Source organism: Callorhinus ursinus, unplaced genomic scaffold, assembly GCF_003265705.2.
Source record: "Callorhinus ursinus isolate GAN/ISIS: 27379988/994484 unplaced genomic scaffold, GSC_fseal_2.0 scaffold7, whole genome shotgun sequence".
Classification (NCBI taxonomy): domain Eukaryota; kingdom Metazoa; phylum Chordata; class Mammalia; order Carnivora; family Otariidae; genus Callorhinus; species Callorhinus ursinus.
In genome coordinates, this window is record NW_027397069.1 from 74310277 (window position 1) to 74381886 (window position 71610).

The 71610-nt window shown below is 40.0% G+C and overlaps 3 protein-coding genes across 6 annotated transcripts; 1 reads left to right on the plus strand and 2 right to left on the minus strand.

Annotated features, from left to right (window-relative positions):
* Window positions 1-256: 256 nt before the first annotated feature.
* Window positions 257-2841, minus strand: MRPL57 (mitochondrial ribosomal protein L57). Of its 2 annotated transcripts, none has more exons than XM_025875199.2 (2): window positions 2760-2841; window positions 257-2558 (listed from the first exon to the last, which is right to left on the minus strand). In XM_025875199.2, the coding sequence occupies exon 2, from the start codon at window positions 2551-2553 to the stop codon at window positions 2245-2247; it is 309 nt and encodes a 102-aa protein (XP_025730984.1). In that variant the 5' UTR covers window positions 2554-2558; window positions 2760-2841; the 3' UTR covers window positions 257-2244. The 2 variants fall into 2 exon arrangements, with proteins under 2 accessions (XP_025730984.1, XP_025730983.1); XM_025875198.2 differs by having other exon boundaries at window positions 257-2561.
* A 35-nt stretch (window positions 2842-2876) lies between these two features.
* SKA3 (spindle and kinetochore associated complex subunit 3) lies at window positions 2877-21863 on the plus strand. 2 transcript variants are annotated; one of them, XM_025875197.2, is made up of 9 exons: window positions 2880-3105; window positions 6394-6455; window positions 6563-6728; window positions 10063-10474; window positions 12460-12539; window positions 18257-18342; window positions 19731-19934; window positions 21230-21360; window positions 21708-21862. In XM_025875197.2, exons 1-8 carry the CDS (start codon window positions 3003-3005, stop codon window positions 21356-21358), a joined length of 1242 nt encoding a protein of 413 aa, XP_025730982.2. In that variant the 5' UTR covers window positions 2880-3002; the 3' UTR covers window positions 21359-21360; window positions 21708-21862. The 2 variants fall into 2 exon arrangements, with proteins under 2 accessions (XP_073750889.1, XP_025730982.2); XM_073894788.1 differs by lacking the exon at window positions 19731-19934 and having other exon boundaries at window positions 2877-3105; window positions 21708-21863.
* A 7536-nt stretch (window positions 21864-29399) lies between these two features.
* Window positions 29400-36750, minus strand: SAP18 (Sin3A associated protein 18). 2 transcript variants are annotated; one of them, XM_025875200.2, is made up of 4 exons: window positions 36593-36750; window positions 36295-36404; window positions 30078-30200; window positions 29400-29815 (listed from the first exon to the last, which is right to left on the minus strand). In XM_025875200.2, the coding sequence occupies exons 1-4, from the start codon at window positions 36719-36721 to the stop codon at window positions 29659-29661; spliced, it is 519 nt and encodes a 172-aa protein (XP_025730985.1). In that variant the 5' UTR covers window positions 36722-36750; the 3' UTR covers window positions 29400-29658. The 2 variants fall into 2 exon arrangements, with proteins under 2 accessions (XP_025730985.1, XP_073750890.1); XM_073894789.1 differs by lacking the exon at window positions 36593-36750 and having other exon boundaries at window positions 36295-36590.
* Between the last annotated feature and the right edge of the window lie 34860 nt (window positions 36751-71610).

Below are 71610 nucleotides of genomic sequence, written 5' to 3' on the forward strand. Positions count from 1 at the left end.
CTTCCGGTAAGGTTGACAAATGACCATTTCCCTGGATTCTTATTATATCTTATACTTATATCCATGAAGTCGATCTCATGCTATACTACTTACACTGTGCCTTTTATCCAGTAAGACAGTAAACTCCTTGAGCTTAATGATCAATAGCATCAGGATGTCATGACAGATCTTCCATAAATATTTGCAAAGTGAACAACTGGATGATACACAGAGCTGTAGCTGTATTACAGATAGAAAGGAGTGACTGTTCATAATGTACAGGTTGGCACATATTTTATTACAATATAATCAGCTGGCTGGCAATGAACTCTGTTGTTGATAAAAAAAGATTATGATGGCTATGGTGGTAACAGTTGTAGAGTTTCAAGGAGAAAAGTCAACTGTTTCAACAGTATTGCTTTGGCCAAGAAGTGATTTAAATCAAAGCTATAGCAGCTAGTGTACTACATTAAAATGAATATGGTCTTTAGATAAACCTAGTCCTGAATTCTACCTTTATTGTTTGTTAGCTGTGTGAACATGGGAATGTTGCTGACATTTCTGAGCTTCAGTTTCTAACCTGTACAGTGGGGATAAAATACCTCTCTTCTCATGAACTGCCTTGTATTTCTTCAGACTCAAGATTTTAGAATCTTTTTCCTTCTCTAAGATTCAAGTTAACCATTGCTTTTTCAAACTCCAAAGTCAGTTTCTGAGTCACATGAGTATCAAAGCAACATAGTTACAGTTTTAAGCAGGTCCCCTGAGCCCCCTTCCCTCACCTTTCTCCTAAACAGCATCAGCTGTCACCATTTCCAGATATGAAAATAAAAGGTCAAACTAAATTGCTCATATGAATCAGACATTTCTGTAAACGACAAAAAGCATTCAACAAGTATTTATACACCACTAAGAATGACATATTAGTAACAGTTCAGCTTGGTTAAGCATTCAACTATCATGTGGCAGGTACTTTTCAGGTGCAATCAATCAAAAAAGAAAAAAAAAACTAGTATGTCCACCAAAGCCGATACATCCCAATGGCAGATATTTAAATGTAAATCACGAATCATTCATATTAATGAAGGTAACAGTCAATGTTGGCAAATGAGATTGGCACTCTCATACATTGATCTTTTCTATAATCTTTCTGGAAAGCCACTAGCAATATGCATCACGATCTTTAAATGTTAAGTTTCTAGCTCTAAATTCTATTTATCCATATAGACTCAATATATGTTTCATCTCTGGGTAATGGGATTGAGTTATTTTTCTTCTATGTGTTTTGAAAATGTTCTATTAAATATATACATAGCAGTTACGATTTCTAGATTATACAGAAACTGAAATCCAAGTCTCATTCATCATTGGGTATGATTTTGGACAAGTTTCTTAAATATTTCCTCACATGTAAAATAGCCCCAGGTGATAGGATTACTATTTTTGGTAACACCTGTAAAGTGCTTGACTATTACATTCTGAAAAAGGTTTGAAAAAACAAACATCTTCAACCGGTGGACTGTAAGGTTATTACATCCCAGAAAGGTTTTTAAAAATTTTTATTTTTAAAGATTTATTTATTTGAGGTGGGGGTAGGGGCAGAGGGAGAGAGAATCTTAAGCAGATTCCCCCCAGAGTATGGAGCCCTATGCAGGGCTAGATCTCACCACCCTGAGATCACCATCTCAGGGGAAACCAAGAGTTAGAATGGCTTAACCGATTGCGCCACCCAGGTACCTCAAAAGAGGTTTTTAAAATACAACTTCATGTGGCAGTTCTGATGAGTACCTTTTACTTTATTTAAATGTCTTTTAGTAGCAATCCCAGAAGAAAATGCTATTTGTAGGTGTATGCGTAACTGAAAAAAAAATTTTTTTTTAATTATGTTTAGGCAATTATTCTTTTGAAGAAAGGTAAGCCCCCATCAAGTATCTCATACTTAAGCACAGATTCAAAACCACAGTTTGTAGCTTTTTTGGAAGTTTTCATCCAAAATACATTTTATAACCTCTGTGACCTAGGAAATCTCTTGTATCTTCCCATCAGGGTAACGGAAAAGGAAACATGACAGACTGGACTAGACAGGACTATAAAGAGTTTGGAGCCCCAGATATTCTATACGCAGACTACACTCATGCCTGCTGTTCAATAAGGCTGGTCCAAATGCTCATTTTTCTCCCCAGAGGTTACAGTTTTTCGGTTCCAGAATCGGGTCAAGAGGTGGCAGCCCTGTAATCCGTCCAACTGAAAGGTGGTGGTTACGGGTTAGGACCACTTCTTGGTGACATTGAGATGGTCGAGCTGGTCTACCACAAATCTGTCGGGGGGGAACTTGGACATGCTGGCCGCCTTGATGGCCTCGAAGGCCGCCGCCCTGCGCTCCGCGGCGTGGCCGTACTCCTGCTCCGCGGTAAGATAGGGCATGCTCAGCCAGTAATGGTTCTCCGCCTCTATCTCCAGGCGACGGATCATACTCTGCTTCGCGTGGAAAGACACGGTCCGCGGCCGCCGGTGCTTCCCAATCCACTGTCTGCCAGAAAGGCGATTGCGGCGGAGGAGGGCGGTCAGGAACATGGTACCTGCTGAGACAGGGCAGAAGTCGCTCAAGAACTGTTCGGCCGCGGGAAGAAGCAAACGCGAGCACGCGCAACACGGTTCTCTTGCCACTCGGCCATCCTCAAGGACGCACACCGCACCCCAAATGAAGCGGGGAGCCCAACCAGGCGCGACAGGGAAAAGAAGAGGACTCGTGAAAGAACGAAATATGCCCACCAACTCACCGACCGCGTTCCTCAGGACACCCCACACACTCCGCAGGCCAGCGAACACGACCCCGGAAGTGCGCGCGTCCCTCGGAACCTCCTTGCCTCTTCCCGCGAGACTTCAGTTCTCGCGAGAGAGGACTTGTGCGACGCCGCGGAGCCAGGGACGCTTCTGGCGCAAAGAGATTCAAACTAGTGGCGGGCGTAGCTGGAGCAGTGGAATCTCCTTGCGTCTAGTGTACTGCGGAGGAGCCCTTACCCATGGATCTGATCCGAAGCTTCCACGCAAAGCTACGGTCTCTGGCCATCACCCTAGACAGCGAGACGGCTCGGCTGCAGCTAGCGCTGGACGGAGAGGAGAGCGGTGAGTGAAGCGGGCGGGCGTTGTGGCGGATCGCGGCCGCTACGACCCGCCCGGCCGCCCTCAGCCAGCCAGGAGTGAGGCTTGTCAGAAGCTTGTTTTACTTGTTTTAACAAGTAAAAACCACACACTTGAAGAAAGGTTATTTGTCTACAGTGGTGAGGAGTGCTTCGAGATACGGAATGGGGGTGGTACACCTATCAAAGTGCTGGCTGTTTGTCGTTAGCAGTCCCGAGGTGACAAGTGCCACCTATTTCATTATTCTTATGACCCCTCAAGTATGTTGTGGCTGTTTTCAGTTCTATGTACGACCACATTTGCTCTCTTCAAATAATGAAATAGCTCTATTACTGTGTTGCAAAGAGAAACAGCATAGAATAAGAATGTAAATTGACAGATTGAACTCATAATGCATACAATAATTTATACATAATATGCTTTCAAGTCACATATAATGGGTATTTATCAATAAAAATACAATATAATTAAAATTAAACAAAATGCAGCAGGGTTGGGGCGCCTGGGTGGCTCAGTCGTTAAGCGTCTGCCTTCGGCTCGGGTCATGATCCCAGGGTCCTGGGATCGAGCCTCGCATCGGGCTCCCTGCTCTGCGGGAAGCCTGCTTCTCCCTCTCCCACTCTCCCTGCTTGTGTTCCCTCTCTCGCTGTGTCTCTCTCTGTCAAATAAATAAATAAAATCTTTAAAAAAAAAATTTTTTTTTTTTTCTGAGACTTTGTCTCACCCAAATGGTCCACAGTTGCAGGAAATGCCTGATTTTCCCAGCAAACAGTATTGCCAACACAAACACTGGTACTCAATACTGCTTGCTTGCTTGCTTGCTTTTTTCTTTCTTTCTTCTTCTTCTTTTTTTTTTTAAGTAATCTCTATACCCAATGTGGGGCTCGAACTCACAACACAGAGACCGAGAGTTGCCTGCTCTTGCGACTGAGCCAGCCAGGCACCCCTGAATACTGCTCTTTAAAAAAATAAATATAGCAGAATTCGTCACCACTAATCTTTATATTAGAAATTTTTTTAAAAATTGTTTCAAGGGGCGCCTGGGTGGCTCAGATGGTTGAGCGTCTGCCTTTGGCTCAGGTCATGATCCCAGGGTCCTGGGATCGAGCCCCACATCAGGCTCCTGGCTCAGAGGGGAGCCTGCTTCTCCCTCTCCCTCTGCCTCTCTCGCTGCTCGTGCTCTCTCTCTCTCTGTATCTCTGTGTCTCAGATGAATAGATAAAATCTTTTAAAAAAATTGTTTCAAGAGTAGTTCAGATTTTGAGATTATTTTGTGTCATAATTGTAATTTGCCTTAAAATATGGTGCCCCGTAGACACAGCCTCCTTTAGTTTAGTTATATTATGAATAGTGTTCCAGCTATTTAAAAATGTTTATTCTTTTCATTGTAAAACAATACATGTACATGGCAAAAAATCTGAGGTACGAAAAAGTAGAAAGAGGAAAACAAATATTTCCTATAACTCAACCATTCAAAGACACCACTATTAGTATTTTATTATTTTGTGTTTGTCTTCTCTCTCTCTTTTTTTTCTTTTTTTGTGAGCTCTAGGCCTAATGTGGGGCTTGAACTCATGACCCTGAGATCAAGAGTCATATAGTCAAGGGACTGAGCCAACTAGGTGCCTCTTTGGGTTCTTGATGTATAGCTGAATTGCTTTCCATGAAGCTTGTGCTAATTTACCTTCTTACCAGCATATTAACTGTTTACACAAATTTTTCATTTTCTTCATTTGCAGCCAGTATGTATTACAGAAAATATGGAATTGTGATAGAGAAAAGGATCACCAAAAAATCTCACCTTTTATGATTACAGTGATGAATCAGCAGGGAGTCTGCTGGGGATTCTCTCTCTCCCTCTGCTCCTTGCCCCTGTGTGTGCATGCTCTCTCTCAAATAAATAAATCTTTAAAGGAATAAAGGCTACAATTCAGTGGTTTTTGATAAATTCACAGAGTTGTGCAACCATTATAGTAAGTTTAGGTTTTCATCACCCTCAAAAGAAACCCTCGTGACTGTTAACATCCACTCCCCATAATCCCACCCCCAACTACCACACTAGCCTTATGCAGCCACTAATCTATTTTCATCTGTATAAATTTGCCTATTCTGGATATTTCAGATAAAACGAATCATACAATTTGTAGGCTTTTGTGATCAACTTATTTTAGCATAATGTTGCAAGGTTCATTCATATCATAAGCATGTATCAGTACTTCATTCCATTTTATTGCTGAATAATATTCCATTGTATGGATATACCACATTGTGTTTATTCATCAGTTGACGAACATTTGGGTTGTTTCCACTTTTTAGTCATTATGAATGTATGTAAACATCTGTGGGTGAGTTTTTGGATGAACATAATGTTTTCAGTTCTCTTTGGTATGCTCTTAGAATTTCTGGGTCATATGATAACCCTATTTTTAACTTTTTGAAGAGCTGCCAAATTGTTTTCCAAAGTGGATGCACCATTGTACATTTCTACCAGCAATGAATGAAGGTTGTAGTTTCTCCACATCCTCATCATTTATTATTTGTCTTTTTGAATATAGTCATTCTAGTGGGTATGAACTATCACTGTTTTGTTGACTTGCACCTCCCAAATGAAAATTGGTCAGCTTTTAACAAGTGAAAGGAGATCTTCAAAGGAGGCATGTTTTAGAAAGAAAAATATTATTTAAAAAACTGCTTTTACATGATGTATATTATACATATTGCAACTGATAGTAAGGAAAGTGACAGTACGATGAGTGAAGGTTCAATAAATGGTGCCAGGTCAGTTGGACACTCATATGGAAAATAAGAATGGATCTTGATCCTTACCTCTTGCCATATAAAAAAATCAATTCCAGGTAGATTGTAGCTCTAAATGCACAAGGCAAACAGTAAAGCACTTAGAAGAAAACGTAAGTGTTGTCATTGGCAAAGATTTTAAAACTAGGAACCAGAAGGTGCTCACCATAAAAAAATTAAGTCAGATTACATTTTCTCCTTCTCCCTCCCTTCCCTTCTTTCCTTCTTGATCTGAGTATTGATCATGTAGGGTATGTTCACTTTCAAAGTGCAAGAAGCTATATACTTAAGACTTTTGTACTTTTCTGTACGTATGTTATAATTTCATAAATTTTTTTTTGTAATTGACAAGAAATAAATTCTGAATAAATATCGACAAGGATTTTATAATTCTAAGAAACAACACTAAATTATATTTTCTGTTCTTTTTCCTCCTTCTCCTTATTGCACTTTTTCCTTTCTCTATTCATATTGAAGACTGGGAAGATTACCCAATGAGAATTTTATATGACCTTCATTCAGAAGTCCAGACTCTAAAGGTATCACTTCTACAATATTAATATATCATCTTTGTGTCATAATTTTTAAAATCTAAATAGATTTAGTCAAAAGATATATTATAATGTACTTTTTTTCCTTATAAAAGGATGATGTCAGTATTCTTCTTAATCAAGCAAGTTTGGAAAGTCAAGAAAGCATTGGTTTCATAAAGGCAACAAAAGTACTGATGAAAAAAAATTCAGTGGATATCATGAAAATAAGAGAATTTTTCCAGAAGTATGGATATAATCCACGTGCCAAGAAAGATTCAGGTGTGAACAACTTGTATTTTACAGTATTTGTTTTAGTATTAAAGAAGGAAGGCAGCATGATTAAATATGACTACTCTGGGCTTGGCCATGGTTTCTGGTCTGGCTCTGCCATTATGTGACTGTCATGCGTGATCATCATTTATTCATCAAACACTGTGCTAGATGCGGTGCTGATTGGTGGTGTAAAACAAAGACAGTCCTTGCTCTCCACAAGATCTAAATCTACATGATTTTAGGATAGTTGGTTTCTAGTCTGCTCTGCCACTAAATAGCTGAGAGATTAATCTTAAAGCATGCTATTTCCTTTTTCTTCTTCTCAATTTTCTCTTACTGTAGAATGAGAAATTTGGGGCATTATAAATTGATAAAGGCCTTTTTAAGTTCTACAGTTTTAATGAAGGTTAGTATAGCATGGTGGTTTAGAATTTAGAGCCAGACTATCTGAATGCAAATCTCTAATTACACCATTTATTAGCTGTATTATCTTTGACCAGTTACTTAACATTGTACTTCAATGTCTCATCTGTAAAGTGGAGATGTTTGTATCTACCTCTGAGGTGGTAGAAGGATTGAATGAGATAAAATTTGTTTAGAACAGTACCTGGCATGTTAATCACCCAGTGTTAACTATAGTTAGGCCCATACCTGTGAGTGACTAATTTCAGTATGCTTCATTGTCTTTGTTTCTGTGAAGAGAATGATCTTTGTACATAAGTAAACCATTAATTAAATTCAGCAAATGTATATTGAGGATATGTGTGGAGGGTAAATTAAACAGTCTGCATGGTACTATGGAAAGAATTCAGTTGACTTTATTGTGAACAAGCTATGGATTCAAGTACTGGCTCCACCAGTTACTACATGTGCATGACTTTGGATAATTTCTCTGAATTGCTTTTTCCTCACTTGCAAAATGGGAATGATAATACCTCCCTATGAGGCAGTGATATGGTGATGATTTTATTAATCTCATCAGTGATAGCCTTGTGATAAATACAAGAATAGATTTTTGGTAGCCTTTATAACATTTCTCCAAATTAACAGAAAGCACAATGCCTAAACAGAACTCAATGAATCAGCAGCTCTTCCAAGGGCCAAAAGCCATGAAACCAAAGTCTGTACCTTTTTTTTTTCTTTGTATGGTACATACTCCATATTTAACACGTCCTGGTTTATCATGTATGCAAAAATAGTACCCTATCCTAATTCATTACCTGTTGCCAGTCAAAACAAAGAAAATACTACCTTTAAAGAAAACATGTGCTCCTCTTCACTTCCTCCAATCTGTTGGAGCTCTTAGCTGGCCCAGGAAATGTACAGCCTAAATTTATCCCTTTCCTATTCCTTTGGATCCAGAAGATTTTGGCAGGGATCTGTACCAATGTCTGATAGCCCCATTTTAACTATAGACCTTCCTTTAAAAGATGAAGCGAAGAGAAACAAAAAAGGTCTTTATCAGACTTACAAAAATATATTCCAGTTCATAACAAGAGAAGTACAAATATTTTCTTCTTAAAAAGAATGCAACAAACAAATTTTGGAGAAACTTTTTCCCATTTCTTTCAATATGTGCAATTGTTACAATTCGTATTTCCAATTTGGCAACCAAATGGTATCTATTCAAGGTCATCTAAAACAGATCTTTGTATTAACTCCCTCCCTCCTTATTCTTTTTTTTTTTTTTAAGATTTTATTTATTTATTTGAGAGAGAGAGAATGAGAGATAGAGAGCACGAGAGGGAAGAGGGTCAGAGGGAGAAGCAGACTCCCTGCTCCCGATGTGGGACTCGATCCTGGGACTCCAGGATCATGACCTGAGCCGAAGGCAGTTGCTCAACCAACTGAGCCACCCAGGCGCCCCTCCCTCCTTATTCTTAAACAAATGGTAGTGTTTGGAATCAAAGGATGTGGGTTCCCAAGTCTTGGCTCTTTAAATTTTAATCAGCTGAGTGTTTTCCAAAATGTTGTTTGGTACCTTTATCTATAAAAACAAGGGAAAAATATCTTAAGATATATCATGCTTGAAACAGTTAATACAAAAATTAAATGGAGAAACATTCAAATGCTTGTCCCAGGGGGGAGTTCTAAACACATTTTCATTTGTCTTCCTTCATCTCACCCTTCCCATTTTCTCTTCCTTTCTGGTACCCTTTCTAATTACTGGTTCATTTTTCTTCTCCACTGCATGCTACACATTTTACATCTGTCCTTCTGCATTTTCTTACACCCATTCCATTCTCCATACCTTTTATAAAGATTTTATTTATTTATTTGACAGAGAGATAATAGCGAGAGAGGGAACACAAACGGAGTAGGAGAGGGAGAAGTAGGCTTCCTGCTGAGCAGGGAACCCGATGCGGGGCCCAGGACCCTGGGATCATGACCTGAGCTGAAGGCAGACGCTTAACAACTGAGCCACCCAGGCACCCCTCCATTCTCCATACCTTGTTATCTCACTGAAGCCCTGTCATTTATTAAGCTAATCTCTGCCCAGATCCTGGCCAAATCCAAATGTCTTCTTTCTGGTTATCCTCTTTGACTTTCTGTTGTCTCGCACTAAAAGCTAGTATTTCTCCTTCTTAAACTCTTGGCATCATAGTGCTGTCCCGGACCTTTTAACTGCAACTTGGGTCCCACACCAAATTCATTAACCATTAATGTATGCAGGAAATGGCAAAAGATTGTGGGGAAAAGCATAGTTGTTATTCAATTATTTAGTCTGAAATGCTCAGTGTGGTGGTTAGGCATATGGGGTCTGGAGCCAGATATAACCTACTCAGGGTTGAGAAACTGTAGGTCTTTCTAATGCTCCCCTGTTATTTTCCTCAACCAGGCTTTTGATACAGGTGTTCCAGACTGAGGATAAGAATTTATCTTGGTGTAACAGTCTTTCCTTTTTAACTTAGGCATCTGCAAATGAAAAATCTAAAATAATATTATACTTTGTGTTAAGTCTAGATCATAGTTAATTCCACCCTGTGCTTAATGTCATAAAAGGGTAAAATCATTCTACAATCTATTAAGAGAGATGGGTAAATCACAGTAACTGAGGAAGTAAGGATATTTGACTTTTATTTGCATTGATTTTTCATCTTTTAACATTTAAGTTTACTTCTTAAATGTGTCATCAAAATGGGATATGGCTACACAAGAGGTACATGTCAGGAATTTCGTAAAGGGACAATTGAAATAAAACTTTAGAGACTGAGGAGGGAATCAGGACTTTTGCTGATTTGGGACATTTCAGATGGAGCTGTTTTGTATGGTTTTAGTACATGAGATTTTGTGGTTTGATGTTTGACCAAAATATGACCTCCTTGGTTCTTCCTCACAGTGGATGAACAAGAAATCATTGACTCTGAATCAGAGTCCACTAAGCATGAAAATTTTCAAATGCCTGATATGAAGGACAGTCTGTCTGATCCTGCTGTTCCGAGCAGTTCTGGTTCTGAGAAGTCTCCACGGAGTCCACAACTTTCCGATTTTGGACTTGAGCGATACATGATATCCCAAGTTCCAGCAAACCCTCCACAGGCAGTAAACAACCATGAAGAAGAGCCAAAAAATTTAACTCCATCTTCTAAACAGTCACTAGTTAAAGTACTAAAAACTCCAAAATGTGCTCTAAAGATGGATGATTTTGAGTGTGTAACTCCTAAATTAGAACACTTCGGTATCTCTGACTATACTGCATGTTTAAATGAAGATTACACAATGGGACTTAAAAATATGAAGGAGAATAAATGGTAAGCCACTTTCATAAAAGGCACATTTTATCTAACTTTCTAAATGTTTTGTATGTATTGATTTTTCCTAGAAGAGATATGACATTTCAGACCGTAACTTTCCTTCGAATGGTTTTCAGATACTTCACATTTCAAACTTCCCTGAATCAGCAATTCCGTGAATAAAGTGTGAGCTCTTGGATTTCTGGTTAGATGCTGTAGGAGTAAGACAGGCCTGATAGAGTTTGGTGTTTGGTGGGATAGAGAAAGGGTAGAGTCAGTAAGAACCTGTGAATGATTTTGCATGGAGATGTGGGGAGACAAGACTTGGGGATCCAGGATAAATCAAAGACTTCTGTTTTGTTACCTGTAATGATGCATGGGAAAACAATGAAGACAGGAAAACCTGCAGCTTGGGTTAAAGGTGAATGCGCTTCCATGTTGATTTAGAGGTCCCAGTAGAGGTGTTCTTGGGTGTAGGTATATTAATATGAATTGGGAGGTCAGTGACCAGTTTTTGTGCAGTGAATAGTGTGGAAGTGATACTTAAAGAGTTATAATGAAAATGAAAATACCCTATATTAAAGCAGCCAAGCAAGAGCTAAAGATAAATCCATATCTTTAAGAACTGTAATTATTAAAGAAGGCAAATAAACATTCAACTTAAGGAGTCAAGTAAAAACCCACAATTGTGGGACAAAGAGAAGGGAGTAAACACCAAAGATAAAATAAAATGTCATTATAAAAGATTTTTAGGAGAGTAGAGTTGATAAATCTAAGAACTGGTTCTTACTTAAACGTAAATGCAAATGACAAAATTAGGAACAAAAGGCTATATTTATTATTTTTAAAGCTATTAGAAATACGATAGGGCATAGTATTGGGAAATTGGGAAAGTTCAGATAAATGAAAATTTTTTTAAAATAATACACAAAGTTATTAAAATCAGCTTGAAGTAGAAAACCTGTATAGACAATTGTATTGTGGGTCCCAGCACCTCACCTGGACTCTTCAGATTCATAAAACCTCTTTTCCATTTCCTCACTAGTAAAATGTGTATAATCATACCATCCGGCTTACCACACAGAGTTAATGGAGGATAATGGATAACAAAGTTATAAATTGCCTTAAGAATGAGATGCTATGAAAATAATGACCTTTAAAAAGAACTGTCATTATCAGGGGTCTATAAACTACTGCCATAGGCCAAATCCAGCCTGCTGCCTATTTTTGGTAAATAAAGTTTTATTGGAGCATAGACTAAAAAAAGTTCTTTTTCTAATAGTAGAATAAGACAGAAAAACGCTGTAGTTTAGTTTATGAGATTGACATACCCTTGATACAAACATTGACAGTACACAGAAGGAAACTACAGCCGATCTAATTTATGAACATGGATGTAAAATCCCAGTTAAAATACAAAGTTGAATTTAACAGAATATTAAAAGTACAGTGGACAACTTTCAAGTTAAGCTTATCCTAGGAATGCAAAGATGGTTTAATACTTGGAGACTCATAAAATACATTATTTTAATGACTTTATAAAAGAAAGGATAATCTCAATAGATACCAGTAAGGAATTTGATAAAATTTGACACTCGTTCATCATTTAAAATGCTTGGTCAAACTCGAAATAGACTACTTCATTAACATGATAAACTATGGATATCTCACTTAATAATGAAGCTATCTTGATGGTTTTGAAACCATGAGCTATATAATTCCTATATTTGAACTAATGAGTTAAGCGTATGGCTTACCCTTAAGTCAGAGTTTCTTAACCTGCTTCTAAGTCACACCTGTCAATACAAAGTAGTGTATAACCTTTTTTGAGCCATGGATATACATTAATTAAAAAAAAAAGATTAGTTCCATGGGACTTCTGTTCCATAAAACAGAACTGAATGTTTGTCCAGACTTGATGATATATAGTAAGATGGAATTTTTTTCCTAGAGGTTCAATATTAACTTTTTTAATCTTATAATTTCCCTATGAATTACACCAGTGAAGAGGCCATAGAACCAGAACCAATGACCAGTGATAATTTCTTTACCACTCCTGGCCTCCAGCAGTTGAAAAAAAATGGTAAGTGTAAAAATCACATTACTTCTCAGCTATTCTCTTTCTAGATTATCTTTGTACAAAAATGGTTCTGTCATCTTAGACATTCTCATAGCCCCCTGCATCTTTTCAGTTCATAACATTGGATTATAGAAAGTACCATCCCATCCAGGTGCAGCATGATTTCATACTAGAGAAAGATATAACTCTCTGGTATGTTTTTCATATTTTTTCTGATTATAGTCAATATCTGTCAGCTTGTTGTTTTTAGCATTTTAACGTAAAACATAAATATTCAGTCACCAAACTTTTGATACAGAGCCAATAAGTACCTTTTTTTTTTTTTAAGATTTATTTATTTATTTTAGAGGGGGCGGGGCAATGGAAGAGGGAGAAAGAAACTTTCTTTCTTTCTTAAGTAGACTCTGAGCAGCAGAGTTCAGAGCCAGATTCGGGGCTTGATCTCACAACCCTGAGATCACGATCCCAAGATTATGACCGGAGCCAAAACCAAGAGTCTGATGCTTAAGTGACTCTGCCATCCAGGTGCCCCCAGTAGTACCTTTTTAAAATATAGCATCAGCTATTGATTAGAATTCGACATTATTTTTCTTACATAAACCATACTCAGAATACATTAGCTACCATTTCAAATTCTGTTTTTTTAAAATACTACAAGAACTTAAAGAAAATTTTCATGTAGTATTTTTATATTTGCCCCACCAAACATGAAAATATTAGTTTTCACAAAAATATAAAATATTCTAGAGATTGTGATTTTTTTTTAAATATTTTTTTAAAGATTTTATTTATTTATTCATGAGAGACAGAGAGAGAGAGAGAGGCAGAGGGAGAAGCAGGCTCCCAAGGAGCAGGGAGCCTGATGCGGGACCCAACCCCAGGACTCTGGGATCATGACCTGAGCCGAAGGCAGACGCTTCACCATCTGAGCCACCCAGGCGCCCTGTGATTTTTTTTGATTAATTATTTACAATTGTCTAATCTATATCATTTATTGACATATTTTTTGAAGTAACTTGTCTTTATCAGGTCTTTCCAAGTTTATGAACATATTTTCTTTTTTTTTTTTTAATTTGTTTATTTGAGAGAGAGAGAGAGGGCATGAGAAGGGGGGGAGGGTCAGAGGGAGAGGCAGGCTTCCCTCCGAGCAGGAAGCCGGACATGGGACTCGATCCCAGGACTCCAGGATCATGACCTGAGCCAAAGGCAGTCGCTCAACCGACTGAGCCACCCAGGCGCCCTATGAACATATTTTCAAAAAAAATTCTCTTTTTGTACTAATTTCACTGACATATACTATTGAATTATGTTCCTAAATTATCAAGTACTTTTTTTTTTAAAGATTTTATTTATTTATTCATGAGAGACAGAGGGAGAGAGAGAGAGAGAGAAGCAGAGGGAGAAGCAGGCTCCCAAGGAGCAGGGAGCCCAATGCGGGACCCGATCCCAGGACCCTGGGATCATGACCCGAGCTGAAGGCAGACGCTTAACCATCTGAGCCACCCAGGCGCCCATAAACAGAAGTGAAAAAATACAAATGACTTCTAGTAAACTTAGAGCTCAGCTTGTAGGAAAGAAAGAGCCTGTCTGTACCAAAGAGAGGGAGAGAGTGGACCATCACCTCGTATATACCCAGAGTTAATTCCCAATGGAGCATAAACTTTTTAGAAAATGATGAAGGAGGAGAATATCTGTATAACTTCTAAAGTGGGATGGATTTTTTAAAGAATAGCTTCCTGACTGAAAGCCTTCAGTGTACCACAGGCAGTGTATCTTATGAAGGGAGTGGCAAGCTCAGGCTTATCCACTAGTACTTTGGTTAAGTGGAGGCTTGTTAAGAGAGTTTCTGTTGTATTTTAGCTTGACCCTATTCTTGCACCACAAAAGTACCATTATTGCAGTCCGTGCTTGGGAAAATTTAGTAACTTGTTTACCATTTTATTTACTGTTGCTTCTTATATCCCACTCATTCTTTCTGGGTTTAGTTTTCTTCTTGTTAAAGCACATCCTTCAGCAGTTCTTTCAGAGATGTTATTTCTAGTCTGTGAGAAGTCATCTCTGGTTTTGTGTCTGAAGACATCTTTTTTTCCTTCTCATTCATTTTTGAACAATAATTTAACTGGATATAGACAATAGATTGACAGTTGACTTTCTTCAGTATTTTATAAAGAAATTATTTCATTGTCATCTGGTGTCCATTGCTGATAAGCAGAGTGCTGTGGGTCTAATTCGATTTAGTGTGTAGATTTTTGGTCTTTTCTTCCTGGTAGTCAGTAAGGGGTTTTTTTTGTTTGTTTGTTTTAATTTTATTTTATTATGTTATGTTAGTCACCATACAATACATCATTAGTTTTTGATGTGGTGATCTACGATTTATTGTTTCATATAATACCCAGTGCTGCATGCAGTATGCGCTCTCCTTAATACCCATCACTGGACTAACCCATCTCCCCGCCCCCCAAGATTTTTGTCATTGTCTTTGATATTTTACATTTCTCTGTAATTTTAAAATATGTTTATTTGTTTTTATTTATTATGTTTAGAATTTGATATGATTTTCTTTCTTTCTTTCTTTTTTTTTAAAGATTTTATTTATTTATTTGACACACAGAGCGAGAGAGAGAGAGAGAGAGAGGGAGAGAGCACAAGCGGGGGGAGCGGCAGACAGAGGGAGAAGCAGGCTTCCTGCATGAGCAGGGAGCCCGATGTGGGGCTCGATCCCAGGACCCTGGGATCATGACCTGAGCTGAAGGCAGCGGTTTAACCAACTGAGCCACCCAGGCGCCCCAAGAATTTGGTATGATTTTCAAACTAAGGACCCATGTCATCAATTTTGGAAAATACTCTGAGATTATTTCTTTAACAAAATTACCTCTTCCCTAATTCTTCAATTTTTTTCTCCTGGAGTTCCTGTATTTTAGAATGTTATCCTTCAGTCTCCTTGGTTTGTTAAATTCCTTTTGATATTTCCCTTCCTTTTCTCTATGCTACCTCATGCTTTAGTTAGAACTTTTTTCTACTTTGCTATTTTTCTCTTACCCTGAGTCTAAATTACTATTTTAATCTATTGAAGTTTTACTCTGGTGACTACATTTTTCTTTCAAATGTGACTGTTCTTTTTCCTTCCATAATACTGTTCCCTTGCCTCATGATTTCTGTGCCTTCCTTTATCTCTTTGAACATTTTAAACATACGTATCTGGAAGACCGTTTAAGGTGTGGATACTTTTGTTTATTGCTCTGATTCTTTTTCTTGGAGGTGCATTTCCTCACAGGCTTTCGATTTTTAACTGTGAACTCCTCTCCAGATGACACTGTTTTCAGTGGAAGTTCTGGGAGCCATGGGTTGTCCTATGGAGCTGTTTCATGCTCACCCCAGCCAAGGCCCCACGGTTTACCAGTTGCCACAGAGGTTTTTAGGTGAACTGCTTGACTCAGGAGCCCTGCAGCTGGACTCATAGGGTGAACTCAGAACCCACAACGCTGTGCTGCGTGGGGTTGATACTCTGATTATCAGTTTTTTCCGAAGACTTAACCCTTAACCCTTAGCCTAGCTGACTTCATTCTGTTCCCCTGGAGCCGGCGCCAGTGGGCAGGTGTTTTCCAGTTTCTGCTTCACACACCTCACTGCTCTTGCAGGCTCTCGGCTTGCTGCAGAGTGCTCCGTTCAGCGCCCCGCGGCTGGGGCCTGTGCCCCTAACTCCGTCTGTTCTAGTCCTGGAACCCCAGGTGTTTGGGCGCCTACGTGGGAGTTTCAGATTAAGTAGATGTTAGCATCTGACTGAATCTGCTCCAGCTCCTTCTCTTCGTGTTATACCAAAGCTGAATCCCCACTCTGTTGTTCTCCTTCCCTTCCTCCCCTAAAGTGATGATGATTCTAGACTTGTGTTTGAAAATTTCATTTAAGTTGCAACATCCAATTTGTATTCTTCTGCCACTTGCTTTTTTCACTCAATTCGTGTAAATCCAGTTCGTCCATTTTAATTGTTAAGCATTGTATGAATAAGCCATATTATATTTATTTACTTGCTTATTAAGGAGTAGTTGTTTTTTACTATTACAGGCAGTGCTCTGATGAAATTGTTCCTTGTACACGTGTTACTCACATCTAGGAGTTGAGTTTCTAGATCAGAGGGGATGCACATCTTCCTGTATTCTAGAAAATGCTGACTTGCCACTTGAGGGTTGTTGTCCTGATTCTCACCAGCAGTGTTTACATTTCTGTTTCTCCATTTTTTTTTTAAGATTTTATTTATTTATTTGAGAGAGAGAATGAGAGAGAGCATGAGAAGGGGGAGGGTCAGAGGGAGAAACAGACTCCCCACTGAGCAGGGAGCCCAATGCGGGACTCGATCCCGACACTCCAGGATCATGACCTGAGCTGAAGGCAGTCGCTTAACCCACTGAGCCACCCAGGCGCCCCATCTTTTTTTTTTTAAGATTTTATTTATTTATGTGACAGAGAGAGACACAGCGAGAGAGAGAACACAAGCAGGGGGAGTGGGAGAGGGAGAAGCAGGCTTCCCACCGAGCAGGGAGCCCGATGCGGGGTTCAATCCCAGGACTCTGGGATCATGACCTGAGCTGAAGGCAGACGCCCAACGACAGCCCCCCCCGGCACCCTCTGTTTCTCCATCTTTACCAGCACTTGATTTTTAGACTTCATAAAATTTTGCTAGTCTTCTCATTTTTCTAACACTTTTTCTCTTTGATTTTTTTAAAGGTTTATTCATTTATTTTAGAGAGAGAGTGTGTGAGCAGGGGGGAGGGGCAGGGGGAGAGACTCTCAAGCTGACTCCCCACTGAGTGCAGAGCCCGATATAGGGCTTGATCTCACGACCCATGAGATCATGACCTGAGCCAAAACCAAGTGTCAGCAGCTTAACCGACTGAGCCACCCAGGCACCCCTCTTTGATTTTTTTTAAGATTGCTTTCATGATACTATGTGTTAGAGGTATTAAATGTCTGTATAGCCATGATTCTGTTTCTGGGATCTGATAGTCAATTACGGCTTTAGAATAAATGCTAATGTCTTAGAAGGTAGGTGACCTCCTTGCCCTCTTCCTCCTCCTGTTTCTTCTTCAGAAATTTTATTTTCTCCATAAAGATCTTACGGATTTTAATAGATTTACATGTAGGTGTCTTTTTGTCTTTGTTGCTGTTGTAAAAATGATCTTTTTTTTTTAAAGATTTTATTTATTTGAGAGAGAGTGGGAGCGAGCATACAAGCAGGGGGGAGGAACAGAGGGAGAGAGAGAAGCAAGCTCTCCACTGAGCAGGGAGCCTAACGCGGGGCTTGATCCCAGGACCCCAGGAATCCTGGGATCATGACCTGAATTGAACGCAGATGCTTAACTGACTGAACCACCCAGGTGCCCCCAAAAATATCTTTTCTCAAATAATGTTTTTAATTGTTTGTTGCTCTTTTGCTAGAACTATTTATATTTTATTTATTTATATTTATTTTATATATTGCCCTTATACCTTGCAGCCTTGCTGAGCTTTTATTAGTGCCAATGATAACTAGATAAGCAAATACAGTTTTTTTTCTTCCTGTCAAGCACACATGTCAAGCACACATGATAGCTATTTCTTAAGTTATTAAAAATAAAGTGCACAAATTATATTGACTATGATTATAACCTAAAAGTTGAAATAAGTTGCTTATTTCAACTTGATTTTCAAATGTGTATTTTCATGCCATTGCTTGTGTCTTTTAGATGCCGACTATACGGATTCTCCCTTGGCACCTACATTCTGCACTCCTGGTTTGAAAATTCCTTCTACAAAGAACAGTACAGCTTTGGTATGTTTCCATAACATTGAAAGCTCTAATCTTTTTCCTGATGACTCGTATACCTACTATTTCTAGCCTCAGTCTGTTTTAAAAACTTAGACTATTGTATGTCAACTATACATCAGTTAAAAAACCCACTTAGATTAATGCAGCCTTTAAAAGTATTTTTACATATTTCTGGAGGGGAATTTAGCAGCGTATAGCAAAAGCTTTAAAATTTTTTCATACCCTTTAACCATATCTCAGAATTTATTTTAAGGCACATTGGCACAAAGAATTATAACAAGGAAGTCATAGAAGAAGGAACAGCATTATTTATAAGAGCAAAGAATGGGAAAAATCTGAATGTCAAAGTGGTAGCGGAGAAGTGAAATACACTAAAGTATATGTTTTAAAGAACAGATAAGAACATAAAAAGAATGTTTTTCAAGAAATATTTAATGATGGAAAATGACATGCATGTGTATGGATATACCAACACACACAATATACTTTATTTCAAGGAAAAAGAACAAAAGAATGGATAGAAACACACCAAAATGTGATTATCTCCAGGTGATAGATTTAAGGATGAGTTTTAGGCTTTTTCCAAATATTTCTCAATGAACAAATTCACTATAAGCATACCTCATCCCTTTTTTGAAGTCGCTATGAACACTTAAGACAACCAGTGCAGAAGACTGGGCTGTCATAAAATGTGACAGTACATCTGTGGAGCTAATTTTTTACTTTCAAATATTTGATGAATTTAAAATTAAATAGCCCCATGTGGCTTGTTGCTGCTGTATTGGACAATGTAGCTCTAGACCAACAAAATGCAATTGGTATCAGTTGCAGTATCTCTCAGGTTATTGCCTGCTAGTACTTGCCTCTTACACTTAATCCACTCCTTGTGTTCCAGTGTGGCAGGCCCTGTACTGGTGTGACTCCCTCTTTATTAACTCTGACCCTAGGGAGATGAGGGGATTTACTGGATTGGTGAGTTTAGCATGAATTGCCTGCTAAGCTTACTTACGTCAGATGGGCTTTCTTGGTCTCCAGAGTGAGGGCGTGTGGTAACACTTGTGCTCATCCATGCTGTTACTCTCACCTGGCCCAGCTTAGTGCTGCCTGAAACTGGGTGGGGGAAATCCATCTAAATCGGGTTCAGTCAGGCCCGTTTAGTTTTCATATTAAGCTGTAGCTCAGCCATTATCAGTAATAAAGGATGGTATCTTGTCCTCCCTCTGCCATTTCTTTGTTTTCTCAATTTTCTTTAGTAATCGGTTGAAGAAGAACAGGTCATTTTTGTGCTTACTTCTGTGTCACTTTTGTACAACAGAACTAAAATTGACTAATAATTTTTGTTGACTGTATTTTATGCCATCATAACTTAATGATTTCTTTTTGTTCAATAGGGGTCCACAGATTACCCATTATCAAAAACAAATAGTTCATCAAATGATTTGGAAATGAAAGACTGTACGTCATTAGTTTTAAATTCAGACAAGTGTTTTGAGAGTTTTGTGGATCCCTCTTCTCCTGTAATTTCTTCTTATGAGAATCTGTTGAGAACACCTACACCTCCAGAAGTGACTACCATTCCAGAAGATATTCTCCAGGTTGTTTTTCCAGGCTGTTTCTTTCTCTGATACATTCTTTTCAAAGTTAGATATTTATATTAAAGACCTGATAAAACTATATAAACTGTCTTATTTCTCATTGGGCTAATGGGCTGGTTCATGTACTGAGAAAATCTAAATTCTGTGCCCTTCTGAGAGTACCTGGCTGAGGCTCTTCTGAGCTGAGTACAAGCTCATGACTTCATCATACTTTTATGTCCTCATGCTGCATTACCTTTAACTACATGTTCTGAAATGTATTCTTAGAATATTTTGTAATAATTGTTCAACTGCAATTGCCATGTTGACCATTGTTTTCATTGGAGGTATGGCTGGCAAAATCAGAAATGTCATTTACCCTACATTGCCCAGTGTACAGTATCATGAATAGCTTAGATCAGTGTTTCTTGAACCCAAGACATCTTGGACCTCAGTATGAGAAACATTGATTTAAATGTTAGCATATCTGATTCTTTAGTATATCATCATTTACCTCTAGTCTACTCCTGATCTATATACCGACTGCCAGATCTACTAAATAACCACCAGTCATGCCCCCCACCCTTAATGGAAGTTAGAGTACTCGGCAGAATGGCTTAGGCAAGTGGAATTGTTAAGAACCGTTCTAGCAACTGACCCAGCTTGTGGAGAGCTGTGGGAAGGATGAAACTACTTGGAAGAATACCTAAATGCCATTAGAGCAGACTCATCCTGTGATAATCAAGAAAGTAGTTGTTACCCTTTTTTCTTTGTCTTCTGTTTTCCTGGGCATTATAAGAAGTGGAGTGAGCATATTCTGTCTTTATAGGAGTTATCTAGAGTTTCCACTTTGCTGTGGTTGATGCTTTTCTTTTTATTTCTATATGAAAGAGGGGAAACCTTGTATTTAATGTATCACCTATGTATGAAAAAAATCACAGCTGATATTTCAGACTCTTATAATCTTTAATAGCTGATGATCTTTCTTTTGAGCATGTTATCTTGCCTCCTTCCTATATACATTTTCCCTAACAACTTTGTAAAGGCTTAATTTGCTCTCAGGGATGCATTGCTGCTTACTCCTATTAATCTTAGAGTACCTTTTAGAAGGCTTTAGAAATCAAGCCTCCAAATTCAATTTCTAATAACTCCATCTTTTCTTTGCTGTTGAACATCTGTCTGTGCTGCTGAAAAATAATTACTGTTTCAAATAATCCCTATCTTTAAATTTTTCTTGGCTTTTCTTGAATGTTTTATAAGACCTTCCAAATTTGCGTTGTTCCAATGACTTGATAAAAAGGAATGTTTTGTTTCAGATTTTATCAAAATATAACTCAAACCTAGCAACTCCAGTAGCAGTGAAAGCCATGCCACCCAGCAAAGGGTTCCTCACTAGATACGAAGGACCGAACATCCGAGGTGTTGGCAACAAAGAAAATTGGTGAAGGTATGTTACCATTGTAAATAAATTATTTGTGTTATTTAAGGAGAACATTTAAAAATTAACATTCGTATGGTAGTAAAAAAAAATTTTAATTTTTTGGGGGGGCGGGTAGTAAAACATTTTTTAATTGACATTTGCCAGCTTAGGTTAACAGCCTCTCTTGATATAGAGCTTGTTATCCCTGGAATTCAGACTCCCACACGAGCACGTGGGATGACATCATGGGGAATCTATAGCCAATTATTTTATGATTGTAAAAATATATAGCCATAATATTCTGTCATTTGTTTTGTTGATGTCTATTAATTATGCTTGATTAAATTTTTTTAAAAAATTGTATCTTTTTGCAGAAATTCTAGTGGATCCACCCATTGTAGAAACTTAACAGAAAGATGAAAGCAGAGCTGGACTTACTGTTATTCACATTGCCCTAATCTTCCCCTTTTATAAAAACCAACCCATATTAAAGATGAACATGGACACTGGTGTCATAACATGGTTTGTTGTTTTTGTTTTTGTTTTTAAGTACGCTCCATGCCCAGTGTGGTGCTTGAACTCACCACCCTGAGAACAAGAGCGGCCTGCTCTACTGACTGAGCCAGCTGGCGCCCTTGTTATATGCTTTTTATTGAGATTTGATTTAGTTTAACCTCGGTCTTAGAGTTTTCAGAGATCATTACTATTTCATTGATTTCACATTGACCCTGCCTAATCTGACAGAATGGCTGAGTAATATTAGGAAGCAGGGCAAATAATTTAAAATTTTTAAATGTTACTCAGGCAAGGCCACCCTGATCTTCTCATGGCGAGGTGGCATTGCTGTCAGCTGGAGCTGGGCTTCTCCCCTGATTCTGGCTCTGCCCGGGTCCTGTCTCCTCTCACAACTGTCCCAGAGCCTTTCACACCATTTATTTCAGCAGTGCTTTTAAGACTGTTGTCTACACATTGGGGAGGGTATGTGCTACGGTGAGCGCTGTGAATTGTGCAAGACTGTTGAATCACAGATCTGTACTTCTGAAACAAATAACGCAACATATTTTAAGAAAAAAGGAAAAGAAGAAGATAACAGGAGAGGAAGAAAAGGAGAGTATGTCAGAGGGGGAGACGAACCATGAGAGATGATGGACTCTGAAAAACAAACTGGGGGTTCTAGAGGGTAGGGGGGTGGGGGGATGGGTTAGCCTGGTGATGGGTATTGAGGAGGGCACGTTCTGCATGGAGCACTGGGTGTTATGAACAAACAATGAATCATGGAACACTGCATCAGAAACTAATGATGTAATGTATGGTGATTAACATAACAATAAAAAATTAAAAAAAAAAAAGACTGTTGTCTACAAATGGCAGCTTAAATAACTTGAGGAAAAGGAAGGAATCTGCAGGTCTGGGTAGCTATACCGCAGGTCTCAGTGGGAAACAGGGACTCACCTGTCAGGCTGTGGGTTTTTCTTGTTTTTACTCCCAGCTTTTTACTTCGTGTCAGTTTTATCCTCTCAAATCATCTCTTTCCATCACATGGCTGCTGACCTCTCCAAGCGCCCTCTCCAGCTTGACCACCCAGCAGACCCTGAGCCTCCACCTGGAAGGTTCTGATGACTCTTCCTGGGCCGGGTGCCCTTCTATGGATTGTCACCTGAGAGCCCAGGAGGCAGGAGACCCTTACCTCTTGAGCCCTCTGAAAACTTCAGGCTGCCCTGTCCATTGAGTCCAGGATTCCTCCCATTTAAGTATAAGCGGAAAGTTGTTCATGCAAGTATTGTTGGCGAACTCCAGATTACAGCCAAAGGGAAAATAAGGACCTAGCCTATTGCGGAGACCGATTAAAAATTTGCAAAGAAACAGTTTCCAAGTATCATGACAAGGTGCTTCAAAGGCTTAGGTTTGGGAAATTTGATGCAGTAAAGACTACCCTCTCTTGGGATGCCTGGGTGGCTCAGTTAAGTGTCTGCCTTTAGCTCAGGTCAGGATCTCAGGGTCCTAGGATCTAGCCGTGCATCAGGCTCCTTGCTCAGCAGGGAGTCTGCTTCTCCCTCTGCCTGCTGTTCCCCCTGCTTGTGCTCTAACAAATGAATAAATACAATCTTAAAAAAAAAAAAAAAACTACCCTCTTTTATGATGGTACCTTGAAAGTTCAGTGTGAAGACCCGTCACATTGTGCTCATCTTGTCAGAAAATCGTCACTAAAACAAAACTTTGTTCTAGGAATTACTGTGTGGTTATATTTGTTAAGTATAGTGTAAAATAAATTATTTTCCTCTGAAAAACAAACTGAGGGTTCTAGAGGGTAGGGGGGTGGGGGGATGGGTTAGCCTGGTGATGGGTATTGAGGAGGGCACGTTTTGCATGGAGCACTGGGTGTTATGCACAAACAATGAATCATGGAACACTGCATCAAAAACTAATGATGTAATATATGGTGATTAACATAACAATAAAAAAATTTAAAAAAAATAAAAAATAAATTATTTTCAAGGTAAAGCTCTGGTCAACTTTATATGTGAGGACTCCCAAACTGCTGTCAAACTCTTGTTCACTGTTTTCCATAGCTACATGCATGGAGATCCACAGAGCGAATGAAACAGCTCGAGGAGGGAGGGGCAGATTCAAAGCAAATTCAGGACTGAACCCTGGAGTTCTCCTAGCTTTGGAAGACAGAAAGATGCAGAGCAGTCTAGCAAAGGAGGTTGAGAAGAGGCTAGTGAAGCAGTAAAAATATTTCACTGAGAGTGATCGATTCTGTCAAACTGATGGTATTGACAGCACTGATTAATTTTGAAGGGGACCTAGGAACTGCAGTGGACTGAAGAGAAGGGGGGTGGGGTGAGCAGCAAAGGGTGTTTTAAGATGGGAAATCAAGAATGTTGTAGTAAACATTTCTGGTTGGCTGCTAGTATCCCCAGCTTGTTTTGATGACCCCCCAAAATTCCATTTGTCCAAAACTTTTCTTTCTCTGACCCTGCTTTTCTACTATGATCCTAGTTTGTTAGAACGATGATGCTTCCAGCTTATCAAGCTTCAAGTGTTAGGATCTTGCAAGCCTGTTCCTTGCTTAAAACCCTTGCAGCGTCTCCATATTGCTCTCAAAATGAAATCCAAGATCCTATGTAATCTGACCTTTTAGGTTACTTCTCCCTGTTCTCTTGCAACTTGTGCTCAACCACACAGGCCAACTTTCCTTTCCTTTCCTTCTTTCCTGCTGCAGGGCTTCACACATGCTGCTACTTTTCCCTACCCACTCTGCTTAGCTAACACCCTCTCTTCCATCTGCCCTAGATGCCTGGTTTGTCTGCCCACCCTACTGGCCCTTTAAAGGAAAGCAATATTCTGATTTCCTGGAAGAACTGACAGCCCAGCTTCAGGCTCAACCAAGTAGTATCACAATCCCCAACCCGTGTGGTGATGGGCGTATGACCCGTCAAGTCAGCGAGAGCCCATTCTAGGACTCTGGGAACTGCTGGGAAACACTTCTTTTCTGGGTGTGCAGAGACGCACACCTGGAGCTCCTGGCCACCTTCTCACACGCGACAGGAACGGACCCGAGCAGGAGAGAGCAAGAGTGAGCTGAGGTGTGACAACTTGGAGCCGCATCAGCCAGCTGGGCCCGCAGCCAGCTTGCTCTAGCCCAGGACTCTTTGTTAAATGCTTCATGAACTTCTGTGCTGTTAGCTGGAGTTTCCTTGTTATTTGAAAGGAGCTTCGGGTCTCAGGTGAAATGTCATTTTGTTATTTTCCCAAAGGTCCTCCTCCTTAGTTCTGAGCACCCCGTTGTCATCCTTCACAGTACCTGGTAGAATCTGTAAGAAAATACTTCCGTGTAGATTTAATTTTTGTCTCTACTATTGGACCATAAACTCAATAAGGGCAAGGATCGTTTGCTTTTGTTCATTACGCAGATACTTAGCAATTTAAGTTCTGAATGAATTCGTGCTAACATCAAACATGAGAGCTCACTGTGCTAGGCATAGTTCTAAATACATTTCCTGAATTTCCTAAATACAATAACTAATTCTTAGATCAACTCTTATGAAGTAGGTACTACGGTCCCGACTCCGGATGAGTGCATTGTGGCTTTAATGACTTGACTTTCAGGGCACCTGGGTGGCTCAGTTGTTAAGCGTCTGCCTTCGGCTCAGGTCATGATCCCAGGGTCCTGGGATCGAGCCCCGCATTGGGCTCCCTGCTCCGCGGGAAGCCTGCTTCTCCCTCTCCCACTCCCCCTGCTTGTGTTTCCTCTCTCGCTCTGTCAAATAAATAAAATCTTTATATATATATAAAAAAAGACTGACTGTCCTTTTCCCTGCCCCATTTCCCACCCCAGATCTGCTTGGCGGCCTAAGATCTCTGGGACTTGGTCCCTCACCTGTCCCTTCTGCCACTGTGGCAATTCTCATCCAGGTAACTGCGGTGGCATCAGACATTACTTTTTATCCTGACCCCCAGTCCAAACAGTTCTTCAGTGCTCCATTGACTGTTCTTCCTTTTTCACGTCCCTGCCTTAGTTCATGCTAGAGCCTCTATCTGGAGTACAAATCCAACCCAACCTCTTTTGAGGAGTTGGACAAGCTCAAATGCCATAATCAGTAGCAAGTGTCTTTGTCATGACACTTTCCCCTCCACCTTTCATTGCATTTGCACTTCCCATGACTAGACTGTGAGACATCCGAGGAGGATCCGTATCTGGGTCAGATTTCTCTCTACTGCCGGGCAGGCCCCTAGTAGCTGCTAGCGGATAGGCACTTTTCAAATACATTTTATCCCGTGGCATCGTACTGGAAAGCGAGAGGAGTTAAAGTCATCAGGAATACTACAAATTCTGACAGTTCCCAATAGTCACTCTACAGATTTTGAAAATGCCTCAGGAGGTTCACCTATTCACAATGGAAACTGCTGTAATCTCATCAACTCCTATCTGAAATTTTCTTAGGAGCTGCTAGCTTGGACAGGGAATTCTGACAGCCGAAGGCACAAAGCAAGAGGGCACCAAATGCATTTTTTCTTCTTTGTAAATAGCTCTTCACTGAATATTCACCATCAGGCACATTCAACACCATTTCATTGGCTCCTCCCAACAAGTTTTCGGGGCTGGTAGTAATGAGAACACCTTTCTACAATAAATTCTGCGTAACATTCTCAGGTTCATGATTTTTGCTTAGTAAAATTATTTTTTAGTACTGAGTATTAAAATTGCTTTTTAGACTTTATTCCCTTGCTATAGGGTAAGAAAATCCATGAATAAATATACTTCCTTCAGGCTTGTTCCACAGCAGACTCCCAAGAAATTACAGCTGTTGGCAAAACAACCTGTATCCAAGCAATAGAACACAACTTGGAACACACAGACCGTGTTCGACTGCTCTGACCCTCCAACCGGAAGCCAGGACCATATCATTTAAGATAGGCGTTCTGGTTCGTATAAAAACTGAAACCGGTCCATACTCAAGACGATGCACCTTGGCAGAATCAGTTGCAGAGGATTAACTTCCCTAAACGAACAGTAACCTGTGGTGTGGGTGGAAGCCAGGGTGTAGAGTTGAGGATAAAGTAAACCGTGAAAGAACACTACTTTTGGAAATGTCTATTTCAACATCTGTTGAGTACCTAGGTTCATGTGACCCACTTGTGACATGCTAGTTAAAGCAGGCTTCAATCTCATCTCTAAATGGGAACTAGTCTCTGCAGCTTGGTTGGGAAGGTTCAATGAGGAGACACACAGTCGAGTTCCTCAGGCCCAGCACAACCCAGCACTAACTGCATTTCTGATGAGCTGTTTCAGGGTGTGGCCTTCTCAAAGTCTGAGGACTCAAGTCTGGAATTTGAATAGCAAGAGGCAGGCTGAGTCCAGCTCTTTACTGAAGAGTTAACAGTTTAAGTTTTAGAATTGTAAACCTAAACTAACAGTGTAATAGCGCTCTCCGCCTCACATGCGCACGTGCCCGCACACACGTGCCCGCACACACGTGCCCGCACACACGTGCCCGCACACACGTGCACCCACCACCACTGCCTCAAACATCACCCGAGCGAGTGATTACTGTGGGTGTAATGTTTCGTAAAATCTAAATATGAATGTAACAGCAAGACTCCCTATTAAAGATCTGGTAAATAACCTAAAATACCAAGTTCACATACACTGTGAGGAAACTCAAAAGATAGGCAAATTATAGGCAACACATGAGCAAGAACACATACTCCAAAGGGAAAATTTCAACTCCAGAAATACCTTACGAGCAAGAGGCCGTCAGGATACTAAGCACTGAGCACTGTGCTGTCACGGTGACCATTTATTTCTATTTTATATTTGAGGAAACAGCTCAGTTACTTACCCATAAGCCATACTTACCAAAGCCAGAGGCAAATAAGGACTAAGTACAAGTCGTCTGATTCTTAGCATTATAGTCAATAATAAACCCATCAGGCAGTCTTTAACTTACTTTTGGTAGAAGACTGAAATCTTTAAAGTAAAAATCCCATGTTGGAACCAAGTAAATAAACTGCTTTAAAACTACTGGGAGGGGCACCTGGGTGGCTCAGTTGTTAAGCGTCTGCCTTCAAGGAAAAAAAAAAAAAAAAGCGTCTGCCTTCGGCTCAGGTCATGATCCCAGGGTCCTGGGATCGAGCCCCGCATTGGGCTCCCTTCTTGGCGGGAAGCCTGCTTCTCCCTCTCCCACTCCCCCTGCTTGTGTTTCTTCTCTGGCTGTGTCTCTCTGTCAAATAAATAAAATCTTTGGAATAACCTGGAATTAACGAGAGAGCCCTCATTGTAGTTCACACCGTATCAAAAACTGGCTTACGAAGGTCCTGTATTTAGTTCTTGCCTTCTTCCTCTGCATAGTAAATCGGTGTCTTCCCCCAAGTAGGAGGGTAACCATGGCTCTTCTCAAAAATCAAAATCAAAATCGGTTTAAATTACTTTATGACTGACAGAACTCAAGTCTATCTAGTCTGAATGAATAAAAAAAAATCTAAGGGTTTGGGGTAAACTTCAGAGGAGAAGAGGCACCAGATATGGGTTCTGGGCTGATCTCTGCCACCTGGTGATGGGCTTTGCAACAGAGACACCAATTCCACGGAACCATTACATTTAAAAGGCTGCTTCTGTTATGTACAAGATAAAATGACCGCAATCTGACTGAAAATCACTGCTAGCACCTATTTTTTCATTTTGGAATATACGTTTTCCATTTCCTACTGTAACAGACTATGGTAATTTAGACTCACTACACACCGGCCATACTCTAGAAACTTTAAGATGGGAACGTAAGGTAAGGGAGCCACAAAAGATGTGGCTTCAGCTCTGACTACTTTATAGCTAACAGCTAGTATTTACTGTTTCTTACAGGTCAGGCCTCTGGAAATACTTAATCGCCACAATCCCATGGGCTGTCCTCGCCATTTTACAAATAAAAACAAACAGATTCAAGTAACTTGCCCAAGGCTGCAGAGCTCCTGGTGCAAAAATGTTTAGGCCAGCTGGTCTTAACCACGACGCATACGGACTCTCCAGATACTCAGATACAAGCCAGTCCCCGGCACCAGTAACACCACATATCAATAGCCTCTATTTACTCAACTTCACCATATCCCTGGCTCTGCTCCCAGATCCCAAGATTCCTCTTTCATCCATTTTTAGACCTTCAAGGTAATCCTCTCCACCTTTACCCTAAGTGCTAACCCTTGTTTCCTCTGTACTGGTTCCTATCTTCCAAATGCGCTATTCTCCCCATTTTTCAAACATAAAAAGCCCTCACCGTGGCACCCATTCTCTTTTTATGTCGCTGTACCTTGCTGTAGGCAGGCCTATTTCTTCGAGCACACACAGCTTCTTCAACTTGCCTCAGCTCATGCTATTCCAAAATGCCACCTCACCCTCGTTCTAACCGCAGGCAACAGTCCAGGCCACAAACTTGCCCTCTATTTCATCCCAGGGCTTTCTCACTCTGCCCCATTTGGGTTTAAACATACCAGCCTCCACTACTCAGCATAAACCCCAAATACTACATTAAACCCTGTTCCCATGCCTTCATAAATTTTCACACTCCAGCTGATTGCACACATGTATTTAACAATACAATTTTACAAAGGATGCTAAGAGCACTTTTCTTCGTATTTTACAGAAAGACCAGAAACATATGGACTTTCTTTAATATCCATATCGTACGTAACACAGCCAAATCTAATTCCTAGATAGACGCATTACAATTTGCTTAGACTTTGAAGGCTTAATGGCAATGATGAGGGGAAGAAAAAGAATTTATTTTACATAACTGAATGAAAAATAATTCAAGAAATAGTAAATAAAATTTAATATGGTCTCAGGCGCGCTGAAGGAGGTGGTGCCCGATTTGGAGGTGTGATTGCTATATCCAGATAGTCTCCTATTTGGAACTTCTGCGACTGCAGGGTCATGGAGTCATCAGTCCCCTTCCTCCCAGACATGGTGCTGCCAATCTCCTTTACTCTGCAGAAAAGGAGACCCAACTGTTAACGGATCACAAGTCAATGAAACTAAATACGCACTGCAAAGTAAACACGGGACTGGATTTGCTCCATTATGTTATGGCACGGTTAAAAATTAATTATATTAAGCTACATCAGATATTAATAAAATTTACATTCCCCCCCACCAAAGAGATTCATTAAAAGGGGAGGGGTTATCCCTATCAATTAAAACATATAAAAACCAAAGTGATTATAGGAATTAAAAATCAAAAGTTACCTACCGATAGCCAGGCCTTTTAGGATCTGTAAAAACAATTGCAAAATTGAAGTGTGTGCCCTTCTTTCTAGCTTCTGGGTAGACTTCTTTTACTAAACTAGTCAACTCTTTCAAAGTTGCATCCATCCTGAATTTTTTAAAAAGAAAACATTACATTTGATTAATCGACAATATAACAATAATATTGACATATAATGAGTTAATTATGTGTGTCTGAATTGTGACCTGTTAGAATTGTGGCTGTCAAGGTCTTATACTTGAGTTAATTTTATTTTTTATTTATTTTTTTAAGAGTTTATTTTTAAGTAATCCCACACAACATGGGGCTCATACTCACAACACTGAGGTCGAGTCGTATGCTCTACCTGAGCCAGCCAGGCGCCCCTATACTTGATTTTAAAGCAGCTAATAATCCTATCTGCCCCCATAAACTCCCCTTACCAGCCTCAATGATTGAAATGATGAATTATAAAGTCAGACTATTAGTGATAAAAGGGACATCAGGGATGGGCGCCAAGTGGGTGCAGCCACTCTGGAAAACAGTATGGAGGTTCCTCAAAAAGTTGAAAATAGAGCTACCCTACGACCCAGCAAGTGTACTACTGGGTATTTACCCCAAAGATACAAATGTGGTGATCCGAAGGGGCACCTGCACCCCAATGTTTATAGCAGCAATGTCCATAATAGCCAAACTATGGAAAGAGCCCAGATGTCCATCAACAGATGGATAAAGAAAATGTGGTGTGTGTACACACACACACACACACACACAATGGAATATTACACAGCCCTCAAAAAGGGAAATCTTGCCATTTGCAACAACATGGATGAACTAGAGGGTATTATGCTAAGCAAAATAAGTCAGTTAAAGAAAGACAATTATTATATGATCTCACAGATATGTGGAATTTAAGAAACGAGGCAGAGGATCATAGGGGAAAAGAGGAAAAAATGAACAAGATGAAACCAGAGAGGGAGGGAGACAAACCATAAGAAACTCTTAATCTCAGGAAACAAACTGAGGGTTGCTTGAGGGAAGGGGCGTGGGGGGATGGGGTGGCTGGGTGATGGACATTGGGGAGAGTATGTGTTGTGGGGAGTGCTGTGTGTTATGTAAGACTGATGAATCACAGACCTGTACCCCTGAAACAAATAATACATTATATGTCAATAATAAAAAAAGAAAAAAAGATAAATAAATAAATACACCAATCCAAAAAAAAAAAAGAGAGACTTCAGGGATTACATCTGCTACCTTTTGTTGCTATGTAACATCTTACTGGCCTAGTGATTTACTTCTTTAAAAGTAACTAGTCCAAATTAATCCACACTATTAAAATAATTTTATTTCCATATTTCTAAAGCATGTACTTTTCCACATTTCGTCATGTCTAAAGTTGGAATGCATCTTAGAATCAGTGATAGGAAAACATTTTCATAAAGATGTATTTTTTCTAAAGATGGAATCTTAAGAGTTTTACAGCAGATAGAGCCGCAAGACCAATGAAACATGAAATTTTCTTTAGGACTAAGCATAGATTCCTTTCACAATACATATTCTTGTCCTGCAAATATTTATTTGAACTCAGAACTTAAAACAGACTTTTGAGTTAACATGGCACAACCTGGAAAAATCTTTCGAAATATGAGCATCTTGGAAATCGTTAACGAACCCTAACAGTGTAAATTTTATAGTTTTCTTTCATGACAACTGGAAGAATGAAATGGATGATGTGGAACTGAAACAACTTTGCCTATAGGGGGCTATAAAATGAAAACAAAGGACAGATACTCTTTGAAGAGCCTTCCCCCCCAAGCATGCCCTGGCTCTCTCCTAGTACCATCAGAACTAACACCACTGGGGCATCTAGGTGGCTCAGTGGATTGAGCATCTGACTTGATCTCAGCTTGGGTCTTGTGTTCAAGCCCTGCATTGGGCTCCACACTGGGTGGGAGGCTACTTAAAGAAAAATAACAAAAAAAACCCTCCCATCACCCACTTCATTGCTCAGGCCATAAACCCGTAAGCACTGTTAAGTTCCTCCCATCTTTATCCTGTTGTTTCTACCTCCCAAATACAGATCATATCACTTTCTCCATTCCCCACCATCACTGATTTCTACCTCATTATTTAACTGCCTTTGACTCATCTCCATCTCAGTTTTTAAAAAGTTTCTGTATAAAACTTATGTCAAAGTGACACCTGTCCCCACCACCAGGAGAGGAGACCAACCACCTGGAGGATAGCAAACAGCACAACAATGCCTTCCACCAGGAGCAGCAATCCCAATCCCAGGATATCAACCCACTGCATTAGTTTGCAGGTGCTGGGGTTGCCAAGACAGACACAACTCACAGAGACAATGGAGGGAACGATGCTTTACTTGCACTGAGAAAAGACAGCATGAGATCTGCTTCGTAAAGAGTGCAGGTCTTACCCTGTAGCTGATGCCCAGATAGTCTGCATGCACCCTTCTTGTGCTGCAGGTAAAAGACCTCTGAGAACAGACACTGCAGGTCAGGTGCCATACAATGGCACACAGGCATAACAAAGAACACATCAAACCCAGAAAAGGGAAAGATACTCCCAAAGACATCTGCCCAGCACAGGATTTGAGGGCTCTTTATCTCTTTGCAAAAAAACACCCAAACCAAAAAAACCTTTCCAGGCCACAAGTCGCTCTTATGTGGCCATGCAAGGAAGAAGTGAGAAGCTGTGCATAACTGCCTTTCTTCACTTGACACATTTCCATATTATTTAAAGAGGGGGGAAAGCCACATGCAAAAATGTAATAAATTATATCCCAAATCTCACCAACCAGTAATAACCAGTGATGTTAACATCACTGTAGGTATCTTTTTACATATACACAATGCTACAGAAAAAAAATCTTAAGATTATCAAGCATTATTATACATACTGAAGTTACAATACAAAACTATAATTCATGTTTCAAATATTATATATTTTTTAAATAAAATTTGCGTTTACTTAAGTTTAACAGAAGAAAAAACAAGTAAAATTGAAGGAATTATAAAATTTCAAATAAAGATTCAGTTACCCCTATCACCTCCTAATTTTGTAACTTTTTATTTACTCTGTCAGAGTTCTATTCTGCAACAATTCCCTGGGCTATTTTTTTATTTATTTGAGAGAGAGACAGCGAGAGAGGGAACACAAGCAGGGGGAGGGGGAGGGGGAGAGGGAGAAGCAGGCTTCCCGCGGAGCAGGGAGCCTGATGTGGGGCTCGATCCCAGGACCCCGGGATCATGACCTGAGCCAAAGGCAGGCGCTTCATGGCTGAACCACCTAGGCGCCCCTCCCTGGGCTATTTTAACCTTTGTCCCGATGAAGTCTGAGGCAAGACGGATTTTTTTTTTTATTTAACCTGATCTTCTGATGTTAATTATTCCACATCAGTTATCCCCTGGTCCACCTACATATTTACGATGTATACCAGAAAGCATTCTTTCTTCCTTTCTAAAAATACTTTCCATATTGTCATCTTGTTCCTAACAAACCTGGGGAATTTGGTTTACATCTGCTACCAGCTCTGACAGTGAAATCTCCTACAAGCTTCCAACCTGAAGTCCATCTCCCTAGACCAACAGGTGGGAGTGCCAGTGCTGCTTTCTGACCACTAGTCCAAAGCTAGAGTACATGGATGAGGAACACAAGCGCTCTCCTGGGACTGAAGTCTTTGCTGTGAGGCTTAGTTTTGTGTGTCAGTTTGGCAAAGCTACAACCTGTTATTCAATCACACTAACGAAGGTGTTACTAGAAGGTATTTTGTGTATGTGGTCAAAGTCTATAACCAGTTGGCTTTAAATACAAATTATCCTAGACAATCTGAGTCAGCCTCATTCAATCAATCTGAGTAGGCCTGATTCAATTAGTTGAAAAGGACTTACGAGCAGAGCAGAGGCTTCCCTGAAGAAATTCAGGCTGCTGTGGGCAGTCTTAGCTCTTGCTTAAGAGTTCCAGCCTGGCCCTTCCTTAAGAGCTCGCCCCATAGACTGGGGACTTAGGTGTCTAGACAGCCCTCAGAATTATGTAAGCCAATTCTCTGTAATAAATCTCTTCATATAGATCTCCTACTGATTCCATTTTTCTAGCTGAACCCTGATACAGCTACCTAGGTAATTCTCTTTCAATAACCTGTTCAATGACCACCCAAGCATAGGAGACTGACCACTCCTGTGGTGTCTGGCTCGTTCCCCTAACTTCATACCGTGCCTTGAACTTTGGCAAACTCAACTCACTTCTGCTAGGCTCCTCCGGACTCCATTCCTTTTTCTCTGACTTATTTCCTGCCTACTTAGTCCCTCAATCTACTTCTACAAATGGAGAATTCCCAAGATTTGTTGACTATCTTCCTTCAGTACTGCTTCTGGAAAAGGGGGCAGGGCTCTGTGCTGTCACACCAACCACTCAGTCTTTTAGAATCTTTGTCTTTTGCCATCATTTTGAGATAAAACATAAGGCTATCTTTCTTTATTTGGTTGCAGTTCAGGGATAGGACAATTTAGGGCAGAATTTTTCTGCAATTTTCTTCTGGATTAGGAGTAGAGGATCTCTGGAACAATCTCACTCTGCCATCTTCACCCTAAAGTCTTAATTATAATTAGTATGTATTCATCTGCTTTCTCCATTAGACTGAGCCTACTGCAGGGAGGGGCGGTACCTTCTTTACTTCATACCCTCAGATTCTAAGCACAGCACCTGGCAAATAGGAACTCTTACTGCTGGAAGAAGTATATAATTTAATCTCTGAACAGAGGTTTTCAATACATTAGTAACAGTTCTTCCTCATAAGTTACATCAAACTTCCTGGAACTTTATCCTGGAATGATGCACTAAAATCATACTACATAAATTTAACAAGTACCTACAAAAGACAAATAAGGTCTCAATCTTTAAAGAATCGAGTTCTACTATGCTGGACTCACAGTTTAAAATTACACACCCTTCTGGGACTATAAGATGGTGCAGCTGTTGTGAAAACCAGTGTGGCAGTTCCTCAAAAAGTTAAAACATATAATAACGATATGATCCAGCAATCCCATCTTTAGGTATATACCCAAAAGAACTGAAATCAAGGACTCAAAACAGATACTTGTATACCCAGGTTCATAGCAGTGTCACAAAGCCAAAAAATGGAAACTCAAGTACCTATCAACAGAAAAGTAGATAGACAAAATGTGGTATATTGATACACCGAATATTCAGCCATAAAAAAGAATGAAGTTGTGTTACATGCAACAAGATGGATGAACCTTGTAAATATTATACTGAGTGAAATAAGCCAGACACAACAAATACCTATGAGTCCACTATACAAGTAGACACAAATATCTAGAATAGGCAAATTCATATAAACTAGATTAGAGTCTATCAGGAATGGGGAGTTATTACTTATTGAGTACAGAACTTCTGCGGGGGGGGGGGGGGGGAGAAAAAGTTTTGGTAATAGGTAATGGTTGCACAACGTGAATATAATTGACGCAACTGAATCACAGACTTAAGAAATCACAATGGCAAATGTAATGTTATATATATATCTTTACCACAAGACTTATTTTTAAAACTATTAACCTTTTACTGCTACTAAACAGTCATTATGATGTCAAACTAAAGAAATACATGCAGCTCTAAAGATACGCTTGCAATATGTAATGGCCCTAGACAGACTTGGGGGTACAGAGGGTACACCTAAGAGATAAACATTCAGGGGCAAGCCATACAGGAAACACACATCAGAAGCTTTTCCATTAAGCACCAGATCAGAAATCAATTGGTTTTTGATTTTTTAATGTTTAGCACCCAAGGCTTAATATTACACAGAAATGCTCTTGAGGATAAATATCCCATGATTTTCATTTATTTGACTATGAGCCCCTTAAGGGCAGCTACTGCATTTTATTTATCTGCATATTATATTTGTACCAATCAGCCACAACAGTGATAGCAATCTTGGGTGAGTCAATTCTTCACAACCCAAAACTTGGAACATTAAACCTAACAGTATTACAAGATGGGCGAATCCCCTTTTACCTAACAGCTAAAACCTCTAACTTTCTGAGAGGTGGGCCCAAAGACCCCGAGCGAGAGAAAGCAAAACCAAGGAGGGTATTTCTTCACTGGCACAGGGCATTACTTAATGTTAATGCCTGACCCCCCCCCCCCCCCCCAAACTAGCCACCACCCCCCTTGCTCTCACCAAGTGTAGATCTGCAGCTCGCTGGACGGTACATTTCCGCGGGAAAACTCGTCCATTCGGTGGTGACGGCCGTTATTGGTGGTGAAAACACGCAGCAGCAGCGGGCACGTCTGGGAGCGAGAGGAGGAAAAGGAAGGACAGAAGTTAAAGAAAGCGGCTGCGAGTCCGGAGCTCCTTTCCCCTCTGGAGACGCCGCGGCCTCCGAATCGCCCGGGGAGCAAAACACCGCCGCCTTCCGCACACAGGCCGCGCTCTCCGCCCCGCCGGGCCCACCTCCACCTCTTTTCGGACCCCATACTTTCTCCCGATCGATCGGTTTCTCCGGCTCCTTCTTAATTTCCTCCTGGGTAACGCGCGACTCCACCGCCATCTTCCTCCTACGGCCCGCGAGACGCTCGCTCTGACCTCCGACCCCTGCAGCGAGCATGAGAACGAATTCTCTCGCGAGGAGAAGCTCGAGGCTTTATAGAAGACCGGGGAGGAGGGGCGGGGCGTTTGTTGGAGCAGGCGCAGTTCATTGTGCGACGCGTGAGCCCGGGCCCGGCAGCGCCGCGGTTTGCGTCCTCAGAAAAAGGCGGGCGTTGGCGTCCGGGGGGCGGAGTTTCTGAGGGATGCTCTCCTTGGTGGGTCTTTGGTGGCCTAGGAACTGAACTTCTGCAATGTTCACAGGCCAAACGAGCTTGAGGTGGCATTTTTTCCGCACGTAATGAATAAGTTAAGCACTCTTAAGAGTAGTACAGGAGGTAAGTGAGTAAGCAAAAACATGACTTTATTAGCAAAGTATCGAACTCTTTAATAAAGGAATAACAAGTTGTGAAATGGACCCTTGTATGTGGACCCCTGAGTGAAAACAGAAGAGCCTCTGCAAAGCTGAGGGGAAGACAGAATGCCTTGTAGTAAGTGCTCACGAAATAATTAGTGATCTGTACTGGGGAAAAGTGAATTGGATTCTTCGCACACCACAGCGGAGCAAAGACCTAAATGTGAACAACAAAACTAGAACTTTGTGGATATAACATCGTAAACTATCTTCATGATCAATGGATTGGAGCACCAAGAAAAAAAATTAATAAATAAAAAGCAAATCCCAGGATTAAAAAAAAAGGAATACATGATATAAAAAGCACTAACCAGGAATACGTGATATAAAAATTGCTACTTTATACAGTAGAACAGAGATGGAGAGCACTGGGGATGATGAGCAGATATTAAGAGGAGTCCAGAGTTCTCCAGGTGATGGGGAGCCATTTAAGTTTTTAAGTTTTTTATCTTGTTTCTGAGCAGGAAAATGACATGAGAAGAGTTATCCTTCAGGGAAACATTAGATATCTTTGACATTGTGTGTGAAAGACTCAGGATGTAGGCTCTTAGTCTCAGTTCTAACATTAGCCACCCATATGACAGTAAAAGGCACTTATGTTCTCTTTGGATTATTGTCATTTATAATTGTTTATTAAAGTTTCCCAAGTACCAGCAACCAGAAACATGAGCCAGGAACTGTGAAAACCAAGATGGATAGGACACTTTTGCAAGTGGAGGAGCCTGCCCAGTACCTGGAGTCCTAGCAAGAGCACACCTAATTCTAATAATTGAGTTTTAATTTTCACAGTGTGTTTCTGGTACGAGACCAAAGTGCTATGGGAGTTCCAAAACTGGGATTGTTATGTCTGCCTGGGTGAAGGCAGTGGGCTGGGGAAGTTGTTTGGTGAAGTTCTTAGGCTTTAAGGGATTGATAGGAAAAGAGGTATTTGGTCATTGTTACAAAGTCACCCCAAAGTCCCTCTGCATGCTAATTAGATGTGGTTTGTATGTGCCCCACCATTTCTGCATACATTTTATATTTTCCCCATCTTCTTTTTCACAGTGACTGCTAGCTTTTTGATTGTTTGGGGTATTTTGTTTGTTTTGTTTTGTTTTGTTGAATCTTCAACTATTTTTAAGGGGAAATATTGTTAAGCAATAATCAACAGATGATACACTCTCATGTTGAGCCACTTTGCGGGCAGAGGAAATATTCCTAATAAGGCTATAGGGCCCAATGAGAAACTGAGAGCATCAGATGTAGAAACTCTTTCCAGTAAAGCCAACTTCATTTCTTTCTAAAAATAAATAAATAAATAAATAAAAAGCACTAACCAGAAAAGACTTATAAATTTGACTAGATTTAAATTGAAAAAAAAAAACCACACAAAACCTGACCTTCAAAATACATCATAAAGAAAGAAACACGTAAACCACAGAGTGGGAAAAAATATCTCTGATTGACAGAAGTCAGTGTCCAGGATATATAAAGAAAAGGACAGACATCCCAATAGAAAATGGGTAAAATAATTGAATAAGCGCTTCTAAAATGAAGAAATCCAAATGGCCAATAAACATATAAGGTGCTCAAACTCATTGCTAATCAGGAAATGCACTAAAACCATAGTGATTGGCTTTAATTGCTTGGTTTGTAACAAACTATACTCACTAGCTTGGCAAAAATTAGAAACTGACTACATTTGTTGGTAGACTAATGAGAATTTTCTAATACTTGTGGTGAATGCACAAACTGGTATACCCACTTTGGAAAGGAGTTTAGGATTATTTAGTAAAGTTGAAGATATGTATACTTTAGATCTAACAATCCCACTGCTTGGTATATACCCTAGAGAAGATCTTGCTCAAGTGTATCCAGAGACATTACAAGAATATTCTTAGCAGTTTTGTAAGAACAAAAAGCTCGAAACAACCCCAATTCCATCATGAAGACAATAGTTCAATGAATTGTGGTGTACTATACAGAAACAAAAGTACCAAACAGCAACGGAATAAAAACGAACAAACTACAGCTACATGAAACTACAACTATGTGAAACAACGTGAATATACTGTATGAATCCATTTTTATAACATTCAAAAGCAGGCAATACTAAACTATACTGTTCAGGATGCATTCCCAGGTGATAAGACTATAAAAAGAAAAGTGATGAAGTAATTATCACAAAAGTCATAATCGTAATTACCTCTAAGAAAAGAAGACTGATGAGGGTGGGGGAGCGCAAAGGAGGTGTTTCTGGAGTGTTGGCAACATTCTTTTACCTCTGTGGTGGTTATGCGGTTTTTTATTTTAAATCATTCTTTAAACAGTGTATGTTTTACACTCTTCTGTATGAATGCTATATCTTGCTATTTAAAAAAAAGCCCCCCCCGCAGGAATGCCTATCAATTGATAAAAAAATACAATCCATTAGAAAAGTGGGCAGAAGTCATGATAGGCATTTCATAGAAGAGAAAACACAATTACGTATAAACATATGAAAAGATGCCCAATCTCATGAATAATCATAGAAATGCACATTTAAACCACAACAAGGTAACATTTCACTCAGATTGGCCAAAATGTAAAAATCTAACAAGTATGGGCAAAGATATGGAGAAAATGGAATTCCTATAGACCATTCTCATCCACTGTGGAAATACTGGTGTTATCTAGAGAGACTGGATGTGTGCGCACCTTAGGACCCAGCTATTCCACTCATATTTGTACACCCAGAGAAATTGTTACACATGAGCCCCAGGCAACATGTTGAACAATGTTCAAACATTTATTCTTTTTTTTTAAAGATTTTATTTATTTATTTGACAGAGAGGGAACACAAGCAGGGAGAGTGGGAGAGGGAGAAGCAGGCTTCCCGTGGAGCAGGGAGCCCGATGCGGGACTCGATCCCAGGACCCTGGGATCATGACCTGAGCCGAAGGCAGACGCTTAACAACTGAGCCACCCAGGCGCCCCAAATATTTATTCTTAATAACTAGAAAAAATCTGAATGTCTACCAAGCGTATATTCATAAAATGAAATTCCATAAAGATTTGAAAATATGGGGGTGCCTGGGTGGCTCAGTCATTAAGCATCTGCCTTTGGTTCAGGTCATGGTCCCAGGGTCCTGGAATCAAGCCCCACATCGGGCTCCCTGCTCAGTGGGAAGCCTGCTTCTCCTTCCCCCACTCTCCCTGCTTGTGTCCCCTCTCTTGCCGTGTCTCTCTCTGTCAAATAAATAAATAAAATAAAATAAAAAAGATTTGAAATATGAATCAATATGCTTTCATAAAAGGTAGATTAAAAAAAGCAAGTCACAGAAACAATACATACAATAGGATTCAATTTATGGAAAGTTAAAAAATAGGAACCTTCTTTCTCCCTTCCCCCAAATACTGTTAGGGAAACAAACACTAAGTAGTAAAACTATAAAGAGAAGCAAGGCAATGATTAACACTATATTTAGGATAGTGTTACCTCTGAGAGCAAGCAGGAGTAATGCAATTTATGAATGGCATCCAGGAAGCTTCTAAGGGACTAGTAAGTACTCTTTCTCACTAGAGGAGGTGTGGTTTTTCATTGGCTACCTGGTAGCTATACATTATAAATACTCGTGTGTGTGATTTAGATCTCTGTTAAAAAAGATTGTTTTTAACTGCTTAGAGATGGGTCCTTGCATGTAGTCAAATTTCAGTTTTTAAAAAAGGTATTTAAATTTCCTCCCCAGTTCTATGATTCTATTTTTAAATGAAGTTTTATTTTTTAAGTTTTTATTTTAATTCCAGTTAACATACCACGAAATATTAGTTTCAGGTATATAATACAGTGATTCAACACTTCCACACATCACCCGGTGCTCATCACAAGTGCGTGCCTTACTCCCCATCACTTATTTCCCCTATCCTCCCACCCTCTATGATTCTAGTATCAAATCTCTTTCAGAACTTCCATAGCATAAAAATACAGACACACGAGGGCACTCTAACCAATCAGTTAAAGAGACAACATTGAACCTGGGAAAATGAAGAACCTCACAATGTGTTATTGTTATTATTGGGGAGGTTTTGTTTCTTACACATAAGCTCTTCTTTGGACCTTTCCAAATGACAAGCTTTCATCCAAACAGAATTTCCCAATACCTTGAGGCAGTGGAACTGCAGGTATAGTTAAAGTAGATCTTCAGCATCCCTCAATCCATCTACATGGGCTTCTAGGTCCAACCCTGAACACAAATTATAATATTTAAGTATATGCATCCTTTAGAATTTACACACAAGAGGATTACACTTTTAGGTATATGCCCCCAAAGAATTGAAAGCAGGGACTCTAACAGGTATTTGAACACCAATGTTCATAACAGCATTAGTCACAATAGTCAAAAAGCGAAAACCACCAAATGTCTCTCAACCAGTGAATTGATATACATATAATGAAATATTATTCAGCCTTAAAAAAAGAATGAAGTACTGATACATGCCAACGAGGATAAACCTTGAAAACATTATGCCAAGTGAAATAAGCCAGACACAACAGAGCAAACATTGTATGATTCCACTTATATGAGGTACTTGTAATAGGTAAATTCAGAGAGACAGAAAGTACAATGGAGGTTACCTGGGCCTGGGGTGAGAGAGGAATGGGGAATTATTGTTTAATGATACGGAGTTCCAATTTGCACCAGTGAAAAAAATCTGGAAATGAACAATGGTGATGATTGCACAACATTGTGAATATACGTAATGCCACTGAATTGTACACCTAAAAATGGTTAAAATGATAAATGTCATGTTATATATATTTTGCCACAATAAACATTTTTTATTTTTTATTTTTTAAAGATATTTTAAATTTATGTATTTGAGAGAGAGAGAGTCAGAGAGAGCACAAGTGTGGGCAGGGAGAAGGAGAAGCAGGCTCCCCACTGAGCAGAGAGCCCAATGCAGGACTTGATCCCAGGACACTGGGATCATGACCTCAGCCAAAGGCAGACGCTTAACTGACTGAGCCACCCAGGCGCCCCCACAATAAACATTTTTTAAATGAATGAACATTTGAAGTATTTGAACTGTGAAAGTCATCAAACTTTCTCCACTTGTGCTTTTCTCTATCTTTCTTTAACATGTTCTGGCATTTTGAATCAATGGGAAAGTAGATTGCCCTAATTAAAAAAATCAGAAATATGTAATGTGAAGTCTTACAGAATATGCCTCAGTCAGTCACTGCAAGTCCATGGTTTTTTCTGCTGAGATTCAGGACAACTTTCTGATGGCAAGAAAACATATTCATGAACGTGTACGAACTGTGTTTCTGGAAAAGATTTAACGGAATATATTTTTCGTAGAATTTTATGACTCCTTTTACAAAAGTTGTGGGTTGTAAATTTGGATATTTTGGGGGGTTATTAAACCTTTTCAAATTCCTTCGGGTGCATCTGTGGAAGACTAGGTATATGGCATTTATAAGCACAATATTTATGGGTTCTTTTTTCAGAAAGAAGTGTATGTAAATACTCTTAGTAAAGCATCTGCTTATTACCAAGAGTAGAAAAATGTGAATTTCCATAACCATTCCTGGAAAAATTAAGCCTAGAGGCAATATAATTACGACTTAGAAGATACATTGCTTTATATTACCCTAAAAACTGTATTTTTACAAATGAGCATACATGCCTGTTTGGCATTAGCACTGAAAGCAACGCTGCTATGAACCAGACCTGATGCTCCCAACCAGTCTCTTTGTGTTACCCCTTCAGCTGTTCCTCAACTCCAGCCAGAGAAGCAGTGTTTTTAAAGGCTGTTCCCACTAAGATGTGCTCTAAAGTATGGATTTGGGGAATCTACTTTTTAATTAAAGGTTTTTTAAGTAATCTCTACACCCTGTGTGGGGCTCGAATTCACAACCCTGAGATCAAAAGCCGCATGCTCCACCAACTGAGCCAGCCAGGCACCCCAGGAATCCACTTTTTAACCAGCTTCTCAGGTTGTTCTGAGAACCATCTCATTTACAGTATATTTTAAGCCAATGGAACAGAATGACAGCACATTGGCTTTTCAGAGAGTTGAAATATCTCTCACTTTAACCCCTATTTTAAGCATTTGAATGATTAGATTGATAATGGTTTTTAAACAGACCTCCTCTTCCCCTGCAGTGTCAACAACATATTTCCCAGAAGCAAGTTGTAGAGGGCAACTAAAAAGCTTAATTAATGGTTGAAAAATCTTAGGCTTGAATTTAGATAGATCTTAAATTTAAACGTTAGCTTAGTCAGTTGCTAGCTGGTTAATCTTGAATCACTTAACTGTTCTGAGTCACAGATTCTTGATCCATAAATTAGGATACTGAAATACCAAACAGCCCCTTATGAGGAATAAATGCATCTAAAATAGTTGGCACAGTGTCTGCTGTAGATTAACTCAACAAATGTGAGCCATTATAATCATCATCGCGTAGACTGCACCTCTTTTTGCGAGGAGACAAGGGGGCAAATTAAGAGGCTAATTCCCTGTCAATTCCCTCTATTGTTGAAGGATAGCTGATTCCATGAAAATTTCAATGAAAAAAATAGCATTGCTGTCATGATTACTTAATTATAAATCTTTGCCAACTCATTATCATGTACATTCAGAGAGATATGTACTAATCTTTGATCGCTGCAAAATACTGAGAGCATGTTTATTCACCTGAAAAAAAAAGCAGCTAAGGAAAGTATTTGGCTTAGGTATTAATTATCAAATCTGGAAGGAGTGGTATTTTGGGAGACTTGGGTTGGCTTTTCTGGCCCCAATTCCAAGGTTGCACATGAAGAAGGATCTTCGGTAACTTACTAGTTCTTTGAGATTAGGAAATGCATTTAATAGATGTCTTTGTGGTGTTGATACCATCACAGCATAAATAAAATTTAAAGTCCTCCTTTATATATGTCTAACACTAAAATATGTATTAAAGGAATACATTGTAAAGTGCTTAGATAACTATCTCAGTATCATATTCTCACCTTTTAGATTCAGAAGGTAATAATATCTGTTCATATTTATTGATCACTGTATCAGTTATCTTTTTAGTGCCATGTAACAACAACCCGAAAACAAAGAAGCTTAAGACATCAGCCCTTTTATTTGGGCTGGGCTCAGCTGGGCAGTTTCTTGGGTCTCACCTGACTTCCCTGAAGCAACTGTAGTTATCTGATCACTCAACTTGGAGGTAAGGGGTTAAGATGCTCTAAGAGGACTTTGCCTCCTCTGTAGGTGATGGTGCTGGCTGTTGGCTGGGTCATGTGTCTTTATCAGGCTAAAGACCCCTTAGCAAGCTAGATTAGAGGGGAACTTCTGAATTTGATAAAGAATATCTACAAAAAATCTAAAGCTAATGGTGAGAAAATTGAAGCTTTCCTACTAAGATCAGGAACAAGCCAAGACTGCCCCTCTCACCACTCTTACTCAATTTCATACTGCAAGTCCTAGCTAATGCAACAAGACAAGAAAAGGAAGTTCTAGAGCTACAGATTGGGATGGAAGAAATAGAACCGTTTCAGTTCATAGATGACATAATTGATTATGCAGATAAATCTAAAATACTGACAACACCAAATGCTGACAAGGATGTGGAGCAATGAGAATTCTCATTCACTGCTGGTGGGAATGCAAAATGGTACAGCCACTTTGAAACGCAGTTTGGAAGTTTCTTACAAAATGAAACATATTCTTTCCATAAGACCCAGCAATCATGTTCATAGTTATTTACCAAAGAAGTTGAGAACTTATGTCCACACAAAAACCCACTCATGGATGTTTATAGCAGTTTTATTCATAATCACCCAAACTTGGAAACAACCATGATGTCCTTCAGTAGATGAATGGGTAAATCCAGACAATGAAATATTATTCAGTGCTAAAAAGAAAAAGAGCTATCAAGCCATGAAAAGTCATGGAGGAAACTTAAAAGCATATTACAAAGTGAAAGAAGACAATCTGGAAAAGCTACATATTATATGATTTCACCTATATGAAATTCTAGAAAAGGCAAAACTAAGGAGACAGAAAAAGGTCAGTCATTGTCAGGGGCTGGGAGGAGGAAGTGATGAATAGGCAGATCACGAAGGATATTTAGGGCGTGAGACTATTCTGTACGATGCTATAGTGGTGGATATATTCTATTATAAATTTGTTTGAATCCATAGAATGTGCAACACCGAAGAGTAAACCCTCATGTAACCTTCAGACTTTGGGTGATAATGTTATGTCAATGGGGGTTCCTCAGTTGTAACACATGTACCACTTTGGTGGAGGATGTGGACAGCGAAGGAGGTTATGCATAGGTGGGAACCCCAGGAAATATGGAAATTTTATATTTTCTGCTCAATTTTGCAGTGAACCTAAAACTACTCTAAAAAATAAAGTTTATTAAAAAATGTTTAGTGCAATTTTCAAAGTCATGAATCTCATCATTGGGTGAAAAGTTAGTATTTACATTATTCCCTTGAAGTTTTATTTTCATTTATATTGTCATCATCATATATCTGATAATTTTCGTATCTCAATATTTTTCCCATTTTTCAGCATTCTGATGTGGAACATTTCAGATCTTACCCTGATAATTTCACTAACGGTAAAGCAGCCTGCAAATTGGTGAGGGCCACTTGTAGGAAATTATATATTTGGTCACTAATTGTTTCTTAAATTAATATAGCTATTTCATTCAGATAAAGAGTTCTCAATTCCCTGGAAAAAACCAAAATCGATTAACAAAAATTGTAATTATTATTTAAAAAAGCAAATCTCTAATTTTTATAGTTTTATTTTGTTCTACTTTCAAACACCCTAAGTTAACTAAGTTCTACTTGATGTCTGATCTAGATCCTGGTAATTAGTTAGATGTCTAGGCAAACATCTCAATGTTTCAGCCTTACACAGTTTACTAAATGGTTCCTAAATAGTCCCCAAAAGCTTAAAGGAGTCATGGCACTAACTGCCTAATTCACTCATGGAGAACCTCATGCTGGGGGACCTCAAAGTCCGCTAAAGGCAGATTCAATATCAGACCTTAAAATCACATGATCAAGCAAACTACGGAGTGATTTTTTCCCAGTAGGCTGACAAACCAAGAATTACAAAGTTATAAAATTAAGAATTGTGGCCAGAATTTGCAACTGGAATTCACTGATGAGGATTGTCATTTTCTCTATAAAAATACACCTGCTTGAGTGTTGCATCTATTTTTGGGTATTCCATGGACAACTCCGAGATGAAGAGTTGCATGATCTACTGACTGAGCCAGCCAGTGCCCCAAGGGCAGAAAATTTCTTAAGAAATTTTTTATGAAGCATATAAAAAATACTGAAACAGAAACTGCTCATTTTATATCTTTCCAAGCAGTTTCAATCTTATAAGGAGTAAGAAATCATAAACATGCAGGTTTTTCACCAGTATATGTGCTGAATCAAATTTCTTTACTAAATATTACATGAAGCATAATTTGTATTGCGAATTTCATTAAATAATTGTGAAATTTAACTGCTAGTACTTATCACAATTCTGCTTTTGGTTTTCAGGCAAGAATTGTACAGTAAGAAAATTATGCTTGTTTACTGTGACTTACATGTATTTTTAAAATGTTATAAGTATCTCAAAATTTATTTTCTCTCCTATATAATCATAATGCCAGTATCTGCATTTTACTAAATGACACTCAATTTAAAATGAGGTCAGTACTATCACCATCATTACAATCTGAAGTCATCAGGCAAAAATATTCCTTTGCTTTAATATAAAGCCTCCACTTACCTGTTTTTGCAACTAGGCATTTGATATGAGATCTCTTACACACTGCAAATATTAGGATCACAAAGGCAGAGCTAAGAGTTTTGATGGTCTTCAGAATTTATCTACTGTCATGAAAAAACAAACAAACAAAAATCAGGAGTCCGGGGGCGCCTGGGTGGCTCAGTCGTTAAGCGTCTGCCTTCGGCTCAGGTCATGATCCCAGGGTCCTGGGGTCGAGCCCCGCATCGGGCTCCCTGCTCCGCAGGGAGTCTGCTTCTCCCTCTCCCACTCCCCCTGCTTGTGTTTCTCTCTCGCTGTGCCTCTCTCTGTTAAATAAATAAATAAAATCTTCAAAAAAAAAAATCAGGAGTCGGCCAATTCATGATTCAGAACAAAGTCCCAAATTACTGCCAAGGAACAGGTACTAACTCTCCCTACTTAGATCACTTGGATGCCTCTCTTTCATCTTCTGTGTGCAACCTATCAGTGAACCATGCTGGTCCTGCCCTGCGTTTTCAAATCCCTTTACTTCTTTCCATATCTGCTATCATTATTTTAATCTAATGAACGGACAGGTCCCAAAACATATGGCTTGTACAGTTGGCATTATTTTTATAGACACTGTGATGAGTGGATTTGGTGCTTAGGTATTTGCTAAGAAGTTTCCATTTTGAAGGAAAAGGTAATATCTTTTCATTGGGGTTTTTACATGTTGTAAAGTATGGTATAGTGTAAAGAATATCAGATGTTTTCCATAGGGTATTAAAAAGTAATGAAATTGAGCCCAGTCGTTCCCCCTTTTTCACTGCTGATTGTAAGCAAGTCTCATGGCCTCCCTGAAAAATGGATATACTAGGACACACATTTGCTTCACAGGATTATTGTGAAAATCAAATAAAAATAGTGTGACACTGGAAACTAATTCACTAATGTAAGCAACTATTTCCTGAGCACTCATTGCGTGACATGCTTACTGCTCTCCTAGGTACTGAGCATACGGTGGTGAGGAAGGACGACTTCCCTGCCTTTGTGGACAGGGACCTTAGAGTAGAGGAGACCGAAAATAAATGAATACCAACAAAGACGCCACACATTTACACGCGTGCACGCACACACACTCACAGACACACCTTCACAGAGAAATACATAGGGCAATGTGTTCTGAAGTTCTACTGACTGAGGCAAAGGGAGTAGCCAGATGAAGGTCTGGAAAATTGGGTTCCAGGCAGATGAGCTCAGGGATGGGGCTGAGACTGAAAAGAAGCCAGGATGGCTGGAGCAGGGAGGACAGAGCAGAGAAAGGAATCAGGTGAGGCCGAGCAGGTGGGCAGGGGCTGAGTCACCTGTTGGAGGCTACCACAAGAGCTGGAGTTTTATTATTTTATTTTATTTTATTTATTTTTTAAGATTTTATTTATTTATTCGTGAAAGACAGAGAGAGAGAGGCAGAGGGAGAAGCAGGCTCCCAAGGAGCAGGGAGCCCGACACGGGACTTGATCCCAGGACCCTGGGACCATGACCTGAGTCGAAGGCAGACGCTCAACCATCTGAGCCACCCAGGCACCCTGGAGTTTTATTTTAATTGGAATAGGAAACCATAGTGGTTGGGAGTCTTATGCAACTAAAAAAAAGATTCCAGCCAATTGAAGAAAAGGAATTGACTGAAAAGCAGTTGGAAAACTCACAGGACCCCCAAGAAGCCCGATGAGTCAGGTTTGGAGAATGGGCAACTGTGCAGTGAGGCGGGCAGGTGGGCAGAAGAGGCAGGACCATCCCCCAGAACCAGTGTGGGGGACCACGGCTGCTGCCGCCAGGGTGGACCCAGCACGCCTGCCTCCACACCACCTGCAGCCCCAGACTGTCCACCGGTGTCCTCTGGTGGATCCTGGTAGTCTGTGATAGAGGGAAACATAGAAAGAGGCTCCAAACATAAGGCTACAAAAAATGTAGTGTCTGCACAAATGTACCGCAGGGGCGTTTTAAGCGTTGACTACAACTGCACTAGGCCAGGCACCACTCACTGAGCACCGAGGTCATTATCCACTTAGTATTCCTCCTTCTGAACAGGAAAGGAAATAGCTTTGGGTGTTCTTGTTCATACCCACATCACAAATATCACACTCGTGGTTATAACATTGTCTTATTCCAAGACTAAATGTTATGACATACTATAAAATATAAGATGTCACGGGATTGAGGCATAACAGTCAAGATAAAAGCATTTGCTTACCTATTGCAATGGTAATGTTTTCTGTTAAAGGAAGTCACTGTGAAGGAGCAAATTTTTCACCGCTGAGAATCCTCCTCATGGGGGGTGTGACTCACATTTTTGGCAACCAATTCAAGTTCCTGAGAATATATATTTTAGTCAGATTCTTTCAAAATCCTAAGTCCTGAGCAAGGAAAAGAGAGAAAAAGCAAATGGGTTGGCTTGTCTTGTGTGCAGAAGGCATTTCAAAGTGGCTGGCCAAGAGAGAAGACAGGAAGGAGCGTGCACACACGGGTTTGCCCAGGGAAAGTCACTGCCTTTCAGGAACAAGGATCAGCCACAATCCCAGGCTTCCGAAAGGAGGCAAACGGGGAGTCAGTGACAGGCCAGGTGAAGACAACTTTCACTGACATCCGTCCAGGATGTCACCGTTGTGGGACAGGAAATAGCAGAATGTTCCTGGTAGTGCTGTAATGGTGCTTAGCGCCAGGAAGACAATTGAGACGTCAGTATCATTTCAACAATGGTGACCGGCATGTTACATGTGGGTGGTATTTTTTTAAACCGGAAGTTTCCAATCCTGGCTACACATTAGAATCACTTGGAAAACTTAAAAACAAACAAACAAACAAACAAAAACAACACACACACACACACACACACACACACACACACACACACACACACTGAATTAAAAATCTCCAGGGAGGGCGCCTGGGTGGCTCAGTCGTTAAGCTTCTGCCTTCGGCTCATGTCATGATCCCAGGGTCCTGGGATCGAGTCCCACATTGGGCTCCCTGCTCAGCGGGAAGCCTGCTTCTCCCTCTCCCACTCCCCCTGCTTGTGTTCCTGCTCTCACTGTCTCTCTCTGTCAAATAAGTAAATAAAATCTTTAAAAAAAAAAAATCTCCAGGGAAAGTCCTGGGCCTCAGCACCTGTACGAGCTCCCCAGGAGATTGCGATGTGCAGCCAGGACTGGGAATCACTCCTCAAGCTTTACGCTTCTCACTTGGGAAGCACAAGCTTTGAAATGCAAGAGGCTGGGGAATTTCTGTGCAAGGCTACCCGTGGCTCTGATACCTCTTCTTTGTTATTCACATAGTTCCAAGTTCAAAGAACTTCTAAGACATAGTCCCAGATTTAATTTTTTAATTTTTTATTAACATATAGTGTATTATTTGTTTCAGGGGTACAAGTCTGTGATTCTTCAGTCTTACACAATTCACAGCACAAACCATAGCACATACCCTCCCCAATGTCTATCACCCAGCCACCCCATCCCTCCCACCCCCAACCACTCCAGCAACCCTCAGTTTGTTTCCTGAGATTAAGAGTCTCTTATGGTTTGTCTCCCTCTCTGGTTCATCTCGTTTCATTTGTCCCTCCCTTTCCCTATGATCCTCTGTCTTGTTTCTCAAATTTCTCATATCAGTGATCATATGATACTTGTCTTTCTCTGATTGACTTATTTCGCTTAGCATAATACCCTCTAGTTCCATCCATGTTGTTGTAAATGGCAAGATTTTGTTTTTTTGAAGGCTGCAAAATATTCCATTGTATATATATATATACCATATCTTCTTTATCCATTCATCTATCGATGGACATCTGGGCTCTTTCCATAGTTTAGCTATTATGGACATTGCTGCTATAAACATTGGGGTGCATGTGCCCCTTCGGATCACTACTTTTTTTTTCAGTACATACCCTCTTTAATACCCATCACCAGGCTAACCCATCCCCCTACCCCCCTCCCCTCTAGAACCCTCAGTTTGTTTCTCAGAGTCCATAGTCTCTCATGGTTCATCTCCCGCATTGATTCCCCCTGCCCTTCATTTCTCCCTTCCTACTACCTTCTTTTTTTTTTTAAACCATCCCCACCTGCTTTTTTAAAACAGTCTTACACAATTCACAGTGCTCACCATAGCACATACCCTCCCCAATGTCTATCACCCAGCCACCCCATCCTTCCCACCCCCCATCACTCCAGCAACCCTCAGTTTGTTTCCTGAGATTAAGAATTCCTCATATCAGTGAGATCATATGATACATGTCTTTCTCTGATTGACTTATTTCACTCAGCATAATACCCTCCAGTTCCATCCACATCATTGCAAATGGCAAGATTTCATTCCTTTTGTTTGCTGCATAATATTCCATTGTATATATATACCACCTCTTCTTTATCCATTCATCTGTTGATGGATATCTTGGCTTTTTCCATAGTTTGGCTATTGTGGACATTGCTGCTATAAACATCGGGTTGCACATACCCCTTTGGATAACTACATTTGTATCTTTGGGGTAAATACCCAGTAGTGCAATTGCTGGGTCATAGGGCGGCTCTATTTTCAACTTTTTGAGGAATCTCCATACTGTTTTCCAGAGTGGCTGCACCAGGTTGCATTCCCACCAATAGTGTAGGAGGGTTCCCCTTTCTTTGCATCTTCCCCAACATCTGTTGTTTCCTGACTTGTTAATTTTAGCCATTCTGACTGGTGTCAAGTGGTATCTCATTGAGGTTTTGATTTGTATTTCCCTGATGCCAAGTGATGTTGAGCACTTTTTCATGTGTCTGTTGGCCATTTGGATGTCTTCTTTGGAAAAATGTCTGCTCATGTCTTCTGCCCATTTCTTGATTGGATTAGTTGTTCTTTGGGTGTTTGATAAGTTCTCCTGGTTTGATAAGTTCTTTATAGATTTTGGATACTAGCCCTTTATCTGATATGTTGTTTGCAAATATCTTCTCCCATTCTGTCGGTTGTCTTTTGGTTTTGTTGACTGTTTCTTTTGCTGTGCAAAAGCTTTTTATCTTGATGAAGTCCCAATAGTTCATTTTTGCCCTTGCTTCCCTTGACTTTGGCGATGTTTCTAGGAAGAAGTTGCTGCGGCTGAGGTCAAAGAGGTTGCTGCCTGCATTCTCCTCCAGGATTTTGATGGACTCCTGTCTCACATTTAAGTCTTTCATCCATTTTGAGTCTATTTTTGTGTGTGGTGTAAGGAAATGGTCCAGTTTCATTCTTCTGCATGTGGCTGTCCAGTTTTCCCAACACCGTTTGTTGAAGAGACTGTCTTTTTGCCATTGGACATTCTTTCCTGCTTTGTCAAAGATGAGTTGACCATAGAGTTGAGGGTCCATTTCTGGGCTCTCTATTCTGTTCCACTGATCTGTGTGTTTGTTTTTGTGCCAGTACCATACTGTCTTGATGATGACAGCTTTGCAATAGAGCTTGAAGTCCAGAACTGTGATGCCACCAGTTTTGCTTTTCTTTTTCAACATTCCTCTGGCTATTCAGGGTCTTTTCTGGTTCTATACAAATTTTAGGATTATTTGTTCCATTTCTTTGGAAAAAGTTGATGGTATTTTGATAGGGATTGCATTAAATGTGTAGATTGCTCTAGGTAGCATAGACATTTTCACAATATTTTTTCTTCCAATCCATAAGCATGGAATGCTTTTCCATTTCTTTGTGTCTTCCTCAATTTCTTTCATGAATATTCTATAGTTTTCTGAGTATAGATCCTTTGCCTCTTTGGATAGATTTATTCCTAGGTATCTTATGGTTTGGGGTGCAATTGTAAATGGGATCGACTCCTTAATTTCTCTTTCTTCTGTCTTGTTGTTGGTGTATAGGAATGTCACTGATTTCTGTGCATTGATTTTATATCCTGCCCCTTTACTGAATTTCTGTATGAGTTCTAGCAGTTTTGGGGTGGAATCTTTTGGGTTTTCCACATAAAATATCATATCATCTGCAAAGAGTGAGAGTTTGCCAATTCAGATGCCTTTAATTCTTTTTGTTGTCTGATTGCTGAGGCTAGGACTTCTAGTACTATGTTGAATAGCAGTGGTGATAGTGGACATCCCTGCTGTGTTCCTGACCTTAGGGGAAAGGCTGTCAGTTTTCTCCATTGAGAATGATACTCACTGTGGGTTTTTCATAGATGGCTTTTATGATATTGAGGTATATACCCTCTATCCCTACACTGTGAAGAGTTTTAGTCAAGAAAGGATGCTGTACTTTGTCAAGTGCTTTTTCTGCATCTATTGAGAGGATCATATGGTTCTTGTTCTTTCTTTTATTAATGTATTGTATCACAATGATTGATTTGTGAATGTTGAACCAACCTTGCAGCCCAGGGATAAATCCCACTTGGTCGTGGTGAATAATCTTTTTAATGTTCTGTTGGATCCTATTAGCTAGTATTTTGGTGAGAATTTTTGCATCCATGTTCCTCAGGGATATTGGTCTGTAGTTCTCCTTTTTGATGGGGTCTTTGTTTAGTTTTGGGATCAAGGTAATGGTGGCCTCATAAAATGAGTTTGGAAGTTTTCCTTCCATTTCTATTTTTTGGAACAGTTTCAGGAGAATAAGTATTATTTCTTCTTTAAATGTTTGGTAGAATTCCCCTCTCAGATCTAATTTTTGCTCCATCTACGTTGGTGGACAAGATAACTTGTCTCTGTTTTTTTTTGTTGTTGTTGTTCTTTATGGACTTAAATTTTAATTGCCTGTGCTTAAAAAGAAAAAAATGGTTAAGTCTTGAGCATTTATAATGATATATTTGTCTTCATTCCATCATCCTTAGAATATCAATATCCCTCTGATTTGTAATTCCGCATAATTTTATTCTCTGCTAGGGTATAAAGTATGTAGCTGTAAATTTATCATTTCTACTGAGATGTGGGTTGGGTGTGATTGGGTAGCAACTGGAACCCTACAGTGGACTACTTATCATTCTTCAGGACAAAGGGAACTTCCTGTTTTGTACTCAGACACACACCCTGGGGCTTACAGGGAGGCTGGGCCAGTCTAGGATGCCTCCAGTGGCTGGACCGTCCCCACCTGCTTCTGACAACACAAGCTGCCACTCTGGACAAAACCCGTGCCCACTCTGGGTAAGCGGAGTGCTCTTGGGACCTGGATGGACACATGGTCAGTGAGTTCTGTGGGCTTTCCATAAGTTATAAACTCTCAAAACCTTAGTTTCCCAGCTAGAAGGAACAGAAAAGCCTCTCAGAGGGCAACACAGGCCACTCCTAGTGTTAGTAGTAAATACACCTAAGGCTTCTAGTAAGTTCACCTCCAGGGAGTATGTTTTAGTAGGTTTGGGGTGGGGCTTAGGGAACTCCCTGGTTGACCTGATGCACTTGGCCTGTGGGTCAGTCATTGAGAAACACTGGTCATGGGCAGGGCAGGAGCTTTCCACAGGAAGACAGTCTAATTAAGAGAGCTGAATTCCTGATTGTAAAAAGGGTTATTTTTACGGAGTATGCTAGCTGTAGTGAGGCGTTCTCTCCTTCTTTTTATCTTCACCCCTGTTTATCACCACCGCCTTCCATGGAAGCCTAGGAACCATATCTCCCAGAAACCCCCTGGCCTTCAGGATAAATCTAGGATTTACGTTCTCCCACAACAGGCACTCGGGCATTATTTGAAAGGCAAAGGGACCCAGAAGCAGTGGGCTGATGTGTGGACCCTGGAACAGCCGAGGCGCTGCACAGCCACCTGGCTCCTTTGTGAGGCCCCCTCCTGCTGCTGCTAGGTGTCCAACCTCACCTTCAGAGGAGCTTCCTAATCAAGAAACAAATAGCAAATCGATTCCCAAGTCTCTGCCCCACAGCTGGTACGATGAATCTGGAAACGAATGTCTGTTTCCCTTGACTTTTGCTCTCTTAGAACTTCCATCAGCCTTTTTAGTATCTGATTCCATAAATTAAATCCTTTTCTGCTTAAAATATCTGGAATGGGGACGCCCGTGTGGCTCAGTCGGTTAAGCATCTGACGCTTGACTTCGGTGCAGGTCATGATCTCAGGGTTGTGAGATGGAGCCCCACATTGGACTCCATGCTCAGTGGGGAGTCTGCTTGAGATTCTCTCCCTCCTTCTCTCCCTCTGCCCCTCCCCACCCCGCTCATGTGTGCTTGAGTGTCCTCTCTATCTCTCTCTCTCTCTCAAATAAATAAATAAATCTTTAAAAAGGTATCTGGAATAGTTTCTGTTTTTTCAATAGAACACTGACGGATGAAGTATTTGGTGGCTCCAAGAAATGACCCTCAAAGGTGGGGATCTGGGATTCATTGTCCAGGCTAAGTGGGTTGGAAGGCAGCGACAGCCTCATTTCAGTGGTCACGGGTGCTCTGCACCTACAGGGGATACTTCAGTCAGTATCCATGGGTGTCAGGAATGAAGGTGATGCTTTGAGTGCCAGTGGCGACGGTGAGAGACACAGTGATGGGAATGGTGATTATGAGGACTGCAGAGTGGCTGCATGGAATGTTTATAAAAAGAAAACTTCAGCGGCGCCTGGGTGGCTCAGTCGGTTAAGCGACCGACTCTCAATTTCGGCTCAGGTCATGGTCTCGGGGTCATGAGATTGAGCCCTGGGTCAGGTTCTGCGCTCAGGGGGCAGTTTGCTTGACATTTCTCTCTCTCCCTTCCCCCCCCCACTTTCTCTCTCTCTCTCTTTTTCTCACATAAATTAATAAAACTTCAAACTTCATGTTTAGAACTTACCGTTTTCAACTGAAGCCACAGTCAGAAAACCAGAGATTTTCAATAACTGCTCTAAAAGAAACTTATTTTTTATGGCTGCAGGGCCAGTAAACTGCACCCAAAAGGCCCAGAGGTCAAACTTATGGATTGCAGAATTACAACACACATTGAATCCTCAGCCTTGCCAGATGGTCTATAAATTTGGGGGACTTGATGGGAAAAGGGAGGTGCCCCATACATTGTACTAAGGACGTTTGGGTGCATTTGGATGGATGTGAATGCTCTGAACCTCCCAACCCCACTGATGGTTTCTTGCCAGGAGAAGCTGCTCTCCTTATATGTCTGAGGAGACTCACCCTACCTTGCTTGAAGCCCTGAATAATCTCTTCTCAAGCTAATATATTTTAAGGGAATGTCGATTCTCCTTTGAGATTTAACCCATCTCATTTTCTCCAGACTGTAATCAAAGTCGGCAGCCCCCAGGGATCAGGTTCAAACGTGACCCAGGGACATAGAGAGATTTATTCACTGAGGGGACTACAAGATGGTGGTGGGAACCTGGTGGTGTAAGTGCAGTGGCCACTGGCATTTATGATCTCCCGAGTCTTTCCAGAGAAGATCTCCAACACTCTCATAAGCAGGTCTGCTTGGCCAAGCATCACCGCTGCCTCTGAACAGCTGTAAGCCAAGGTGCGTCCTGCCCCCGCCCTCCAGATGTCATGCCGTAGTATAAGGGAATCCAGTCCCTCTCGTGTGCCAGTCACCCCCTGCCTCGTACTTGGAACACCTGCTTCATTTTTACTTCTTAGACGCCACCCCCTGCTCATCATTGAATTAAAAATGAGTCCAGGGGCACTGAGCTAAGAGGCAGCGGGGAAGGAGGGGTGAGATGCTTACCAGGGTGTCCACCTCACTCTCCTTGGGCGACCCAGACTTCCTTTTGCATTTCCTCAAACCTAAAGATTTACCAGATATGAGGCACACTGTTATTCTGTGTACCACTAACAGGGGGAAAACGTTGCCAACTATAATTGTACGATGGCAGCAATTATAAGATACATCTTGATCCAGAGTGTTAAAATGAAAAAAGAAAAGAAATATGTCTTAGAATAGATGGAAAATAGTAAATCAAGCTCCTGAGATCTGGCGCCTCTCCTCAGAATTCCTTGTTTCGTTTTGTTTTAAAGTTGTATTTATTTAAATAATCTCTATTCCCAACGAGACGCTCAAACTCACAACCCTGAGATCAAGAGTTGCACGCTCCACTGACTGAGCCAGCCAGGTGCCCCCAGAATTCCTTGTTTCCCAGGAAGTTCCCTCTCTCGCATACATATCATCCAGCACGTTCTTCTGGGTCACAAGACACGCCCAGACACAGCAGATTTCTGCTTCTACCAACTTAAAGTCCTGATTTCAAAGGATTTTTTTAAAGATATGGGGAAAAGTCTATGGTCATGATAAGCTGGAAAAGTCTATCGTATAGTATGCGAAATATATTATCAATGGTGTAAGAAAATGATCAGGGAAAACTGGAGGCAAATATTCTAAGGAAATATTTATAGCATATTGACAAAGGGTTAGTATCTTTTTTAAAATTTTATTTTATTATATTATGTTAGTCACCATTCAATACATCATTAGTTTTTGATGTAGTGATGCACAATTCATCGTTTTCATATAACAACCAGTGACAAAGGGCTAATATCTTAACTATGTGAAGAATTTGTAAGAAAAAGATGAAAATACTGATAGAAAAAGAAAACAAAAACTAAGCTCATCTATTCAATAAGCATTAATGAACATTTCCTGTGTTTCAGGCTCTGCATAGGCTGATGGTATTCAATAAACCAGAAAAAAAAAAATCTGTCCCAGTAAAGTCTATGGTCTTTTGAAGGAAGAAATGGTGACAACCAAGTAAATATAGAAGTGGACTCAGAGATATTACAGGTTCAGTTCCAGATCACTATAATAAAGCAAATATCACAGTAAATTGAGTCAACTGGTTTTTTTGTTTGTTTGTTTGTTTCCCGGTGCATATAAAAGTTATGTTTATAGTATATTGTAATCTGTTAAGTGTGTAGTAGCATTATGTCTAAAAAACAATGTATGTACCTTAATTTTAAAATACTGTATTGTTAAGAAATGCTAAGCATCATGGAAGATTTCAGCAAGCCGACATCTTTCTGCTGGTGGAGGGTCCCACCTCCATGTCTCCATGCTGACGGCTGCTGACCGGCCAGGGTGGTGATTGCTGAAGGCTGGGGTGGCTGTGGCAGTTCCTTGAGGTAAGACAACGGTGAAGTTTGTCACACCGATTGACTCTTCCTTTCATGAACGATTTCTCTGTATCGTGTGATGCTGTTTGATAGCATTTCACTCATAGTAGAACTTCTTTCAAAATTGGGAGTCAGTCCTCTCAAACCCTGCTGCTGCTTTGTCAGCTAAGTTGATGTAAGATTCTAAATCCTTTGTGGTCAACAGTCTTCACAGCATCTCCACCAGGAGCAGATTCCATCTCAAGAAACCACTTTCTTTGCTCATCCACGAGAAGCAGCTCTTCAACCGTTCAAGTTTGATCATGAGATTGCAGCAATGTGGTCCCATCATCTTGCTCCACTTCTAACTCCAGTTCTCCTGTTGTTTCCACCACCTCTGCAGTGACCATCTCCACTGGTGCCCTGAACCCCTCCAAGTCCTTTGTGAAGGTGGGAAGCAACCCCTTCCGAACTCCTGTTAACATGAATCATTAACTACTCAAGAAATAAATGAATTTTTAGATAATCAAGCAAAACAAGGCTCACTGAGTAAACTGAGACTCTACTTGGGATTTAGCTCAATAGTTTATCATTTGTGCTAATAGTCACCTCACACTGGAGAGGTACCCGTGTATTGGAGGAAAGAACAGTATTAGAGCTCATGGAAGAAGCACAAAGTTAGAAAGGAGAATCTGTTGGGGCGCCTGGGTGGCTCAGTCAGTTAAGACTTTGGCTCCGGTTGTGGTCCCAGGGTCCTGGGATGGAGACCCGCCTCAGACCCCCTGCTCCGTGGGAAGCCTGCTTCTCCCTCTGCCCCTCCCCATGCTCGTGCTTTCTCTTTCTCTCAGATAAATAAATAAAACCTTTAAAAATAACTTAAAAAAGAAAAGAAAAGAGAACCTATTGCCTACGTTTGCGGGTGCCAGCTGAGTACCTCCATCTGAAGGACACTTCTTTCCCCTTTCCTCATGTGCCCGCAGAATCTTAAATGACCACTCTCCTACCCTTTCCAATTCTATTTTAATTATTTATTACCACATCTGTCTTTCCAACTCAGTAACACAGAGTTAACTCACACTTATCCAGTGTTATTTCTTTTATTTCTTTCTCTCAAACAGTAGGGTCTGTATTTTTTCCTTGTGTCCCAGGGCCCAGCTCGTGCCTGAGTCCTAACATTGAAACAAACACTGGTTGAAGTTATGTACATATGAATGAGTGAGTGAGGACAAATTGGCCCTATCTAAAACATTTAAGAACATATGGGAAAATAAATATAAAGCAAAGGTGGTTATTTTAAATACATCTTGAATTAGTCTTGTACTAGGAACAAAGAAAATCCCCCAAATCTGGTCCACATTCCAAATTTCATGTACACAGGACCTGTCATTGCTAAGGCCATGATGTCATCAGAACCTTAGAAATAGAATGTCCTCTACTGGGAATCTCCATGGGGTTCCACTTTAGGTTTGAATTTACTACAAAAGATATGCTAGTTTCTTGGACAGTGCTTAAAAGGGTAGTTAAAGGAGACAAGCAGTAATTACAGATATTCAGTAGCATTTGACTGTGTCTTGACTTCAGTCCAGCTTGGCTCCGGGTGGCCTGCCATGGAGTTAAGGCAAAGCTGGAACTCCCTGGCTGGGGAGGGCTCAGCCATGGAGGAGAAGCCGCCAGGTGCAGGGGCCTTGCTTCCCAAACAGGAAGTTCAGCCATTTATCTCCATTCCCAGGGTGGATGGTGGATCCCAGCAGGTCAGGGCTGAGTTTAGTGACAGGGCATCGACAGGAAACCTGGCATTTTTCAGATCCTTCGTCTGTGAATAAATATGATGTTGATGTCCCACACTTTCGCCCTCCAAATCCAGGTAATACAAACACGAGATTCGCAGTCATTTTGATTTTGCTCCCATTCTTCCTTCTTTCAACATCATTTGAAAATTGACTTAAATAAACTTGAAAAAATATATCTGCTTATGATCCCTATATAAAAATCATGATGTTGGGCGCCTGGGTGGCTCAGTTGGTTAAGCGACTGCCTTCGGCTTAGGTCATGATCCTGGAGTTCCGGGATCGAGTCCCGCATGGGGCTCCCTGCTCAGCGGGGAGTCTGCTTCTCCCTCTAACCTTCCCTCCTCTCATGTGCTCTCTCTCTCTCATTCTTTCTCTCAAATAAATAAATAAAATCTTTAAAAAAAATCATGATGTTCACTATGTGGGAACGAAAAGAAACTCAGCAATGAGTGAAGTGGAAAAAAGAAAGCAATTGACGACGGTTAAATAACACCATGATTTCTGCGTTAGCTGTGGACATCAGGTCCCACCTTCACCCCTTCTCACCCAGACGGAAGGACACACACGGAAGGCTCGGGCGTGGCATTCAGCAGTCAACTGCAGCTTCATCACTTACTGCTCGTGTAAATTTGGCCAATTACCTGCCCTCTTCGAAACTGATTTTTTCCCACCTATATACTGGGACAATAAAACTCACAAGATTATTGGGAAGATGAAAAGGAGCGACAGGGTTTCACAGGAGCTGTCCCAGAGCATGTCTTCGCTTGGGGGCTTTAAGCTCCAGCACCCAACCCTGCCGCATACTGAAGGAGAAGATCCAAGCTGCACTTGCTGTTTGGGACCTCTGAACAATTCCATCTTGGCTACTAGAATTTGATGTTCGTTGTGTCATTTTCATCTCGCCTCAGGGTCTGAATGTGAGGCTTCACCTCTGTCTCGCGGTTTCAACCTTGGCTCTTGTTCACGATGACTTTGGCAGTTACACATGTGACGTTGCTCTCAGCCACTGTCTCCAACCCCTGCACAAGCAGGCAATAGGCATTTTCAGAAGAAGTCAGTCGGTTGCTTCAGACTATGGCGTGGGCTGATGAGCTGCTATCTTATAAACACTGTTCTGGTTCTATCTGCACAATGACCCATCCTCCATCCAGTGCTGCTTATGCAAATTGCTCAGAATGTTCTCTGGATTGACTTTGCAGCCCAATAGTGCAGGGTGTTGTTTGGTTTTATGAACGTCTCTATCTGGTGGTATTTTTTCCCTTTTTCTTTTGGATAAAAGGAAGCATCCTAAAGTGATTAAGAGCAGAAACTCTGGGGCATACTGCCTGGATTTGCTCTTGGTTCAGTCACTTGCCGGCCAGGTGACCTTGGGGAAGTTAGTTAGCCTCTCTAAGCCTCAGAGTCCCAATCTGTAACAGAGAGGTAATCAATCATACCAACCTTGTGAGATTGCCAAGAGGACTAAATTTAGTGACTTGATGTTGGTAAAGCGCGTACAACAGTGCCTGCCGCTTAGTGTGTGCTTGTAAGTGATATGTATTTGGCAGGAAGGTAGTGGGGGGTCCAGTTTTTATACTTGCATTGAGAGCAGTTTTGTGAGCTATAGTTTTGGGAGGTTGGTTTTGATCTTTTATCAGCTTTAATATCATGGTGTTGGATAGAAAGATTTGCTGACTTGTATGATGTCAGTCTGCCAAAATGGCAGGATTTGGGAGTTTCAGAAAGATTAACTGCAGAGTCAAAGCTCTGCATAGACAACATAAGACGCTGCTCCTCACAGTGGCACAAACCCAGCTCTGCACCCCTCCTCTAATCTCCCAGCTAATCATAGTTGTCCTGAAATAGTACAGTGACTGTGATGGTTTTCCTGCAGGGGGCGGGAGGGGATCTGGAGGAAAGCTCCCTTTTCCTGATTGAGTAAAGGTGATTGACCAGTGAGGAGCCTTGGCTGCTGGGGCAGAAGCTTCAGGAAGTATGGAGGGGCTGCAGGATGCAGTGTGGGGGCTTGCCAGGCTGCTGGATGTGAGCGCACCCATGTACCTGACTGCCCGCATGGGATGGCCCTGGCTTCCTTAACCAGCTACTCACATCTCGGCAGCCCTCCTGCCACAGGCAATGTCCTGCTATATACCTCCAATAAGTCAGGAAGTTTACAAGTATTTCAGTCTCTCATGTGATTTTTCACTCTGACTACTCACAGACTAGCCCATTAATGGCCATTACTATACCCAAGTGTAATCTGAGGTGTGGTTGGTCTCACATACTTGGTCCTCATTACTTTTGTCAGCTTTCTCTTAACAAGGACGCTTTCTTCAGTAAACTGGTTAAAATGTATCCTCCTCATTCTGTACCTTTACAGGTCTGTAGCCACTAGATCTGGGGTCTTTTACTTGCTTTGCTTTTTGTAACATGTAACCATGTCTTTATGTTCTAAATCAAATTCGACACATCACATTTTATAACTTCTAAATCATATTAAAGCATCACATTTATTTTCTAGTTAAAAATATATCTTGAGAAATGTCCAGGATTGTATTCAGAGAGAAACTTACAGCCTTACTTGCGTTTGTTAGTAAGCATTTTGCTATTCCTACCAAATTAGCAACAGAAGGAAGACTTCTTATTAATTTAATAAAGTACAGCTATCAGAAACATACAAAAGCATCATACTTAATGCTAAAACGGTACAAAATTTTCATTAAAGTCAGGAACAAGATGAATATACTTATTATAATTTCTTTGTAGTACATTTTACTGGAAGTTCTAGCTAGTGCAATAAAATAAGAAAAATAAATGAGGTATGCATATTGGAACAGAAGAGCCAAATTGTAATTATTTGCCAATGATATGATGATCTACATAGAACATTTAAGAAAGTTGACTGATAAGATACTAATACTTGTAAGAAAGCTCAGCAAGATAAGCAGCTCAATAGAAAAACAAATAAAAGGTGTTGATAAACACTTTGCAAAAAAAGATGTAAACACACGAAAAGATGCTTTACATCATTAGTCATCAGGAAAAGGCAAATAAAAATAACAACACACATTAGAATGGCTAGAATTAAAAAGACAATACCAAGTAATGGCAATGATGTGGAGCAACTAAATTTAATACATTGCTGGTGGGGATGTAAAATGGTCCAACCACTTTGGAAAGCACTTTGGCAGTCTCTTACCGAGTTTGTTTATCAGAATTCCACTGCTAAGTATGTGCCCAAAAGAAATGAAAACATATGTCCACACAAAGACTTGTACACAGATGTTCACAAATCAAAATTAGACCCCAAGTATTTATTAACAGGTGAGTGGATAAACAAATTGTGGTATATTTATATAATGGAATATACTCAGATACAACATAGATGAAATATTTTGCAGAATTGAAAAAAAAAACAGAAACAAAAGACTACATAGCATTTGATTTTATTTATAAGAAGTTCTTTTTTAAAAAGGCATTACTAATCTCCAATGACGGAAAGGAGATCAGTGGTTGCCTGGGATTGAGACTATGGAGAGGTTTCAGCAAAAGGGGGTAGTAAGGAACTTTTTGGTGTGATGGAAATGTTTCTTATTTTAATTGAACTGTACACTTAAAGGGGTGTATTTTGTTGTATGTAAATTATATCTCAATGAAGTTGAATTTTTATTTTTACTTATTTATTTTTTAAGTAGGCTCCATGCCCAATGTGGGGCTTGAAATCATGACTCTGAGATCAAGAGTCACATCATCTACTGACACTGCCAGCCAGTCACTTCTGAAGTTGTTGGGTTTTTTTGTTTGTTTGTTTGTTTTTTAAGTAAGCTCCATGCCCAGGGTGGAGCCCAACTCGAGACCTGAACTCACCACCCTAAAATCAAGACCTGAGCTGAGATCAAAAGCCAGATGCTCAACTGACTGAGCCCCCCAGGCACCCCTGAAGTTGATTTTTTAAAGTTTTAGCCTTTTATTTTGGATTATAATGGCCTTTGCTTCTTTTTTTCTTTGCTTTTTCTTTTACTTAGTTTTTACTTGTTCAATAAGACGAACTCTTTAAGGATGTTCATTGAATTGTAAGAAAGCTCAGACTGATCCTTATTGATCTACCTAACTTAGGGACCTCCTTCCTGATTCTGCCCTGTTTTCTTTTCAGCTACCTCTAGCCCTGAGTCTTGATTTCATCCTTTGTGTCAAGCACCCTATTGCTTCTGGACTAGATGTTGGTGTTTGCTCTTTCTGGGTCAACTCAGCACTCCCTTAACAAATTTATACTCTTTAGGCTTTTCTCTGTTTGGCCTAGGTGGGTAGGATAACTTGCTCTCATCTGCATAGTAACCCAACCCTGTTCCAGTTTGCTGACCCCCACAAGGCTTAGCCAGTGGTCCTATAAGGATGTCTACCAAGTAGGGTGTGTACTCTTCCTGGTGTGGCAGGAGGAAGGGAGTAGGCCAAGGAGGGCTTCACAGTATGAGAAATGCTTTAAACATTGTACTTGAAAGGGATTTGTTATATTTCTACTATATGTCAGACTCAGTCCTTTGTGCTCGCTACCCGACTTATACTAACATGCCTGATAGCTGGTTAAAGACGGAGCCAGATTCTGAATCTGTTCGTTTCTTTGCACTCTACTACTACACAGAATCTCAACTTCCAGAGTTACTGCTCTTACCCACACTCTTTCCGCAGAGGACCAGAGGGTAAACAGTGAGGACTGACAATCCCAACCTCCTGGTGCCCCTATGTTGGGGATGTCAGTGGGCGAGGTCAGAGAGGGTGAAATAGGAGGCATCTTTCTTGCAGGGCTGTTGGTGACTCTTGTTTGAAGTGGTTTGAGTCACGGAAGGTGGGCAAATAGCACAGACTTACGCAGAAGCCTGAACAAGTGATTGAGGCCCGAGGGAAAGAGGTCCAATGGATCTCTGAATTAATTAAATCATAACATTTTGGAGCAGGAAGGGATCTTAAGAGATCACATAGTCCTACCACTCCATTTTATAGATGAATCAATGTGGCCTAAGGAATTTAAAAGATTTCCCCAAAGTCTTGCTTGTTGTTAATTGATTTGAAATGAGAATTCTAGTCTCTTTGCCATGAGTTGCATAATTATTGCCATCAGACAAGGCTGCTGATTTGTGTTCACTTTTATCCTTAGCTTCTTGACCGTTTTTTTTTAAGATTTTATTTATTTATTTATTTGACACACACACACACATACACAGAGAGAGAGAGAGAGAGAGAGAGAGATCACAAGTGGGGGTGGGGCAGAGGGAGAGGGAGAAGCAGGCTCCCGGCCAAGCAGAGAGCCCAATGTGGGGCTCGATCCCAGGATGCTGGGATCATGACCCGAGCTGAAGGCAGACGCTTAACTGACTGAGCCACCCAGGGGCCCCTTTCTTGACCGGTTTTAACTGACACATGTGTCTGATCTGACTTGACTACAAGCTGACCTCCCCAACTCCTTTTTAAAGAAATTGTCAAGGAAATATGCTTCTGTACAATACTTTATGTCTTATCCAAATTCTACTCAGCTAATAAAAGAAATTGGGAAGAAATGCATGCAAAGCAATACAACAAATTTAATATAGCCAGTCTCCCCAGAGAAAAGCATTTCCTGCTATTGAAGCATAACATAAAACAATACAGTCTCTGAAATGTAGGAAATCAACGTGTCACCCACTCAAGAAAGGACGTATATGTACACTTCATCTTGTTCTTCCTATCCTTTCAGAACATTATTCCCCCTCACCTCTAAGCTCCACCTTTTAAGTCTGGGACATCAAAACTGTTATTCATTTATACTAAGAATCACTGGAATATTTTGGTAGGTTGGCAAACCATCCTCCATCTCCTTCAACTGGGCTAGATGTGCATGCATCTGGTGACACTAATTGAGGTGTCTATAAGGTGAAAGTCTTGAAAAACTAAAAGAAAATTTTATTTTAAAATCAAAGCTGATGAAATAGTAAATTTCACTCAAATTCTTTATTTTGAATTTCTATGCTTCATTTGATTGTGTAAAAAATCCATGAAGTTTGAGCTATGCGGCTGACTCAGTTGGTAGAGCATTCAACTCTTGATCTCAGAGTTGTAAGTTCGAGCCCCATGTTGGGTGTGGAGATTATTTAAAAATAAAATCTGATGGGTGGCTGGGTGGCTCATTTGGTTAAACGCCCAATTCTTGGTATCCACTCCAGTCATGAGCTTGGAGCTCTGTGTTGGGCTCCACACTCTGTGAAGAGTCTGCTTGGGATTCTCTTTCTCCTTCTTCCTTTGCATCCTCCTCACTTGTGCACTCTCTCTCCCCCTAAAATAAAATAAATACGGGGCGCCTGGGTAGCTCAGTTGGTTAAGCAATTGCCTTTGGCTCAGGTCATGATCCCAGGGTCCTGGGATCGAGCCCCATATTGGGCTCCTTGCTCAGCGGGGAGTCTGCTTCCCCCTCCATGTCTGCCTGCTACTCTGTCTGCTTGTGCTCTCTCTCTCTCTCAATCTGTCAAATAAAAAAAATTAAAAAATAATAAAAATTAAAAAATAAAATAAATACATCTTTACAAAAATAGAATCTGGAAAAAAATACAAAATTTGAGATTTCATATAAACACCTGAGAGACACCAGTCATAAACAATGAGTGAAGCTAATATGTGTCTGAACTCCTCTCACTGAGTGAACAATTGAGGAGTGTGACGTGATGGTGACTGGATTGTATTGGTCATCTATTCCTGAAACTTCAAACAACCCTGGATATGTAAATCAAGGGTGTGAAACATTGGAAGAACTACTAATAGTTCATTTATGATTATTAATTAGTTCACAAGGGATCAAAAATTAAAAATGAGGTATCTGGTTTTTTTTAAATTGTGGTAAAAAACCCACATAGAACTTATCGTCTTAACCATTTTTTAAAAGATTTTATTTATTTCTTTGAGAGAAAGAGAAAAAGAGAGAGCACAAGCGAGGGGAGGGGCAGATGGAGAAACAGACTCCCCGTGGAGCAGAGAGTCCGATGCAGGGCTCCATCCCAGGACCCAGAGTTCATGACCTGAGCCGAAGGCAGACGCTTAACCGATTGAGAGGCTTAACCCACTGAGCCGATTGAGGCAGACACTTAACCGAATGAGTACCATTGTGCTAAGACTATTTGCAAGATGAAGTGTACGGTTCAATAGCGTTAAGTACATTGTTGTACTACAGATCTCCAGAAATTTTTCATCTTGCAATGGTTTGGTGTAGTCCACTTTTGTTGCTTTTGCTTTTGGTGTCAGATTCAAAAAATCATTGCCAAGATTTGTGTCAAGGAGCTTATTGTTTATGTTTCCTTTTAGAAGTTTTTTTTTTCTTTCTTTTAGAAGTTCTATGGCTTCAAGTCTTCTGTTCCGTAATCCATTTTTTTCTTTTTTCCTTTTTCTTTTTAAATAATCTCTACACTCAATGTGAGGCTCGAACTCACAACCCTGAGAACAAGAGTCACATGCTCCACCAACGGAGTCAGCCAGGCATCCCAAGTCTTTAATCCATTTTGAGTTGATTTTTGTGTATGATGTAAGAAAGTGATCCAGTTTCATTCTTTTGCATGTGTCTGTGCAGTTTTCCCAGCACTGTTTATTGAAAAGACTACCCTTTCCCCATTGTATATTCTTGCCTCTTTTGTTGAAGATTAACTGACCATATATGCATGAGTTTATTTCTGGGATCTCTATTCTGTTCCATCGATCTATGTGTCTGTTTTTATGCCAATACCATACTGTTTTGGTACTATAGCTTCCTATATATAGTAACCACAGTAATAGAATTCAAAATCAGGGATCATGTTGCCTTCAGTTTTGTTCTTCTTTCTCAAGATTCAGGATCTTTTATGGTTCTATACAGATTTTAGGATTGTTTGTTCTATTGCTGTGAAAAATACTATTGGTATTTTGATAGGGATTGCATTAAATTTGTACATTGTTTTGGATAGTGTCGAGATTTTAACAATATTGATTCTTCCAATCCATGAGTATGGACTATCTTTCCATTTATTTGTGTCTTCTTCATTTCTTTCCTTAATGTCTTATAGGTTTCAGTATATAGATCTTCCACCTCCTTGGTTAAATTTATCCCTAGGTATTTTATTCTTTTTGATGCAATTGAAAATAGGATTGTTTTCTTAATTTCTCTTTCTGATAGTTTATTATTAGTGTATAGAAATGCAACACATTTTTGTGTATTGACTTTGTATCTTTCAACTTTACTGGATTTATTAATTCTAACAGTTTTTTGGTGGAGTCTTTAGGGTTTTCTGTATGTAATATGTCATCTGCAATTAGTGACAGTTTTACTTCTTCCTTTCCAATTTAGATGCCTTTTATTTCCCTTTCTGGGGAAATATGGATGGAACTTCCATTACTATGTGGAAAAAAAGTGGAGAGAGTATACCCTTGTTTTTTCCTGATCTTAGAGGAAAACCTTTTAGCTTTTCACAGTTGAGTATGATGCTAGCTGTGGGCTTCTCATATATGGCCTTTATTATGTTGAGGTACATTTCCTCTTTACCTGCTTTGTTGATAATTTTTAATATATATGTATATATGTTGAATTTTGTCAAATGAATTTTGTCAGGTGATTTTTGTCTTTCACTTTGATAACATGGTGTGTCACATTGACTGACTGTGGATGTTGAACGAAACTTGCAAATCCCTGCAGTAAATCCCACTTGATGATCATGTGTGATCCTTTTCATGTATTGCTGAATTTGCTTTGCTAATACGTTGTTGAGGATATTTGCATCTGCGATCATCAGGGATAATGGCCTGAAATTTTCTTTTCCTGTGGCATCCTTGTCTGGTTTTAGTATCAAGGTAATGTTGGCATCATGAAATGACTTTTGGAGAGTTTCCTCCTCTTCTATTTTTGGAAAGTGTTTAAGAAAGATTGGTATTAATTTTCTTTGAATGTCTGGTAGAATTCACCAGTGAAGCCATCTGGTCCTGGACTTTGTTTGTTTGTTTGTTGATTACTAATTCAATCTCCTCACTAGTAATCTATCTAATCAGATTTTCTATTTCGTCCTGGATCAATCTTGCTAGGGTATATGTTTCTAGGAATTTATCCATTATTCCTAGGTTGCCCAATTTGTTGGTGTATAATTGTTCATAGTAGCCTCTTATAATTCTTTGTATTTCTGTGGTATCAGCTGTGACTTCTCTTTCATATCTGATTTTATTACAGTCCTCTCTCTTTTTTTCTTGGTGAGCCCAGTTAATGGTTTTCAATTTTGTTTACCTTTTTGAAGAACCAACTCTTACTTTCATTACCTCTTCTATTGTCTTTTTTAGTCTCTATTTCACTTATTTCTGCACTAATCTTTGTTATTTCCTTTCTTCTACTAAACTTGAGTTTCATTTATTCTTCTTTTTCTAGTTCCTTGAAGTGTAAAATTAGATTGTTTATTTGAGACTTGTTTCTTGAAGTAGGCATTTATTGCTATGAACTTCCCTCTTAGAACTTTTGCTGCATCATAAATTTTCATTGTTATAATTCCATTATTTGTTTCAAGGTATTTTTTTATTTCTCTTCTGACTTCTTTGACCCAGTAATTGTTCAGTACCATATTTTTTTAAAGATTTTATTTATTTATTTGTCAGAGAGAGAGACAGCGAGAGAGGGAACACAAGCAGGGGAGTGGGAGAGGGAGAAGCAGGCTTCCCGCTGAGCAGGGAGCCTGATGTGGGATTTGTTCCCAGGACCCTGGGATCATGACCTGAGCCAAAGGCAGATGCTTAATGACTGAGCCACTCAGGCACCCACAGTACCATATTTTTTAATCTCCACATTCCTCTGAATTTTCCAGTTTTCTTCATGTAATTGTTTTATAGTTTCATATCATTGTGGTTGGAAAACAAGTTTGATATGATTTCAATCCTCTTAAATTAATTAAGACTTGTTTTGTGGCCTACCATATGATCTATCTGGAAAATGTTCCATGTGTTCTGGAAAAGAATGTGTGAAGAATTTGATAGAATATCTTATATATATCTACTAACTCCATTTGATCTAATGTGTTAAGGCCAATGTTTTCTTACTGATTTTCTGTCTGGATGATTTATCCATTGATGTAAGTGGAGTGTTAAAGTCCCCTCTATTATTGAATTGCTGTTGATTTCTCCCTTTAGGTCTGTTAATATTTGTTTTATATATTAGATTCTTCTATGTTGGGTGCATAAGTATTTACAAATGTTATATTCTCTTATTGGGTTGACCTTATCATTATGTAATACTCTTCTTTGTCTTATTGCAGTCTTTGTTTTAAAGTCTGTTTTGTCTGTTATAATTATAGCTACCCAGCTTTCTTTTGGTTTCCATTTGCATGGGATATTTGTTTCCATCCCTTCACTTTCAGTCTACATGTGTCCTTACATCTAAAGTGAGTTTTTTTGTAGACAGCATATAAATGGGTCTTGTTTATTTTTCTTTTTCCATTCAGCCACTCTATGTATTTTGATTGAAGACTTTAATCCATTTACATATAATTTTTTGATTGGTATGTATTTCTTACCATTTTGTTAATCGTTTTCTGGCTGTTTTTGTGTTCCTTTCTGTTCTTCTTTTGCTTTCTTTCTTTGTGGTTCAATGACTATCTCTTTTTTTAAGATTTTATTTATTTATTTGACACAGAGAGAGAGCAGAAGCAGGCAGAGCAGCAGGCAGAGGGAGAGGGAGAAGCAGGCTTCCCACTGAGCAGATGCAGGGCTCAATCCCAGGACCCTGGGATCATGATCTGAGCCAAAGGTAGATGCTTAACTGACTGAGTCCCCCAGGTACCCCTCAATGACTTTCTTTAGTGGTGTGTTTAGATTCCTTTCTCTTTATCTTTTGTGTACTTACTATATATTTTTGCCTTGTGGTTATCATGAGGCTTATATAAGAACTTAAATCTATAATAATCTATTTTAAGTTGATAACAACTTAAATTTGATCATATTCTAAAGCTCAACATTTTTACTCTCCATCCCTCCCCATGTTTTATGTTTTTAATGTCAGATTTTACGTCTTTTTATCTCATGTATCTCTTAACTAGTTATTATAATCATAGTTGTTTGTACTACTTCATTTTTTGACCTTCATACTAGCTTTATAAGTGATCAGTACACTACTTTACTGTATATTTACCTGTCTAATGAGATCTATTCTGTCCTATGCTCACTTGTTACTAATTATCATCCTTTCCTTTCAGAAGGAAGAATTAAAGAATTCCCTTTAACATTTCTTATAAGGCTGATTTAATGGTGAACTCCTTTACCTTTTGCTTGTCTGTAAAGTTATTTATCTCTCCTTCAATTCTGAATGATAAGTTTGCTAGGTAGGCTAGGTTGGAAGCTTTTTGGTTGGAAGTTTTTTCTTTCAGCACTTTGACTATATTACACCACTCCTCTCTTCATGGTTTCTGCTGGAAAATCTGCTGATAGTCTTATAGGGCTTCCCTTGCATGCAACAATCTGTTTTTTTTTTTTTCTCTTGCTGCTTTTAAGATTCTCTTTTTCTAATTTTTAAAAAAATTTTATTATGTTATGTTAATCACCATACATTACATCATTAGTTTTTGATGCAGTGTTCCATGATTCATTGTTTGTGTATAACACCCAGTGCTCCATTTAGTACGTGCCCTCTTTAATACCCATCACCAGGCTAACCCATCCCCCAACCCCCTCCCCTCTAGAACCCTCAGTTTGTTTCTCAGAGTCCATAGTCTCTCATGGTTCGTCTCCCCCTCCAATTTTCCCCCCTTCATTTCTCCCTTCCTATTATCATCTTCTTTTTTTTCTTTTAACATATAATGTATTCTTTGTTTCAGAGGTACAGGTCTGTGATCCAACAGTCTTACACAATTCACAGCACTCACCATAGCACATACCCTCTCCAATGTCTATCACCCAGCCACCCCATCCCTCCCACCCCCCACCACTCCAGCAACCCTCATTTTGTTTCCTGAGATTAAGAATTCCTCATATCAGTGAGATCATATGATACATGTCTTTCTCTGATTGACTTATT

What these genes read in the sequence shown, in the direction of transcription:
- MRPL57 (XM_025875199.2), bottom strand. Translation starts at nt 2,553, where the DNA reads ATGTTCCTGACCGCCCTCCTCCGCCGCAATCGCCTTTCTGGCAGACAG.
- SKA3 (XM_025875197.2), top strand. Translation starts at nt 3,003, where the DNA reads ATGGATCTGATCCGAAGCTTCCACGCAAAGCTACGGTCTCTGGCCATC. An exon ending in CCAGCAGTTGAAAAAAAATG is followed by an intron (nt 12,540 to 18,256) that starts GTAAGTGTAAAA and finishes TGTGTCTTTTAG; the next exon opens with ATGCCGACTATACGGATTCT. An exon ending in CAAAGAACAGTACAGCTTTG is followed by an intron (nt 18,343 to 19,730) that starts GTATGTTTCCAT and finishes TTTGTTCAATAG; the next exon opens with GGGTCCACAGATTACCCATT.
- SAP18 (XM_073894789.1), bottom strand. Translation starts at nt 36,590, where the DNA reads ATGGGGTCCGAAAAGAGGTGGAGGTGGGCCCGGCGGGGCGGAGAGCGC. An exon ending in GAGCTGCAGATCTACACTTG is followed by an intron (nt 30,201 to 36,294) that starts GTGAGAGCAAGG and finishes TAAAAAATTCAG; the next exon opens with GATGGATGCAACTTTGAAAG. An exon ending in CCTAAAAGGCCTGGCTATCG is followed by an intron (nt 29,816 to 30,077) that starts GTAGGTAACTTT and finishes CCTTTTCTGCAG; the next exon opens with AGTAAAGGAGATTGGCAGCA.